General features: G+C 45.6%; 3 protein-coding genes, 1 long non-coding RNA gene and 1 pseudogene across 4 annotated transcripts; 4 read left to right on the top strand and 1 right to left on the bottom strand.

Annotated features, from left to right (window-relative positions):
- The first annotated feature begins 11,861 nt into the window (after window positions 1–11,861).
- LOC120677957 lies at window positions 11,862–16,121 on the top strand (annotated as a pseudogene).
- A 1,309-nt stretch (window positions 16,122–17,430) lies between these two features.
- Window positions 17,431–19,239, top strand: LOC120680236. The gene is made up of 2 exons (XM_039961845.1): window positions 17,431–17,938; window positions 18,365–19,239. Exon 2 carries the CDS (start codon window positions 18,365–18,367, stop codon window positions 18,869–18,871), a length of 507 nt encoding a protein of 168 aa, XP_039817779.1. The 5' UTR covers window positions 17,431–17,938; the 3' UTR covers window positions 18,872–19,239.
- A 19,509-nt stretch (window positions 19,240–38,748) lies between these two features.
- On the bottom strand, window positions 38,749–48,693 carry LOC120679254. The gene is made up of 2 exons (XR_005677065.1): window positions 47,949–48,693; window positions 38,749–39,827 (listed from the first exon to the last, which is right to left on the bottom strand). It is a non-coding gene; the product is annotated as an uncharacterized LOC120679254 (long non-coding RNA).
- Window positions 38,890–47,352, top strand: LOC120679252 (sesquithujene synthase A-like). The gene is made up of 7 exons (XM_039960802.1): window positions 38,890–39,043; window positions 39,144–39,396; window positions 39,491–39,854; window positions 39,949–40,167; window positions 40,776–40,911; window positions 46,360–46,611; window positions 46,842–47,352. The coding sequence occupies exons 1-7, from the start codon at window positions 38,924–38,926 to the stop codon at window positions 47,130–47,132; spliced, it is 1,635 nt and encodes a 544-aa protein (XP_039816736.1). The 5' UTR covers window positions 38,890–38,923; the 3' UTR covers window positions 47,133–47,352.
- Window positions 48,694–58,187: 9,494 nt separating the features above from the next.
- On the top strand, window positions 58,188–58,943 carry LOC120677956. The gene has a single exon (XM_039959135.1). It carries the CDS (start codon window positions 58,188–58,190, stop codon window positions 58,941–58,943), a length of 756 nt encoding a protein of 251 aa, XP_039815069.1.
- Window positions 58,944–72,089: the final 13,146 nt, after the last annotated feature.

The following is a 72,089-nucleotide window of genomic DNA, read 5'->3' as shown; positions in this document are numbered from 1 at the left end:
TCACAAATATGCCCCTGCAGAGCCATTGTTAGCGTATCTTTACGGTTTTAAATTCGTTTTAAGCTTCTTAGTACCATTTAGATCGTTGCAACTCATAGAACCAGTTTTTAAACCTTTTACCTCTGTTTTTCAATGATTGATGTACTGTTTTAATTTATTTTTATTGTTTGCTTGCATGAACTTGTGTGCTTGGCTTGTTCGTGACGAGTAGACGAGCATCCGTTCGAGAATTTCCAAGATCAAGATTTTGAAGAATCTGAGCAGCAGCAAGTGACTGAGGAAGGCAAGTATATTCCTTGATCATATTTCATCCTAATAACATTTGTTTTACACTTGCATGCATTAAATTGATGGTTACCTATTATCCTATTTGACTATCCATTTCCTTGAATAGCCGGGTTTCTTTTATCAAATCTCTGGGTAGTTTGCTTAGCTGTTGAACAATGGTTATGGGTGATTTATAATAATGCTACTTGAGATATGAGACTTTAATGTATATCTTTTGGAACGATATGATGATTTGGTGAACTTGATTAAAATCAACCATGGAGCGACCACCCGGGAAAATAGCGCAACCACAAAGACTATATGGCTCTGATTTTGGCTGATTAATTAGATGTCTCTAGCTTGTTAGTAGCTTACTGGAAGGTGCATTTGGGGGGAGGGGAGGGGGGGCTGTGATGGGGGGTTCGCTGCCTGCCGAGGGTGTACGCATGGCTATGGTCACGCCTTGGGGGAGGTTCACTCACGCAGCTGCTGAAACCTTAGTGGGCTACAACTGGTTAGGGAGTCTTTGCGAAGGCCTCGTAGTGTACCCATGCAGCCATACCTAAAGAACTGTGGTGAGTGTGCCTTATCAGCACTGCGTGACGGGTAACACAACTAGTGGTAAAAATGTACAACCTCTGCAGAGTGAAAAATTATATATCAGCCGTGCTCACGGTCAAGAGCAGCTCGGACCCTCACATATCTACTTAATTGAAATCAATGCTTTAATTCAGTTATCTATTGTTTCAAGATTATTTTTTATTCAGATATATACTTCTTTTTCATAAATATGGGATGGTTTTATACATGTATAGTAAATAGCTGTTAATGTTCAACTGTTAATTAAAATGCTTACCGCTTTATTCAGCCAGTCATTTATCCTTGTTTAAGCCTTTCATGTTATTTATTTTCCTAATATACTTGCTGAGTACGACATGTGCTCACACTTGCTATAATAACATTGCTCAGAACAAGGCCAGTTTGAGGATTTTCCAGAGGATCTTCAGGAGTTCTAGGCATATGTTCCCCCAGTCAGCTACCTATGGAGTTTGGATGGTCCACTGCTAGAATAAATACAAACTGAAACGCTTATTTATTTATCTATTTATATTCGTGACTTTTCGTCTGGTTTGTAATAAATAATTATAGTACTTTATGACATTGCTACTGTTATTTACTATTGTCGTCATATGTGTGTAATTTTGATCCTGGCGCACATATGATTTATGGCTCGGTTTATTCCTTCAAAATCGGGTGTGACAGTTCCTCAGTCAAACCTGTCTAACTTTGACCAAGTTTGTAAAAAAATATAACAACTATACTTCAATCTCAAAACAATCAATGACAATCAACATGTCCTAAGTCACCTATTTATATTTTGAATGCAGTTAAAGATGTTGGTCTGAGGATGATCTCAGGAGATAAAATGGCGTGATGAACATTATGTTCCAAAAATAAATCAATGAACATTTAGAAGATTCAAGGGTAACTGTTGGAGGTTTTCAAGTAGGGGACATATCAGGTGCAAACTAACCTCTTCGTGCAAATCGCGTGCAAATTTCAATCTGGGCCACTGGATCAACATCCAAGGGGGAGTGGGAGGGGGGATTTGCAAAAGTGTGATTAGAGGCGGGCGGTTAATTGTAAAATTATCCAATCCCTCCATACCCCTTGGATGTTGATCCGGTGGCCCAGATTGAAGTTTGCACGATTTGCACGAAGGGATTAGTTTGCACCTGATATGTTCCCTTTCAAGTAGCATGTTCTTCATTTGTTGGGATGGGTGACGCTATAACAAAGGAAATTCTTGACTGGCTTTTGACATATCCAGAACTTCTTGAGTGTTTCACAACAATCGCACGACTGTCCAATGATATTGCATCATCAGAGGTCTGTCTCTCTTGCTTCATACATGTGAATTAATGAACCTTTATTCATATTTATGCGCCATAGTACTGCTATATTATCATAGCAATTTGAACTTCAACACCAAGTTAATAATGTAACCAAACAGCATATAATATATACAAATATTTAGTACGTTACCTGATCTGAATAACGACATGCATAACTATGGTATACATTTATTAAATGTATTAATGTTTTTCTATGTTGCAGCGTGAGCAAATTGGGGGGCACCATGCATGAACTGTACAATGTTATATGTTGCAGCATAGGGCAACAATGCAAGATGCATGTGAGAAGATAGAAGAGTTATTAAAAGACACATGGAAGGATATGATGAAACTCTTCCTCATGCCAGGCGAACAGCCAAAGATCATCTCAAAAACAGTTGCTGATTTTACAAGGACAGCAGGCTACATATACAAGAAAACAGATGCCTTCACATTTTCCCACGCAATTAAAGATATGATAACATTGCTCTATGTCGAGCCAACATTGTTCTAAACATAATAAAAAGGTGAAAACACCCTTTTCCCCATCTATTATACTCCAATTAATCCCTTTAATTGTATTAAACGAAGTGGCCACCACAAGACTTGCGTTTTCCAAATTCTAGGAGTCGACTATCTCTAAGGTAGAGTAAGAATATTGTAATATAGTAGAGAGGAGAAAAACTCTGTAACAAACTGTTGCATATTCTGAATGGAGCAATCAAGTTCAGAGGAGAATATCTCTGTAACAAACTATTGCATATTCTCCCTCAAGCTATAGCCTGCCCTTCTGTTCCTTTTTCTGTTTTCTTGCTTGCTGCTCCTCTCCCTTAGGTACTTCACCTCTGTGTCTTTCCTGATCATGTAAATGTGTCTGTAATGTTTTGTTCCTCAATGTAATAAAATGTTCAGGCGACCTTGTTTCCTTAAAAATCTTCCTCGAGCCATGATGGATAGCAACGACTAGTTTTGGAAGCGATGGCGGCGGTGTAGGAGAAGATGAGACGAAGCCATCATTTGTTCTTCTCCCGGTTTTTTGAGGATGTCAACAACGCGCAGCATCATGATCCTCCAAGTGAAGATGGATCGCAGCTACAACTAGGTGAGCACCCATAACTGTTCGACCTTTGGTCACAGTGGTCCTAGTGGAGAGGCATCTGATTTTGCCACTACACTACATTATATTGCCACGAAAATCTCCAAGAGCAGACACCTTGGCAATACGGTGAGGTAGACTTCAGCTGTCCTGTTCAAGCATTAATGTGTAATATGTTACACGTTTTCAAATGTGAAAAAGAAGGCCACATTCGCTCATGCATGAGCTCAGACGGTGACGGAGGTGTGGGCACGTACTGGCGTTGTCATGTCCTGTTCAAACATTGCTGTGTACACTACTGAACGATGTCCACCCTATTTCCTGTTCTGCAAGAATCTTTTGCTCTTGTTTTACTGTAAAATATCCGTGCTCCATTGGACTATGGAACTTGAAAATTGACCAGTGATAAAAACTTATGCGGAAATATGTACCAGGATATACTTGGACCCCCTGTGTTCATTCGTTTTTTCTCTTGTGAGTTTCAGGCCTAGAAATATCATTTTGTTGAGAGAAAAATCCAGTTTACACCCCACCAACTATAACAAAAGTCAGATTTCCAACCCGCGCGACTATAAAACCAGATACAAAGGGTCATCTAACTATCGAAACCTGACAAATTTGACCATTTGACTGGTTTCAAAAGTGGTTTTCTGTTTCAAAAGAATTATAAAAATAATTTATTTTAAGTCAAAAATATATGAAACTCGTGACAATTGTTTTATAAAATTATAAACTATATGTTGGTACACCATTTTGAAGTTATTTACATCTTATTTAATGGTATTCCTAGTATTTTTAGAAGGGAAAAAAGTCTATTTTACTCCGCTCACCTATCCACTTTGTCCGTTTAACCCCCTGAACGAAATTTGGGCTCACTTTACTCCCCTAAACTATTTCATTTGGTCCAATCTACCCCCTAATTAGATTTCTCTTTTTAATTTCTCTGTTTATGAGTTCAATTTTTCAAATTTTGTGAAAGATACAAAACATGATGATTTATACAAAAAGTTATACTAAGATTTTTTTCATGGTTATTTTCATAGGTTAGAAATATGAAATTGATCTTAGATATATAAAACTGTACGAAAAGTAATCATGAAAAAAATATAATATATTTTATTTAATGTAGAGCTATGTTATAAGTCAACTTACAAAATTTAAAATTAAAACTCAACTTGTACGTGAAGAAACAAAAAAAAGAAATCTAATTAGGGGTAGATTGAACCAAATGAAATAGTTTGGGGAAGTAAAGTAAGCCTAAATTTTGCTCAGGTGTTAAGCGAACAAAGTAAATAGGTGAGGGGAGTAAAATGGACTTTTTCCAAAAGGCATTTTGATCCTTATGAGATGGATGAATATGGCAAGGGCTACTAACATGTCTGAATGGAGTGGTGTTGTCGGCAAAACAGGATACTATCATGTGGGCTTTAGACTTACAGTAAAGGGAGGTACTCCACCGCACTACTGCTGTCTCCTAATCTCCTTCATACTGGCAACCACGACCACAAGCTTCGGTTGGAATCTGAAGTGAACCAAATCAACAAAGGGAAAGGTCCGGTTTACACCCTCCAACTATAAAAGTCTGGTTTTCAACCCACGACTACAAAACCGAACACAAAGAGCCATCCAACTATCAAACCCGGGCAAATTTGACCCTTTGAGTGGTTTCAAAGGTGGTTTTCGATTTTATGGAAATATAAAAGAATATTATTTAAACTTAAAAATTCATAACTACTCCATTTTAAATCGAGAAAATATGAAACCACTGCCATTTTTCTAAAAATATAAACTACCTATTGGTACACTATTTAAAGTTATTTGTGTATTATTTGTTCATGTTGCTACTATTTTAAATGGAACTTTTCCAAATGGGAAAAGGTCTATTTTACTCCCCTCACCTATTTATTTTGTCCACTTAACCCCCGAACTGTTTCATTTGGTTCAATCTATCCCCTAATCAGCTTTCTCATTTTTGTTTCTTCGCGTACAAGTTTAGTTTTAATTTCAGTTTTGTCAGATTTGTTCCTTTATAGAAATATCAGCCTTGTAAACCGTTCCAGATTTGTGATGCTGTCCTAAAAATGAATTGACCTCCCCCTAAAAAAACCTAAAAAATTGATTATTGAGGCTTCATCGTGTCTGCTATATGTACTATGTTTTTCTTTCTAATGGGAGCATTTTGTTGGGTTAGGCCTACTTCAGTAAAAAGATTGATTAGTGAGGCTTCAACCCAATAGCAGATCCCATTTATATATACACGCAAACTTCGGTTAGACTAATTCTGAAACGTGTACTAAAAAACTGAAACGGAAGTATAACCACCATATGGCACCAAAGGTTAAGAGCGCGTGCCGCAGACTGCACCAAATTTGCATGTGTGCCGTGCATCCTCAAACTCCCAAAGCTAACTGTGACAGCTGACAACCTAGCAAATCTGCCTCTCTTGAGTCTTAAGTCTTCAATTGAAAACTTAATTTAATCATACCTGAGCGTTTACTTCTTTGACTATCCTTGCAAAATTTCCGCTAGCACGTAAGCTGTTTTGTTATTTGGTGTTTAGCAGAAGAATTATGTAGGCAGATGTACTAAATTATTTGGCAGCATAATTGACAGGGTACTGATCAAAGACTTGTTTACATAATCTTGGCAGGTAAGGTCTTCATCTTAGGAGCAAGTCTTGTGCAGGTCTTTCTCTTCAATGAGACGAGTTCTGAACTCAACTGTGCTCGAGTTATTGAGATGTTTCCAGGTCCTAGGTTTGAATAGTACTAATTACCCAATATAAAGTGGTGGCACAGATCTGGGTTAGTATAATATCCGTTTCTTCTAATTTTCGGTATGGAAGTCATTATGCTTTAGTAAAATCATCCTAAGTTCCTAACCCCTTTTGAAAAAAGAAATGATTCCATTGATGCGGCTTTTTCTTTGAGTCAACTTAACTTACAATTGGATGGCTGGCATCATCAAGACGATAACTTAGGTGAGACTTGTTCCCATCTGGTGAACCAAAAGCATATAAATAGCCATATGAGCATGCTCATCCATTCCATCTCTTGCACGCCCAAAGCTCATACGAGAGATCTGGCACAAGTTTAAGGCATGAAATAAAGAATCCTTTCTCTGACCACGCACATCCATCGAGATTTCTCAAGTGCACAAATGGGTCTCACTAATGATGCATGGCTCCGGGTTGGCCATACATCACTAGCTAGTAGTAAGAGAGATCGGTGCGTTTTGATCGGTAGGATATACATATAACATGGCTTCAGGCCATGAAGATGATCCTGGCTCTGGCCAGGAGGAGATGAAGAAGCCTTCTTCTCCACCCAACTCTCTGGGGTGACTTCTTCCTTTCTCATGAGCTGCCCATTTTACCATAGGTAACTATTACTGTCGGTGTTTTACCGTCACGTCTACCTAAGGATACCCTTAGGTAGAGGGATGATAGTGGGAAGATGCCGAGATCAAGAACATGATGGTGCAAGCAACACAAGGGTTTAGACAGATTCGGGCCGCGAGTTGCGTAATACCCTACGTCCTGTTGGGTGGTGTGTATTGCCTTGGATGAAGATGGGTATGTAGGCGCTAGGCTATCATGGAATCTTACCCTTGGAGGGGTCCTTGCCCGCCCTTATATAGGCCGGGGGAGCAAGGTTACATGGAACCCTAGATCGGTATTAGCCTAAGAGTCTACACCGAGTACTACTCGGGTGGTTTCCTTCTATACCGACTAGTTCTAAGTCTATTCGACTAGTTACATGCCGAATGGGTATGAGACATGCCACATCCCATATCTGGTACTGAACTGTGCCACGTTAGGTATCCCGTGGCCCCGGGTCTTACAAGCCCCGAGCTCTTCGCAACCGAGTAGTTGCAAGTCCTCGAGTACTTCTGAAGCTGTCGTCGAATAGTTCCTGAACTTTGCGTAGAACGTGCCTTCCGAGTACCTCCTGAGCTACACCAAGGCTGCATGGTGCTCCTGCTCGAGTAGTCTTACACCCTCGGATGAAAATCTTCATATATGGTGTGCGATGAACAATCACACTCCATATGGAGTAGCCCCCGAGCCTTAGGTTGAATCGAAGAATTCAGGCTGAGGGTCCATCTTGAGTTTTGAATTTAATCGAATGCTTTTACATATTTTTGAAAAACAAATTCCTTTTGCCACGTACTCAGTAGCCCCCAAGCCTTGTGCCCAAATTCCCCAATTTGGAGAGAAGGGTCCAAGACATCGTGGCATACTTGTATGGGTATGTGACCAGATTTAATAAAATGGCTTTTGTTTTTTGAATAAATCCTTGAAAAGAGGACCTAATGAAAATAACTTGCCCCGTGAACAAATACTCTTGGTATGTGAAAACAGAGCGATACGGTAAAGGTACCGCTTGGGCTACCATTATATTTACCAAATTGCCATTGGTAAGGTATAAAGCCAGATCTGGTGATTTTGCAAATTTTTACCTTTGCTGCCGCCATTACCTTGCGCCCTTTGCCCCTGCAACTTCTTGGTTTCCAGGTGAAAATTACAGATTTCTCTACAGCCCTAGTCCCCGCGCTTGATTAATCAAGGGACTCGTAGATTTCGGGATGGAGAGCTCTGCCGAATCCAACTGTGGAGAGAAACGGAAGCATGAAGGGAAGGAGCAGGTGGAAGAAAAAATTTCTCAGATTGAGGAACCGTCATGGGCCCAAAGTAAGTGTTCTGAGGACGATTTGCAAGTTTTGGTGGGGAAATGCCTTCTACAACCAAAAGATGCAATCCAATGGTGAAGTGCCATAGGAGAGTTTTCCCCATCTGCTAGAGATTCAAAGATTGTTTTATTTACCGCTTTTGTGGAACGCGGCTTGGCAATCCCTGCTAGCGATTTTCTCCAGGGTCTTCTATATTATTATGCGATTCAGATCCATCATCTTACCCCCAGAGTCAATACTGCATATTGCTGTTTATGTTCACTTCTGTGAAGCTTTCCTCGGAATTGAACCACATTTCGAGTTGTTTCAAAGTCTGTATAAGTTGGTTCCACTACCATCTGCTGACAAGATTGGTAGCATTGGATGTGCGAATTTGCAGCTTCCCTCAGAGATACTAGACAGATATATAAAGTTTCCTAGGATTCATGTTGATCCTGACTGGAAAAAGGATTGGTTCTATATTGGAAATCCTCCTCCTTCTCTGCCTAAGTTTTCTTCTGATCCACCCGAGTACTTTCGCGAGTGGATTAACAAGAATTCTCCTCGCAGTGTTGATCAAGTCAAAGAGTTGCAAGATCTTGTTTTCTGTTTGAGAGAGAAAAGAGTAACAGCAATATCTGTTGTGTTTAACTAGATTATGCACAGAATTCAGCCTTTGCAATGGTGAAAGAATTTTGGCTTTCAGTATGATGGTCCTGAGGATAGCTCTCGATTTTCCGCAGAACCAATGGAGCGAAAAGGTGGACTGAGGATAATCCGGAACATATTTCCAGATGAACTCAGTGTGCCATACGTGCCCACTGTGTTTTGAGCCAGCAATCCTCCTTTGCAGGTAAGATTTGTCTTTGTCGAAAACTTGTTGCAGCTTATTACCTTATCTTCAAAAGTTGTTGACATAAGCAGGATGTCTTGTGCAGGCGAATGTGGAGGTTTTTAAGAGTGATCCTCCTATCCCCAGTTCTGTCGAGGCAAAGGAACAAAGAATCTTCCATACACCTGTGGCCTTCAAGATTGATGAGCCAATAATTGAAAATGATCCAATATCATCATCTGATTCTGAAGAAGATAATCCGTAGAAGTCATGGAGAAAGGATAGTTATTTAACCCGGTCAGTGACTTTGTTTGCCACTAGCAGTCGCTAACTTGTATATCTTGTAGAATTATAACACCATTGTAGATCGAATGCCTGTTGATGGAAGATCGGAGGAAGTTGGCTGCAGTGGGAGTGGTTCCATGGGTAGTAGTAGTGTTCCCACTCATACTACGAGCTCAACAGCTCCTATGACTGGTACTGGTCCAGTACGTAAAGTGCTGCGAGTACCATCAAGGCTTATTGTGAAGAGGACGAAAACGTAAGTTTTTTGCAATGCGAGTAGTTTTGTATACTGTCGTGGTAGAAGTATAGTACTTGGCCGTTTGCTTTGAATAGATCTGCTGCCGTACTGAATCTGCCAGTTCTGAAACCTGTTGGTTCTCCTGCAAGAACTTCAGCCCCCGAGCCTCCAAACAGTACTCGAGTTGAGGCAGTGCGGGATGCTGCTGCTCCTCCTATCCGGACCGAAGCAGCAAATGTGGAGGCAGAGGATAATAGAGAACCTGCTCAATCTGCCCATCCTTCCATTCGTGTAGATATGCCTCCCCCGGGATCGGATCCATCGAGTGCTGCAGCACCCAAATCGTCTTTCCCTGAGCAAATTGATGAGATCCCAGTCGGGCTGATTGAAGATGATCTTCTAGAGGCGGACTTGTGCAATGATGTCGTGAACTCACTTCATCGAGTTTACAAGCATTATAAGGTAATGCCTTGAACTGATAAATGTAGTCACCTGTATATCTTTATGACTACAGAGTTGAACATCTTCTTTGCCTGAATGTGCAGAAAATAGTCCTACGATCTAGGTTGAAATCTTCCATCTTGGCCATAAAGGCTGAAGGACTCCAGGAAGTTCATGCGTTGAAACAAGAACTTGCTGAAAAAGATGCTGTGATTGCCGATCTTAAGCGGCAGCTAGCTGCAGCTCAAGCTGGGGGTTCATCTGGTGTTACCCAAGAGGAATTGGTCCAGAGCCAAAGTAAGTAGTGCACAAAGAACACTCTTAGTTATCTGTGTACTGGGGATTGATGCCTTGTGATGTTGCTCTTCCAGGGGAGCGAAATCAGGCTCTCCGAGATTGTGCAGAGTTACGACAAGCATATGCCGATCTTGAAGAGTACAAGAAGACCATTGAGAAGCAACTAGATGGTGCCGACAAAAAGCTTGCAGAGAACATGGTCACCATCCAGAAGTTTAATCGTCATAAGGAGAGGAAGGATAAAGAAATTGACGACCTGGAGGAAGTAGCTCGAATTGTGATCGACATGGTGCAGTGTAACGAAAATGGCCTCTAGTGCCATGTTTCAATATATTATTTTGGCAATTGATGACACACACAACACTTGGACTAATATGATTGTTAAGATGAGCATTCTCAGGCTTTTAGGTTCAAGTGATGATAAAGAGAAAATAGGCAAAGCTAGGCCCGAAGGGCCACCCCTACGGGGGTTCCGCTATCCGGTTAGGCATTTGGTGCAGAAGGAAATCGAAGCCAAGTCAGCCTATAGGCACCGGTTGAACCGACGGTCGAAGAAAGGGCATCGGTGCATTGGGCGTACTGTGTACCAGAGACGATGTCAAGTGCCCAGGAGAAGTTTCTTTAGCACCGGTTCAACCGACGGGGCACCGGAGCATACCATCGGTGCAATGATGTCAGCAGAAGAGAAGAAGACTGTTGAGTGCTGTGAGTGATCGGTTCAACCGACGGCTAAGCATCTGTTCAACCGGTGGTCACTGTGTCGCTGTCAGGAGTTCAACGGCTACTTCGGGTCTTAGAGTGACCGGATGAACCGACGCTACCCATGCCAGAGGCATCGGTTCATCCGGTGATACGCAGTTTTCTGCTGACCGTTGGAGCAATGGCTACAAGACTTGGTTGCCTATATATACGCCTCACCCTGGCCATTTGAAGCTTGCTGGAGTTGCTGGACATCCCACACACACAAGAACATCTCCAAGCCATACAAGTGCATCAAGATCATATCTTTAGCCCTTAGCACACTTAGGGAGTGTTGTGCAAAGGATTAGCTCTTAGTGAGTGAGTTGCAAGGCTTAGAGCCTTTGTGCTGTGGTTCTTTAGTGAACCAAACCAAGAGCTTGGTGCGCCGGCACTTTGGAGCGTGAAGCTCGCCGGCAACGTTATCGACCCTCCGACTTGGTGTGGAGCGGCGACGACAAACTTTGTGCGGGGGACGTGGAGACCCCCATCCTTCGTGGTAAAGCTCCTTAGTGGAACCCGGGGCCAACGTGACCGTGATTGTGTTCACGGAAGAGACTTGGTGGCCGAGTAGCAATACTTTTTGTGAGTGCTACAACAACGTGGATGTAGGTGTGTCTTTGTGGCTAACCGAACCACAGGATAAACACCCGCGTCAAAGAGTTTGCTATCTCCTATCCCGCTCATTAAGCTTCCGCATTTCTTGCTAGCACTTTGTACGCCTTTACTTTCATAGAGTAGTTTCTTGATAGGAAAGGCTATAGGGTGCTAAATTCTTTTGGGATAGGGGTTTCACACTAGAAAACACTAGTTGCACTTCTAGATAGCTTGTTTTAGTTTAAGTTTTGTGCAATCTAGTTAGAGCTATAGGTCAAGGTTTTTATTAGTGCCTAATTCACCCCCTCCTCCTCTTAGGCTAGAGCACCCGATCACTTTCATGCAGCCTCCTCATCCTGGTATTTTTGACTCGAGATCTGTTTTGGAGCGGTTGAAACTGGTGCCAGGATGGTTGAAGGGTGCACTGAAGAGGCGAGCCCCAAGGAAATAGGTGTATTCTTGATGTGATGTCTTGCTGTGCAATACTTTGTGAACTTTGTCATGATGTATAAAAACTTTCGCAAGTTCAATGCGAAGTTTTGGAAAGCTCGTAGCGCTGTAGGATCATATGAGTTCAAAGTCTATATTAAAGATAAACAAGGGAATTTTGTGGATGCTGATATTAGAGGCTTGTTAAACCTATACAATGCGGCATACCTGAGGACTCATGGAGAGGCATTGCTTGATGAGGCAATTGCTTTCACCAGAAGATGCCTTCAAGGTGAACTAGAGAATCTGGAGTCACCACTTGCTGAAGAAGTGTCATGTGCCCTTGACACGCGTCTTTTTTGAAGGGTTGGGATTTTAGAAACGAGGAACGACATTCCCATTTATGGAAAGGAGGCTACACGAAAGGAAGCTATATTAGAGTTTGCAAAACTGAACTTTAACCTTTTGCAACTTCTTTACTGTGAGGAGCTAAAAGAGGTCACAATGTAAGTTTATACAAATCTCTTGCTGAACATAGGTTAATCTCACAGATTAAATCATGGTAGAAATTCATTTATTCTTATGTATATTTTAGGTGGTGGAAGAAGCTCAATGTTGAATCACTTTCATTTTGTCAGAAATAGGATAGTGGAAATGTATTTCTGGATGACGGGGGCATGTCATGAGCCTCAACATTCTCACTCCCGAATTATACTTGCAAAGATGATGGCTTTTATTACTATATTAGATGATTTCATTGACATATATTCTACCACTGAAGAGAGCATGCAACTTGGGGAAGCAATTTTCAGGTCAGACTGCCCTTGTAGGCAACGAAAATTCCTTTTTCCCATTCAATTTACCATCTATGTTAATTATCTGAATGTAGATTTAGCATTATTATTTGGTTGAATAAGATGCAAAAATCACCATTTTTATTTATTAAAATTTAAAAAGTGTTTATTTAAAAATAGGGACTAATGATTGAACAGGATGTAAGGCACAAGGTAAATTATAGTACGTCTCCATTTTTTTCTTAAGTATATGGCATTAGACAAAAAAGAACTACGCAATGCAAAAAATATAAACACAAAAGACTAGAACATCAGTAACTAGTGTACTTCAAAAATAATGTGTGAACTTGTAGAAACAACCATAGATATTTTCCCGCATTTATCATTTGAATATAATGTGGTATTTATTACCCTGGAACAACATGAACATCATTATTTTTCATATAAATATCCATAGTTGAAAAAACTAAAAGTAAACTTTATTATTATTGTTAGAATATACATATTTATAGCACAAGTGTTAACTTATGGCTAAAATGCAGGTGGGACAAGAATGCTGTAACTTTGCTTCCAGAGTACACAAGGGATTTCTATTTGTACTTATTGAAGACATTCTGCTCATTTGAGGAGGAACTAGGAACTGAGAAGAGCTACCGTGTGTTCTATTTAAAAGAGGCGGTCAGTATTTGATCTCGTATATGATGGTCGATGGTATCAAATATAAAATCATGTCATGTTTCTTGGGTTCATTCTGTAAGAAAACTATATTAGTTATTGCTAGATGGAGTGATCATTATTTATCATTCCACCCCCAATTATAGATATTCATTTGGTATTAAACTTTTAATCAGTTATTGAAGTAATATCAACATGTGAAATGATCTTGAACCTATACTTTGGCACAGTTAAAGCAACTGGTGCAAGCATACGTTGAGGAACTTAAATGGCGCAATGAGAATTATACACCAGAAACATTGAGCGAACATCTTCGCCTTTCAATGAGAAGCAGCGGAGGCTCTCCAACAGCATGTGCTTCATTGGTTGGAATGGGTGAAATAGTAACAAGACAGACACTGGGCGAAGCCAACCGAAAATGGGAACAGGGTCTATCCTATCGCACGCTGGGGTCTTTGCCTATGAAAAACAGTAACAAACATTGATTTCCATTGATTTTTAACAAATTTATCGGGGTCCGCTGACACCAATAACTACATGTAGCTCCGCCACGTAAAATTATGGCATCAACTGAGGTATTTCTATATCTCTTTGCACTTGGATGTTCATCTTTATGATCCTTATAGTTTTTTTTCATTTATCTGATGCACACTATTTCTATTTTTGGTTTGTTCCATAATTTCTCGAAAAGATACACCTCTCTTAATTTTATTTCATTTTTGGTCTGTGTTATCTTTATACATTTGAACATCAAGTTGCAACCTTAGGATAAGACTAAATTTCCAAACCATATAATTTCAGTAAACTGAATGTTGAACTGTATTTTCTTCTCAGTGAAATATTCATCAAGAATATTAATCCGATACCACAAAACAGAAAGGAATATTTCCAATATGGTACTAGTTAGCAAAGTACAAACAATGGGCCAACCTTTATTTTTCTACAATAATGTTTTGCAGCGTGAGCAAAACAGGGGATCACAATGTCTCCACTGTCCAGTGTTACATGAAGGTGAAAGAAATCGGGTGCTCGTAGCCTAAGAGAGGGAGAGGATGAATTAGGTAAATTAAAAACCTTAACCTCAAGCTCCAACTATTTGCATATAAAATAAACTAAGTCATACTATCTAGATGTGCAACTAGTGTTCTTCTAGTGTGAAAACCCTCATTCCAAAAGAGTTATGCAATTTATGCCAATCCTATCAAGATTCTACCCTATGAAAGTAAAGGCACACAAAGATTGCAATAAGAAATGCGAAAGTTAAAGAAGAGGTGAGAGAAAGCAAACTCTTTGACACGAGGATTTATCCCGTGGTTCGGTTAGCCACAAAGGCACACCTACATCCACGTTGTTGAAGCACTCACAAAGAGTATTGCTTCTCGGCCACCAAGTCTCTTCCGTGAACACAATCACGGTCGCCTTGGCCCCGGGTTCCACTAAGGAGCTTCTCCACTAAGGATGGGGGTCTCCACGTCCCCCGCACAAAGAGTGTCGCCGCCGCTCCACACCAAACCGGAGGGTTGAAGACGTTGCCGGCGAGCCACCAGGACTCCAAGGGGCCGGCACACCGAGTACAAGATGTGGTTCTCTCCCAGAATCAAGGCACAAGGCACAAACCTTGCTCACTCACTCACTTAAGAGCTAAACTAGTACTAAACCTAAGGATGTGATCAATTTTCTCTTTGGTTGGCTTGGAGATGTTCTTCAATGTGTCTAGGGTCTCTCTGAACTCCAGCAAACTTCAAATGACCGGGGAAAACCCATATATATAGCCCTCCAAGATGAACTAGCCGTTTAGAGCCGTTAATCCTTTTTCTGCGTAGGGCGTCGGATAATCCGACGGTGCTCTAACCAAGGGCGTCGGATCATCCGACCACTCTGTATCCTTGGGTATCCGTTGACCTTCTGACAGCTGACGTGGAGGCCGTCGGATAGTCCAACGCATTACTCCGACGGGCGTCGGATCATCCGGTACTGAAGACTTTTTCTTCTTCTGCGCATGCAAACACGACATCATTACTCCGACGCTTTTGTCCGATGGTGCGTCGGATCATCCGATGCTGAAGGCTTTCTGCTGTGCCTTTTGACATGCTCTCTGGACGTTGATCCGACCATTAGTTCGACGCTCCAAATCCCTCACGTCGGATCATCCGGTCGTGAAGGTAGTTTTCAACCCAGTGAAAACATCCTCTCTGAAGAATGCTCTGAGCAATAGTCCGACCCTTCTTTTCTGGTGTCGGATCATCCGGCTTCATTGGTCGGATAGTCCGACCATGGGGGTGTCGGATTATCCGGTCACACTGTGTTTTTCCTGTTTCTTGTTGCACTTGTCCAACTCGTCGCGGCGGTTATCTCGACACTCCAAATATATTCTCTCTGCTTTTTCACTGCGACTTGATATCTCTACGGTGGGTTGGACACCCCTCTTGATGGTGCATTAGACGTCTCGTCTCGACGGTGCATTGGACGTCTCGTCTTGACGGTGCATTGGACGTCTCGGATATTGCTTGGACTCTATCCAAGGGACCTAAAGAATTCTACAAATACGATCTTGCAAACTCGTTAGTCTCATTGATTGCGTTGTCACTCGAAATGGCCTAAATGGGGCCCTGTTCGTTACAGAAGGAGCATGGGACAACAATGCATGAAGCGTGCAAAGAGATACAAGAACTCATCGAAGATTTATGGAAGGACATGCTACAGCATCACCTTGCAAGGACAGAGCAAACAATGATCGTGTCACATATGGTGCTTAGCTTCGCACGGACTGGAAACTATGTATCAGAACAACGTCGACAAATTCACTTCTTCACACACTATCAAAGAGGCGATAAAGAGACTCTTTGTGGAGCCAATACCAGTGTGAATATACCTTGCCTGGAGACCAAATAACGAACTCGTACCAGATATTTGTACCGTTCGACTAATATAATATAATGATGTGTGTAATGATAAAGTAAACCTTGATGTTTGACAAAAATATATTTCAATATTTTTGTATAAAATATGCATACCACGAAAATAGAATAATTCAATACATTCGGCTTTGACATCATAGTAGTGAGTTATCTGATCTTCGAGATAAACAATATTAACCATTGTATCATGATTCATGAACGATATCCTCCAAATAATTAATTATCCAGGTCTGTTCAGGTCCAAAGATGCTGATTGCCTGCAAAGGTTTGGCTTGGCCACTCCAGAGCTTTTGCTCCGGAGAGATTGTTCCCATGATTTTTTTTTAATAAGGCAAAAGATTGTTCCCATGATTTATGCCGTAGACTTGGATGGGGGTCAAGCTTGCTCTCGCTGGAGAATGGAGATCAAGGCAAGTACACACGGTGTTGTGTCTAATTGTTTAACGGCTTTGAGACAAGCACCTTGAAATGGGTTGTTAATCTTCCTCCGTTTCGTTCCATTAGGATGGAGGCCCAACAAGCCTAATATATGGTTTGTGTGTTTCCGTTTTTTTTTAAAAAAAAAAAGAACTGCCCAGCTTGTTACTTTTACCATGCTGTTAAGGTACGTAGGCACATATGCCACCAGGGTGGCTCAGCACATCAAGCCTACAGATGTCTCAGAAGAATTACAAGGAAACAGAGGAGATAACGTCACTCAGTAGTAGAAAATGAAGCAGAGAAACCACAATAAGAAAAACAACTAGTAAGCAGTAAAAAAACGTCGGTCTCTTGCTTTAATCACCATCAATACGTAGTTTGACTATGGAGAAGGCGTGCTGATCTTTTTTTTTCTTTCTCAAATATGATGCCAAATTTATATATATATATATATATATATATATATATATATATATATATATATATATATATAATCGATGATAGGCGGTATATTGGTATAATCCATTGCTAGTTCTTAAATCGTAATAGGAAAAAGTCTACATAACTCCCTAACCTATTGAGTGTGGACCACATCACCCCCTCAATTATGAAACTGGATGTTTAACCGCTCCACCTTTGCAAAACCATTTAAAAGATCCCCTTAGAGCATCTCCAGCAGATTACCTATTACTCTCTCTAATACCAAAAAAACTATCATTTAGAGAATAGAAGTACTCCAGCAAACTACCAATACTATCTCCAATACCAAAATTTTTTTGGCAATTACCAAAAACACGTCCACACCACCCCAAATAAAGGGGAGACACCCCTCTCCCCTATCCACCGTTGCTTTTGGCGCGGGGAGTTATCCCCGTCGGGCTCTGCACGCCGCCTTGCTCCGTTCCGGCGCCGCCGCTCACCGCTCCGTCCCAATGCCGCCGCTCGCCGCTCCATCCCAGTTCCGCCGCTCGTCTCGCTCCTCCCCGGTGCTGCACCATACACCAGATCGTGAGCCTGCTCACCTGAATCGACCTCTTCCCAAATGAAATCGATCTTCTTGTGCTTGCGCTTGCTTCTCCCTACGTCTCCCGGTGGGTAGCGGAAGAGAACCAGCTCCTCGCCGTCGAGGCCGGGGCTCAATCCCCTAGGCCCTGGTTGCAGCCAGCGCTCGTCGGGTCGGGCGTCCAGGACACGTCCTGCTCGTCAATTCGCACATGGAAGTGCAGGCACGAAGACGGACAGGGAGGCCACGCTCGCCGGATTCCTTGACGCAGCATAGGAGTCAGACCTCCACCAATCGCCAGGGCCCAGCGCCCCTGATCTCCTCCCAGCAGTACGAGGAACGGTATATAAATTGGATGCCTTTGTACAGATCTGCTTAATGAATGTGATTTGGAGTCCGTGGATTTGATTTCGAGCAGATCTTGTTTCTTTGCTTGGTTGATGTGCTGTCAGCATATATATTGGATATACACACTGTTACTGTTTCTGCACTGCAATATGAAAAAGTCCTATCGTTTTTTTCTACCATATTGTTGTCACACTCGTGTGTTGAGCAATTGTTTCTGCATTGAAAAAGAACTGAATGTTTCTGCAAGTGTATTTTGGTTAGCCTTTCATTTCTCTACACACTAAATATTTCTACATGTGTATCTGTAATATGAATGATATGTGAGTTACTACTTGCATATGATCCTAGCTTGGCCGTGCCTTCCTCCTTCATTCAGTTTGAGTTAATCAGGATGTTTAATTATTTTTCCTTTTTGTGCAGATGAGTTCACTTCTTGATTTGTTTTTTGACGATGAGTCCGATGAGTCTGATGATGACTTCGAGATGGCAGCAGTTTTGATTGCTGAGATGGAGGAGATGGAGAGGAATGAGCGGCCCAAGCGTGGTGGTTCCGTGCCAGGGCGTGAAGTGGTTCATCGGAACAAGCAGCAAGGCCATGATAAGCTATTTGATTATTACTTTGCAGATAACCCTGTGTTTGGTCCGGTTACTTTCAGGCGACGGTTCAGAATGTCTAAGCAGCTATTCTTGCGAATTGCAGCCGCTGTGGAGGCTCATTGTCCATACTTCCAGCAGACAAGGAATGCTTCTGGGGACCTTGGACATAGTTCTCTTAAGAAGATTACTGCAGCACTGCGCATGCTCGCTTATGGTGTCCCTGCTGATTCTCTTGATGATTGGCTTCATATTGCAGAAAGCACCATTATTCTGAGTTTGAAGAAGTTTATGAAAGCAGTGATTGAAATCTTTGGGGAGCGATACTTGTGAGCACCAGATGCAGAGGACACTGCAAGACTTATGCAAATGGGTGAAGCCAGGGGGTTCCCAGGTATGCTTGGATGCATCGATTGCATGAACTGGAAGTGGAAAAATTGCCCCGCAGCATGGCATGGGCAGTTCACTGGGCATTGTCATGACCCAACGATTATTCTTGAAGCTGTTTCATCATATGATCTATGGATTTGGCATCCATACTTTGGGTTGCCTGGCTCTCACAATGACATTAACGTCCTGCAAAGATCCCATTTGTTTGCACGGCTAGCTGCTGGCGATGCTCCTCCAGTGAACTTTGAAGTCAATGGCCATCACTACACAATGGGGTACTATCTTGCATATGGCATATATCCTTCATGGTCCACATTTGTCAAGATAATAAGAAAGCCTCAGGGTAACAAGACAGTGCACTTTGCCTGTCACACTCGGTTTAAGAAGGAAAACCGAATGCATCTCATATGTGCACTAAAATCAAGTTTACACACATACGATAGACTATAAAGCGAATATCATCACAAATGCATAACGAAAGAGAGTGTTAATAAGTTTATTACATGATCGAATGTCTTAAAATCAAGCGAATAATTAAATGTTTATAGAGTAGCAGCGGATCTTCAACTTCACAGGCCGATGACTGGGAGACATACGCCGAGAAATCCTCAAAGTCTTCTGGGTACTCCGAACAATTACCTTGGTCTGAGTAGCAATTATGCAAGGGTGAGTACACTTATGGTTGGTACTCAACAAGTGGTAGGAAAAACAATTATAGTACATGCAAGGCTTAAACAAGGAAAAGCTGACACAGTTTAAATGCATCAAGCACTTTTAGTTGGTCAAGTTTTATTAGCAAGCATTAACTAAGTATAAGTTTATACCATTAACCCACAAGATAAGCATATATGAAGATAAACAACAATAACCATAAGTAAAGCATCGATTTAGATCAACTTCAACATCAATTATCATGTGAGGGTCCAAGCCGCTCATGACCATGAGCACGACTGATATATCAGTTTTACACTCTGTAGAGGTTGTACACTTTCACCATAATTCGCGTAAAAGTTCAAAGAACTTTAAACCCAACCATGCAAGTGCGGGCCAAGCGCCATATCACACTTCCTTAGGTATGACTGCATAGGGACGCTACGAGGCTTTTCCAAAGAATCACTATATGTACGCACTGGTCCCTGACTTTCTGCGGTACCTCGGAAGACGAAGCTTCTTTCACCCGCTCCATCAATTCACAAACGCAAAATCCACCAATCAAACGCCCCCAGGCACGACATATAGATCATCTAATTACTGAGCCAAGACCAGAGCCATATGGTATTGTGGTTGCACCGTTTTCTTAGGTGGTTCTCCAAGTTCCAATTAAGCACATGATCTTGATTAACAACATTATACCATTATGAACATGAAGTAAAACAAGTGTAACATTTGTCTCATCATTAACCAACCATAACCCAAAGTAAAGGTAACTAGCAAAGCTACCCAACATAAATTAAATAACCCATGTTTCATCAAGGAAGGATAAACAAAACTAGGCATATCCTTAATTTGGGTCCTATCATATCGTAGACACATGCATGTACATAAAGTAAAAGTGTTTTTTGGTGAATTTTTAGGGGTTAACAAGTATGATCAAGGACCACTTGCCTTGCACAAAGTGCTGCTGCTGATCCGGTCGTTCGAAGCCTTGGTCTTGCTGCTGCTCGAACTGCTGATCGTCTAACGCCCACACAAGCACATACAAGCAAACAAATACAAGAGATAAGAAACAGTACACCAATCAATGTAAACAGTACAAAACGAGGTTACAAAACTATTGTACACGTTGCAAGGATCGCGTGAGCGCAAGAATCGTCGAAAACGGAGTTAAAACGAGAAAGTTAGAGATAAAACAAGATTTTAGGGGCTAAAACATAAAAGAAAGGGCTATTTTATAAATATTTTTGAACTAAGATGGACTGTGGGTTAAATTCAGAAAACTAAGGGGTCTTTTTGCAAAATTGCCAAAGTTGACCAGAATGGCTAGGTTTGACCTAGATTGAATCTAATTTGGATCGTTAGATCTAGATCGGACGGCTCTGGTTTGATGGGCTTTAGATCTAATCTGGATCGTCAGATCCTGATCCGATGGCTAGGGTTTGTTGGGGCGGGAGGCGCCGGCGGCGAGCAGAGCGGCGGCATGCGGCGGCAGGGTCATCGGCGTATCGCGTATATGCAATTCCGGCCCCGATTCAACTCGGATTTAGGTCGGGGAGCATGCACGCTGCACGGCAAAACCATCTAGGGGCTCTGCACGAGGCGAGGGCAAGCGGAGCAGAGCGCATGGTGGCGGCCAGAGGCGGCGGAACATCGGCGAGCAAACCCCGGCGAAGGAGAGAAAGAGGGAGAGGGAAAAGGGGTCGACGGCGTGTCTCACCTTTACGCGAAGCTCCGGGGCGGCTCAAGCACGACGGGGAAGCAGTGGAACGGCGGCGCGTGCTAGGGTTTTGAAGGCGGCGGCTGCGGCGCGACTTGATGCGAGTCAAGGGGTGCGGGCGGTGCCTATAAATAGACCGGGCAGGGCCACCTTGGCGTGCGCGCCAAGGCATGGACGTCGGGACGCGGCTGGACTCGAATTCGAGTCCAAGCTCGGCTCGGCAAAGGAGAAAGCCCCAATAGGTGGGGCCCACCAGTCGGCGGCAGAGAGAGAGAGAAGACGGAGAGGTGGGTCGGGCCGGAGGGAAAAGAAACTGGGTTGGCGGTGAGCTTTTGGGCCGCGGGGAAGAAAAAGAAAAAGAGGGAGAGGGAGCGGGCTGGGCTGGACTGGGCTTGGAAGAGGGAAAGGTTTTTTTCCATTTTCGCAAATGATTCAAACCAATTCAATTCAAATTCAAAGGAATTCAAATTCAAACTGAACAATAAATAATAAAATAATGCAAAGCAGCATGAGATGCACAAACCTATTTTCCTTAAGTTTATTTTATGGATAAGTATTTTATTTATCTCACGATAAATGCTCTAAACTCAAGATAAAATAATTAAAAACTTATCGAACCTATAACAAATCTAATTAAATTTATTTAGGTTCCTAATTTGAAAATTAGGGTGTTACAAACCTACCCTCCTTAAAAAGAATCTCATCCTCGAGATTCGGCTGGGCTAACAAAGAGATGAGGGAATTCTGCCTGTAACTCATCCTCTCATTCCCAGTAGCCTCATCCTTTGCATGATGACTCCACTGAACCTTACACATCCGTATCCTCTTACTCTGATTAATTCTCTCCAATGTGTCCAGAATTTTGACCAGATATTCAGTATAAGTCAGATCATCCTGCGCGTTCAACTCTTCCAGTGGCAATTCCTCCTCTGGCACTCTCAAACACTTCTTCAGCTGCGATATGTGGAACACGTTGTGCACATCAGACAACTGGGCTGGTAGCTCTAGCTCATATTCTACTTCACCCTTTTGGGCCAAGATCTTGAATGGGCCAATGTAACGATGCGACAATTTCCCTTTGACCTTGAACCTGTGCAAACCTCTAATAGGTGACATTTTGAGATACACAAAATCTCCTTCAAATGTCAACTCTCTGCGACAAGTATCTACATAGCTCTTCTGTCTAGACTGTGCCACTTTCAGATTCTCTCTGACAACTTGCACCTGTCGTTCGGCCTCTTTAATGATCTCCGGGCAGAACAACTAGCTTTCTCCTATCTCACTCCAATACAACGAAGTTCTGCACTTTCTGCCATACAATGCCTTGAAAGGTGCCATCTTCAAACTGGCCTGTTAGCTGTTGTTGTAAGAGAACTCTATATACGGCAAACTCTTATCCCAACTTCCTCCATGCTTCAAAGCACAAGCTCTAAGCATATCCTCTAACACCTGATTGGTCCTTTCAGTCTGACCATTTGTCCGCGGATGATACGCTGAGCTGAAATTCAACTTCATATCCATTGACTCATGCAACTTCTACCAAAATCGAGATGTGAATTGAGTACCTCTGTCAGACACAATCTTCTTATGTACCCCATGTAGACACACAAACCTGGATATATACAATTCTGCCAATTTGGCTCCGGTATAAGTAGTCTTCACTGGAATGAAGTGAGCTACCTTCGTCAACCGATCCACAATGACCCATATGAAATCATAACCATCTTTTGTACATGGTAACCCCACAATAAAATCTATGTCGATTTCTTCCCACTTCCATTCTGGCACTTTCAATGATTATAGTAAACCGGCTAGCCTCTAGTGTTCTGCTTTGACTCTCTGACATACATCACATATGGCCACATGAGCTGCAACATCATGCTTCATGCCATACCACCAATACCTTTCTTTCAAATCCTGGTACATCTTGGTACTGCCTGGATGAATCGAGTAGGCTGAATCATGTGCTTCCTTTAGGATCTTCTCTCGCAAGTGGGCCACATCTGGCACACATATCCTTTTTCGGAACCACACTATTCCCTGTTCATCCTCAGTGAAATCAGATGCCTTGCCTGCTTCTATCGACTCCTTGATCTTATCATCCTCAAGCTGACCCTTTCGTATCTCCTGCTCAAGGGTCGTCTCCACTTCTATAGTAATCCCTTTAGTATGAGCAATGAAACCAAGATTGAGTCTTTCAAATTTCCAACACAATTTCTGAGGCATCAAACTGGCCAATGTTGGATTTGCATAACTCTTGCAACTCAAAGCATCGGCAACCACATTGGCCTTTCCTGGATGGTAATGTATCTCCAGATCATAGTCCTTTATAAGCTCTAACCATCTTCGCTGCCTCAGATTGAGATCATTCTGAGTGAAGATGTATTTCAGACTCTTGTGATCAGTATATATCTGGCATCGGTGTCCCAACAAATAGTGCCTCCAAATCTTCAAAGCATGTACCACGGCAGCCAATTCTAGATCGTGAGTGGGGTAGTTCTGCTCATGCTTCCTTAACTGACGAAACGCATAAGCAATCACATGTCCCTCTTGCATCAACACACAACCAAGTCCCTGACGGGATGCATCACAATATATATCAAAACTCATGTGAACATCCGGCATAGCCAACACTGGAACCGTAGTCAACCGCTTCTTCAATTCCTCAAAACTAGCCTGACATTCCTCTGACCACACAAACGCTTTTCCTTTCTCTAGTAGTGAAGTGAGGGGTTTCACTATTCGAGTGAAGCCTTCAATAAACCTCCTGTAGTATCCCGCGAGTCCTAAGAAACTCCAGATTTCTAACACTGTCTGAGGTGGTTCCCACTTCAACACATCTCTGACCTTCCCTGGATCAATTGCAATTTCTCCATTGGTGATGACATGCCCAAGAAATGACACCTCATCCAACCAGAATTCACACTTGTTAAACTTGGCATACAGCTAATTCTCCCTGAGCTTCTGCAAAACAAGCCTCAAATATTCCTCATGTTCTTCCTCATTCTTGGAGTACACCAATATATCATCAATGAATACCACTACGAACTTGTCAAGGTACTCCATAAACAACTTGTTCATTAGATACATGAAGTAAACTGGAGCATTTGTCAACCCGAATGACATCACCGTATACTCATAAAGCCCATATCTGGTAGTGAAGGTAGTCTTGGGAATATCTGATGGTCGCATCCTTAACTGATGTTACCCTGACCTCAAGTCGATCTTGGAGAATACCTTGGCTCCCCTCAGTTGATCAAACAAATCTTCAATATGGGGCAAAGGGTACTTGTTTTTGATAGTGACTTCATTCAGCGACCTGTAGTCCACACACATCCTTTGTGTGCCATCCTTCTTCTGAACAAAGATCATTGGAGCTCCCCAAGGCGAAGAACTAGGATGAATGAACTTCTTATCTAATAGTTCTTTTAATTGTGCCTTAAGTTCTTCTAACTCTCCAACAGACATTCTATATGGCCTCTTAGCAATATGTGCAGTACCAGGTAAAAGATCTATGATGAATTCGACGTCGCGGTCAGGTGGCATACCTGGCAAATCATCAGGGAAAATGTCTAGATATTCACACACCACTCTGATATATTCAATAGGATTCCCTTGTAGCTGATTCACGGTACAGCCTGTTTCGGCTGGAAGTGTTGCTATAAACTCAAACCGTTCTCCTGATGGGCTGGTCAGACGCACCGATCTCTTGGCACATTGGACGACAGCATCATACTTGGTTAACCAATCCATCCCAAGAATGATATCAATACCATCAGAATCCAGAACTATAGGTCTTGCGTCGAACTCTCTACCCAAAATCTATATTTTAACACCAATACACTGATACGCAGCCCTCATGTTTCCCCCAGGTGATTTTACTATCATAGATCTAGGAATGGTGCAAAGGGGTATAGAATGCTTGGCTATATACTGAGTAGATATAAAAGAATGTGTTGCTCCAGAATCAAATAAAACCAATGCAGGGGCAGAGTTGACTAAAAACATACCGAACACGACGTCTTGCACTTCCTGAGCAGTCTTGGCAGCCACGTGGTTCACCCTCCCACGGGTAAAGTTTTGTTGTCCCCTGTTGCTCTGCGGGGTCTAATTGTTGTTCCTAGGCTGCTGTTGTGGAGTCTACCTTTGTCCACTAGCGTTGGACTAAACTGGAGTGTTCTGAGGATTCTTGGGGCAGTTATTAGCATAGTGACCACGTTCACCACACCTGAAACAGACAGTGGCCCCAGTAGTGGCAGGGTTGTTGTTCCTCATGGGGGTACCGGCGGGAGTGTTCTATCGGTTCTACTGGGGGTTGAGGTGTTGAGCTGACTGCTGATTCTGCTGGTTCTGCTGAAAGGGGTGCTGGTACTGATTCTGCCCGAAGTTGACGTTCTGTCCTCCAGGAAGGAACTGGTTTCCTTGTGGGGGTCCAAAACAGGGGCGTGTGTTGCTGGACTGCCCTTGCATCTCGAACTTCCTCTTCTGCTCACCCATCTCCTTGCGAGCATTCTCCACCGAGATGGCGTTGTCCACCAACTTCTGGAAGCTATCAAATGTATGCACCAACAACTGATACTTGATAGGTGCATTCAAACCTAGCCTGAAGTGATCCTGCTTCTGCTCATCTTCGGCTACATCTGCGGAGGCGTAACAGGACAACTTATCCTGGTACTCACTCATAGACATCCCTCATTGCTTTAGATCAAGGAACTCCTGCCTCTTGAGTTTCATCAAACCCTTGGGTATATGGTGCTCTCTGAACTGGGTCCTGAATTCTCGACAAGTGATGGTGTTGGCGTCAGCATGAGCTGCAGTATAAGCGTCCCACCAATCTGTGGCAGTTCCTTCCAATCTCCCTTGAGCATACAAGACTTTCTCCCTGTTTGTACACTGGGCTATGTTCAGCATCTTCTCAACGGTCTTGATCCAACCATCAGCTTGGAGAGGATCTGGTTAATGGGAGAAGGTAGGGGGCTTGTGACTGATGAAGTTCCGATGACGATCTCTCTGTGGAGGCTGTGGTTGTGGAGCTTGGTTCACTTGCGCTTGTATGTTGACCATGGTGTTGGCCATTTGGGTCAATAGCTGAGTCTGTGCAGCTAAGAACTGCTCCATCCCTGGTGGTGGTGGTGGTGGTTGTCCCTGGTTGCCGCTCATGCTGTTGGGCTAGGGGTTGTTGCCTCTTCCTTGACGTCGCACTGGGGGTTGATCGACTCTTGATCCGGACCTGGTGTTTACCATCTGATTGGTTAGACAAGTGAGACTCATGAAATAGATCATGGTAAATTATAGGCACAAGGATGAGATAGATACAATAAATAAAATAGATAACCCCAAGCTTTACTAACTAGCTAACTTTATTAAAACTTGATGCAATTATGGTCATCACTCCATAATCACACCACAATCATTACAAAGAAGCAACTCACAAAGTTTCACAAGACCAAGCATTATAACACACTGATTAAACTAACACACTTAAGCAAGCGTTTATGATCTAACGATTACAAAATGACTTGACAAGACCCAACCTAAAACTCTTAAGCCTAACATCTAGTAGAAGTGATTCTGGTAGCCATGGTCGCCAAAGCGGAGCCTCTTGCGTTGGGGTGACAAGGCGGGAAGAGGAGGCTCCTCCTTCTGAACAGGCGGTGGCGCCTCTCCTGCAAGCTGGGCTTCAAGCTGGCGAATCCTCTGATACGCTTCCCTTAGTCGGTCCTGAGTCTCATCCAGTTTGGTGGTGACGTGCTCCATATCCGTGTTGAGCGCAGCAACGGCTCAGACAAGGACGTTGACGCAACTCTCCCCGTGACCTCCAAGTGTCAACTCTATGTCCTCAGTTCCACAGGCATGATGAGGAAGGTGCTGATAATCTGTGTCCTGCAGGTCCCAACAATTGGTGTGGCAGAGGGACCAGAGAGCCCTTCTGGCTGCACTGCTGACTGCGTCGTAGTAGGTGGACATGGGTGTAGAGGAGTCGTGCGCAGAAATGGTCCTCCTGCCTCGGTGCCCATCATCAACCCTGATGCGGACACGAGTGACGTAGTAATCGCCGAGCGCGGGGTCGTCATAGTGCCTCGTGTGGTATAAAGGAGCCATAGTGTTGTTCAACTCGTCAAGCACGTCCCGCAGCAGCATGGGGAAGTAACTCTCCTCGTGAAATGAGGTGCGCTCACAGCACGGTCCCCTTTGTGCTGCAGGGCCGTCGTCCTGGTTGTCATCCTCCTCTTCGTCCTCACCATCATTCCTTGGGTCATTCGGGCCTCCTCCAGCAGCGGTTGGTACTGGATCCTCTGGAATAGGAGGTGCTGGTGGCGGAACTGGGTCTTCCTGTGCTGGTGTTGGCGACGGTAGCGAAGTTGACATGTTTCCTTCTGCATCGACTGCCATGATGCGGCCACTCTCATCCTCAGCGAAGAAGTAGTCCCTCCCCGGTACTTCCTCAACCTCCTCCTCTGGCTGAGCTGGGGCGGGTGTAGGAGCAGGAGCTGGGGCTGGCTCAACTGGTGTACGATGAGCAAATAAGCACCCTCCGGTGCGCTTGTGAGCGGTCTAGTGAGTCCTGACCATCTGTAGCAATGACAAGATAGAGAGATTTTGTTTAGAAATACATACTTGGAAGAAGAAAAACAAGTATACAACCAAGAATGGGATAAAAGATTTCAATATAAGAAAGGATTAAGCAATTTTCAAAATAAGCATAGAAAGGTATGGTTTCTAAGCAAGATAGACCTTAATTTTTGACCATTTCTAACTAGGCTAACGTCCTACAGTCAATACTGCTCTGATACTACTTCTATCACACCTGGTTTAAGAAGGAAAACCGAATGCATCTCATATGTGTGCTAGGATCAAGTTTACACACATACGATAGACTATAAAGGGAATATCATCACAAATGCATAACGAAAGAGAGTGTTAGTAATTTTATTACATGACCGAATATCTTAAACTCAAGCGAATAAATAAACATTTATAGAGTAGCAGCGGATCTTCAACTTCATAAGCAGATGACTGGGAGACGTACGCCTAGAAATCCTCAAAGTTTTCTGGGTACTCCGGACAATTACCTTGGTCTGAGCAGCAATTATGTAAGGGTGAGTACACTTATGGTTGGTACTCAACAAGTGGTAGGAAAAACAACCATAGTACATGCAAGGCCTAAACAAGGAAAAGCTGACACGGTTTAACTGTATCAAGCACTTTTTGTTGGTCAAGTTTTATTAGGAAGCATTAACTAAGTATAAGTTTATACCATTAACCCGCAAGATAAGCATATATGAAGACAAACAACAATAACCATAAGTAAAGCATCAATTTAGATCAACTTCAAGTTCAATTATCATGTGAGGGTCCAAGCCGCTCATGACCGTGAGCACGGCTGATATATCAGTTTTACACTATGTAGAGGTTGTACACATTCACCACAATTCGCGTAAAAGTTCAAAGAACTTTAAACCCAACAATGCAAGTGTGGGCCAAGCACCATATCACACTTTCTTAGGTATGACTACATAGGGACGCTATGAGGCTTTTCCAAAGAATCACTATATGTACATACTGGTCCCTGACTTTCTGCGGTACCTCAGAAGACGAAGCTTCTTTCACCCGCTCCATCAATTCACAAACCCGAAATCCACCAATCAAACGCCCCCAGGAACGACATATACATCATCTAATTACTTAGCAAGGACCAGAGTCATATGGTATTGTGGTTGCACTGTTTTCTTGGGTGGTTCTCCATGTTCCAATTAAGCACATGATCTTGATTAACAATATTATACGATTATTGAACATGAAGTAAAACAAGTGTAACATTTGTCTCATCATTAACCAACCATAACCCAAAGTAAAGGCAACTAGCAAAGCTACCCAACATAAATTAAATAACCAAAGTTTCATCAAGGAAGGATAAACAAAACTAGGCATATCCTTAATTTGGGTCCCATCATATTATAGACACATGCATGTACATAAAGTAAAGTGATTTTTGGAGAATTTTTAGGGGTTAACAAGTATGATCAAGGGCCACTTGCCTTGCTCAAAATGCTGCTGCTGATCCGGTCCTTCAAAGCCTTGGTCTTGCTGCTGCTCGAACTGCTAATCGTCTAACACCCACACAAGCACATACAAGCAAACAAATACAAGAGATAAGAAACAGTGCACCAATCAATGTAAACAGTACAAAATGAGGTTAAAAAACTATTGTACACATTGCAAGGATCGCGTGAGCGCAAGAATCGTCGAAAACGGAGTTAAAACGAGAAAGTTAGAGCTAAAACAAGATTTTAGGGGCTAAAACATAAAAGAAAGGGCTATTTTATAAATATTTTTGAACTGAGAAGGACTGCGGGTTAAATTCAGAAAAATTGAGGGGTCTTTTTGCAAAATTGCCAAAGTTGACCAGTATGGCTAGGTTTGACCTAGATTGGATCTAATTTGGATTGTTAGATCTAGATCGGACGGCTTTGGTTTGATGGGCATTAGATCTAATCTGGATCGTCAGATCCTGATCCGATGGCTAGGGTTTGTTGGGGCGGGAGGCGGCGATGCAAGGCTCCGGCGGCGAACAGAGTGGCGGCGAGCGGCAGCAGGGTCGCCGGTGTATCGCGTATACGCGATTCCGGCCCCGATTCAACTTGGGTTTGGGTCGGGGAGCATGCGCACGGCATGGCAATACCATCTAGGGGCTTTGCACGAGGCGAGGGCGAGCGGAGCAGAGCGCACGGTGGTAGCTAGAGGCGGCAGAACATCGTCAAGAAAACCCCAATGAAGGAGAGCGAGAGGGAGAGGGAAAAGGGGTCGACGGCGTGTCTCACCTCGACGCGAAGCTCCGGGGCGGCTCAAGCACGACGGGGAAGCGGTGTAATGGCGGCGCTTCGCGGAGCTCCGAGCTCGAGCAACAATGGCGGCTCGTGCTAGGGTTTTGAATGCGGCGGCTGCAGCGCGATTTGATGCGAATCAAGGAGTGCGGGCGACGCCTATAAATAGGCCGGGCAGGGCCACCTTGGTGTGCGTGCCAAGGCGCGGACGTCGGGGCGCGGCCAGACTTAGATTCAAGTCTGAGCTCGGCTCGGCGAAGGATAAGGCCCCGATAGGTGGGGCCCACCTGTCGGCGGCAGAGAGAGAGAAGATGGAGAGGTGGGTCGGGCCAGAGGGAAAAGAAACTGAGCTGGCGGTGAGCTTTTGGGCCGCGGGGAAGTAAAAGAAAAAGAGGGAGAGGGTGTGGGCTGGGCTAGGAAGATGGAAAGGTTTTTTTTCATTTTCGCAAATGGTTCAAACCAATTCAATTCAAATTCAAATTCAAACTGAACAATAAATAATAAAATATTGCAAAGCGGCATGAGATGCACAAACCTATTTTCCTTAAGTTTATTTTATGGCTAAGTATTTTATTTATCTCATGATAAATGCTCTAAACACAAGATAAAATAATTAAAACCTTATCGAACCTATAACAAATCTAATTAAATTTATTTAGGTTCCAAATTTGAAAATTAGGGTGTTACAGACTGGTCTCAGCAGAGACCGGCCCAAGTTCGTCCTGTGCATCAAGAGTGTCACATCAAGGAGAAGTGGGACGAGTCTGAGCCAATGCAAGTTGATTCTGGGAAGGCTCCAGTTGCTAATGTTGTGCAAGTTGAGGACGGGAAAGGCAAGACCCAAGATGCACAGAAAGGACCGATGATCGTTGAGAAATTGGTCAATGCTTCTCAGAAACTTGTGTTGGCTAATGATCATGAAGCCAGTAGCAGCAACTCCAAGGATCAGGACAAAGAGAAGTATTTTTAGCCTAGGTGGTGCCCGCCAGGGTTGACACATACTTAGAAGAGGAGGTTGCAGTGCCTTCGCTACCAGGAACAGAAGGAAAAGGTGGCGGAGAAGTTGAGGGATGAGCACTTCGAAAAGTACAGGCCAAGGATCCCTCAAGGCAAGATGTGGCAGGTCAAGACAGTTGACCAGCCACCAGGACCGGTCGGACCGCTCCAGCCGACCGGTCTGACTGCTCAGAGCAACCGGTCAGACCGGTCGAGCCTGAGCCCAAGCAGAAAGCAGAAGAAAGTGTTATCACTTCAGCTCCTCACGCGACAGAGGTTCCAGCAGCTCCTTCAGCACCAGAAGATGAAGAGTTGGTGGATTATGAGGCTTCTCCTGAACATACCAACATGGAGATCAACGTTGTGCGCTTCTCCGATGATTACTTGGTGATTCCGGAGGAGGAAACTCCTTATCTGGACTTTGGGCCACGCGAAGCTATATTTCAAAAGCCCAAAGATTCAGATAATTATTTGAAGGCTCTCTACATGAGGGGGCACATCAATAGGAAGCCAGTTTCTCGTATGCTCATGGATAGTGGGGCTATTGTAAATCTGATGCCCTATTCATTGAACAAGAAGCTCGACGGGATGGACGAGGACTTGATCAAGACAAACATGACGGTCAGCGGTGTTGGAGGAGGTGATCCCATTGGTGCCAAAGGGGTTGCTTCAATGGAGTTGGCCATTGGGAGTAAGACGGCCCCAACAGTGTTCTTCGTCTTCGAGGTGCAAGGTAATTTCAGCCTTATACTTGGACATGATTGGATTCATGCCAATCAATGTGTGCCAACTTCCTTGCATCAGTTTCTTATTCAGTGGATCGGCGATGAAATAGAAATAGTGCATGGTGATACTTCTTCTTTCATTGCAACCGCTGATTCTGAGTTTATTGGTGCACATGATAATGTCAAGTGCTTATTGGGCCAGGATTTGACCAATTATGACTTGATCAGTTGCACCAAGGATGGTTTCATATCTGCTATTCTAAAGTCGATGGAGAATCGGCTACATTTACTTTTGTGATGCATCAGTTCAGCAATGCAGAGCCGACCGGTAAGACCGCTACCTCTGACCAGTCAGACCGGTCGATCGGTCAGACCGGTGCACCAGACCGGTCAGACCGATCCAGCGCAGACTGGCTATAGCAGTGTCTTGGGCACTATCGGGCACGGACGAACGATATGTGCGAGGCCATTGAGGACTTCGGTGATTTTGATAAATTAGGCCAAGGTTTTACGTCGGCTGATCCATTAGAAAAGGTAGATATTGGAGATGGTTCTATTCCTAAGCCGACTTTTGTAAATGAAAATTTATCGGATGATTGTAAAGCCGATTTAATAAAGTTATTAAAAGAGTATGTCGATTGTTTTGCAGGGGAATATTCCGAGATGCCTGGTTTGAGTCGTGATTTGGTTGAGCATCGACTGCCGATTAAAGCCGGTTTCAGACCTTATAAACAACCTGCTAGGCGATTTAGTCCTGTCATGTATGACCGAATAAAATAATAGATTAATCATTTATTAAATGCTGGATTTATTCGGTCTTGTCATTATGCGGAGTGGATCTCTAATATTGTGCCCGTTAAAAAGAAAGATTCGGATAAAATTAGAGTTTGCATTGATTTTAGAGATCTTAATAAAGCTACTCCTAAAGATGAATATCCTATGCCTATAGCCGATATGTTGATCAATGAAGCTTCTGGACATCGTGTTATCAGTTTTTTTGATGGTAATGCAGGTTATAATCAAATATTTATGGCCGAAGAAGATGCGTCTAAAATGGCCTTTAGATGTCCTGGTTTTGTTGGTTTGTTTGAGTGGGTTGTTATGAATTTTGGTTTGAAAAATGCTAGTGCTACTTATCAAAGGGCTATGAATTTGATCTTCCATGATTTACTTGGTGTTATATTAAAAGTTTACATTGATCATATTGTGATTAAATCGGCTGGTTTGAGTCATCATTTGGCTGATTTGAGACTTGCTCTTAAGAGGATGCATCAGTATGGTTTGAAGGTGAACCCGTTCAAATGTGCTTTTGGTGTATCGGCTGGAAAATTCTTGGACTTCATTATTCATGAGAAAGGCATAGAGATTGACCCAAAGCGAATTGAAGCCATGAAAGAAGTGGAAGATTCTACCTGCAAGAAAGATTTACAGAACTTTCTAGGTAAAGTAAATTTCTTGAGAAGGTTTATATCTAATTTGTCTGGAAATATAGATGCTATTACTCCTATTCTTCAGTTGAAAGATGAGGCTGAATTTACTTGGGGGGGCAGAATAGCAGGAGGCTTTTGAGAAGATCAAGAAATATTTATCTTCACCACCGGTTCTCAGGGCACCTAAGAGAGGTATTCCTTTTAGGCTTTATGTGGCTGCAGAAGATAAAGTTATTAGTGTTGTTTTGACTCAAGAAACCGAAGAAAATGAGTATATTATTACATATGTGGGCCGACGGCTTAATTGATGCGGAAATAAGGTATACATTTATTGAGAAGTTATGCTTATCTTTGTATTATGCTTGTACCAAGTTGATGCATTATTTGTTATCTAGTACTTGCATAGTTACTTGTCAAGCCGATGTTATTAAGCATATGCTACAAAAGCCGATTTTAAGTGGTAGAATCGGAAAGTGAGCTTATGCACTTGTTGAATATGATTTGGCCTATGAGTCTTTGAGAGCTGTTATAGGCCAAATTGTAGCAGATTTCATTGTTGAATATCAGATTAATGATGAGCATGATTTGGAAGTCGGCTATGTTACTTGCACACCATGGAAGTTGTTCTTTGATGGATCGGCTTGTGATGATGGTCAAGGGATTGGTGCCGTTCTTATTTCTCCGAGTGGCACTATTTTTGAGTTCTCAAACCGATTGGAAGAAGAACGCACGAATAATCAAGTTGAATATGAAGCACTTCTATTTGGCTTGGAATTCTTGGAATCAATGTGTGTTAAATATGTGGAAGCTTATGGAAATTTACTTTTAGTGGTGCAGCAAGTATCCAAGGTATGCCAATATTACAATGAATCTTTAAATGCATATCTTGATAGATGCCTTGATATTGTCCCTTCCTTTGATGAATTTGTAATTCGACATATTCGAAGGGAAGATAATAAAAAGGCAAATGCTCTGGCTCAGCAAGCATCTGGTTACATTGATACTAAGAAATATTTTAACATGAGAAAGCCGATGCGAGCAACAGCTGTGTTACTGGTTCTGGACGAATCGGTCTGACTGGTCTGACCGGTCTGACAGCTGAAAACAAAAAGTCGGCCGTTGCTTCTAATTCCAAAGGGAAGGCCGAAGTTGCTGACTGGAGGGTGCCTATTATGACATATTTAAGGGACCCTGATCATGGTGCAGAGAGAAATATTCGGCGTTTGGTATTTAAATATGTTTTGATTAATGATGAGCTTTATCGTCGGACCGCCGAAGATGTTCTCCTCAAGTGTTTGGATTCTGATCAGGCTCATGTTGCTATGGGGGAAGCTCATGAAGGCATCTATAGTACACATCAATCGGCTCACTAAAATGAAGTGGTTGCTTAGGAGGGCCGGTTTCTATTGGCCAACTATGATGGCGGATTGTTTCAGATATTATAAAAGATGTGAAGAATGTCAGCGATTCGGTGATATTCAATTGGTGCCTGCTGCGTTGTTGCATCCTATTATCAAGCCATGGCCGTTCAGAGGTTGGGAGTTGGATTTTATTGGCCAGATTAACCCCCCTTCTTTAAAGGGACATCGTTTCGTGTTAGTTGCTACATATTACTTCACTAAATGGACTGAAACAGTTTCTTTGAAGAATATGACACATCGGGAGGTAATTGAGTTTATTACAGAGAATATTATTCATAGATTCGGTATTCCTCAAACTTTGACAACGGATCAAGGTTCATCATTTATTTCAAAGGAGGTACGTGATTTTGCTGAATCTTATAAGATCAAGATACTCAATTCATCTTCATACTATGCTCAGGCCAATGGTCAGGCCGAGTCTAGTAATAAGATCTTAATAAAGCTTATCAAGAAGAATATAGAAGAGAATCCCAGGAGGTGGCATGAGGTTCTATCTGAAGTATTGTGGGCTCATTGTATATCTAGACATGGTGCTACTAAAGTTACTCCTTTTGAGCTTGTATATGGCCAAGAGGCCGTTTTGCCCATTGAGGTGAATCTGGACTATTATAGATTGGCTAAACAAAATGATCTCATCGCTGTTGATTATTATGATTTAATGATGAACAACATTGATGAAGTGAGTGACAAGCGGTTGCAAGGTTTGAAGGAGATTGAGAAGGACAAGTTTCGGGTAGCTAGAGTTTACAACAAGAAGGTAAGAGAGAAATCATTTCAGGTTGGTGAGCTGGTATGGAAAACAATATTGCCTCTTGGGACGAAGAGCAACAAGTTCGGCAAGTGGTCATCAAGTTGGGAAGGACCATATAAGATCGTCAAGGTTATCTTCGGTAATTCTTATATGGTGTAGACGATGCAAGGAGAACGTATTCCAAGAGCTCTCAATGAAAGATACTTGATGAAATATTATCCCAGTGTGCAGAACGGTTGAAGACGAAGACAGCTGGTATAGAATATCGCCCTTAGCATTATTTTTTAGTCTTGCATTTTCTTTATAAATCATATATCTAGGCTAGTGCCTGGTACTTGCTTTTTAGCTTATAAAACTCACCAAAAAACAAAAGGACATATGTTGTCAGTCAAAATTGACAAATTACGGAGGCCGAGCGGTCTGATTTTGACATGCAGGCATGCTGAGCTCGACTAAAACGATGACGTGGATCATCTGACTTGTAGGCCCCGCTTGTAAGCGGGCGGTAGAGGTCGTCCTCTTCGCTGCCGGACCCCCCCCCCCCCCCCCGGGTCTCTCCCATGCCCGCTCCCCTAGGCCTGCCTGCTGTAGTGCTGTCCTTGAGCAGCGGCTCCGCCCGTCCGCCTACCTTGCGCAAATAGCGCCTACACGGCTGTCCGGCCATACCCCGATGCGGAACCTGCGCGAACCATCGTCCTCCACTCACGGCGCCGTGGGCACTGGCTTCGCTCATCTCGCCGCCTTCGCCTCAATTGCCGAGGCCATCGACCATGCAAGGCGATGCGGAGCATGTGGGAGGGGGTGCGCTGTGAGCTGTGGTTCGAGCAGGGGCGGGATGGACGACGGGAGGTCACACAGCACAGGTAAAATCAAATGCGGCGGGAACAGAATCTGCGATGGCATGGATAGAATTGTAACTGCCGGCTAAATAGATTGGAGTAACAACAACAGCAAGGCGACGTAGGTAGGCAGGGGCAGCCACCAACGGCCGCCTGACTCTCGCCTGCATTCCAATCTTCGATTCAGATGTCGCGGCCATCAAATCAACGTTGGTCAACAAAATAATCACAGATGAAATCGGATTGGCCTTGCGAGGATTGAATTAGCGGCAGCACGGACGGAATCGATGGGGCTGAGGGCGTGCGATGATAGTTGCTGCTGCGGGCAAGCGCAGCCGGCGGAGGAACGAGGGCCAGGCGCGAGCTGCATCTTAGAGTGAGCGCCGTGAGTGAAGGAGCAACGGGTGAGGTCTGAACCACGGCTCCGAGTGAGCGCCGGCAGCTAGCAGATCGAGGGGAGCGGCCTTAGGAGAGAGAGGGAGAGGAGAAGACAACCTCTACTGCCCACTTACAAGCGGGACCCACATGTTAGATGATCCTCATCGTTTTAGTCCAGCTCAACATGCATGCATGTCAAAACCACCATATAAAACCACTTGAGGGAGTCTTTTAAACGGTTTTGCAAAGGTGGAGGGGTTAAACATCCTGTTTCATAGTTGAGGGGGTGATGTACTCCACCCTCAATAAGTTAGGGGGTTATATAGACTTTTTCCAATGGTAATATGACTATGAAAGCAGAGAAGCGTGTATTTCAGCCTTTCAGGTGATTGACGACAGGATAGAGACAAGCTCTACAATGGGTCAACAGTTGGCATGAATATATTTTTTTATAAAAATAGATAATACGAGATACATATACAAAAAAAGTGAAATAATCCACATGTAGATCCTATTTCTGATTGCAAATATAGATCATTTAAGGAGCATTTCTCATCATTTTTTGTCTAAAAAAACATTTGAGGCCTAGCTTGAGCATGAATAGACATCCATACAATAGCAATAGATAGCAAAACAAAATGGTTTATATTTAAAATAAAAAATATCATGACAGAAGCAATGAGGTGATCTTCAGAAGAGCAGTCAAAATCTTTCGTAAGGCCTGGAAAGTTGGAAAGATTCAACCAACAGAAATATGCATATATACGGCACCTGTGATAAAAGAGCCATATGCCCAGATTCCAATCCATGTGCCGTAGACGTAATCTGAGGCACATGTTGTTTGGAACACTACATGCCCAGGCCCCAGGGAATCATTTGAAACATAGCTAATAAAAAAATATCATGACAGAAGCAATGAGGTGATCTTCAGAAGAGCAGTCAAAATCTTTCGTAAGGCCTGGAAAGTTGGACAGATTCAACCAACAGAAATATGCATATATACGGCACCTGTGATAAAAGAGCCATATGCCCATATTCCAATCCATGTGCCGTAGACGTAATCTGAGGCACATGTTGTAACGAACATGGCACCATTGATGCCATTTCGAGTGATTTTGGTGATCGAATGACAACACAACACTTGGACTAATATGATTGTTAAGATAATCATTCTCAGGCTTTTAGGTTCAAGTGATGACAAAGAGAAAGAGAAGATAGGCGTAGCAAGGCCCGATGGACTGCCCCTACGGGGGTTCCGCTGCTAGGGCATCGGAGCATCCGATGGTAGTCGGAAGAACCGACGCCTTGATAATTTGGTGCAGAAGGGAATCGAAGCCAAGTCAGCCTATAGGCACCGGTTGAACCGACGGTCCAAAATAGGGCATCGGTGCAATGGCCGTCATTTGTACCAGAGACGATGTCAAGTGACCAGAAGAAGTTTCTTCAGCACCGGTTCAACCGACGGTGCATCGGTGCATACCACCGGTGTAATGACGTCAGCATCCAGAAGAAGTTTCTTCAGCACCGGTTCAACCGACGGTGCATCGGTGCATACCACCGGTGTAATGACGTCAGCATCCAGGAGAAGATTCTTTCAGCACCGGTTGAACCGGTGAGGCATCGGTGCATTGCATCGGTTCAACCGGTGGTCTCTGCGTCAGCTGTCAGGACTTCAACGGCTACTTCATGTTGTGAGTGACCGGATGAACCGACGCTACCCTGCCAAGAGGCATCGGTTCTTCCGGTGGTAGCAGAGCTGACCGTTGGAGCAACGGCTACAAGACTTGGTGGCCTATATACGCCTCACCCCGGCCATTTGAAGTGTGCTGGAGTTGCTGAACATCCCAAACACACCCAAGAACATCTCCAACCACCATAGAGCTTCATTGTACATCATATAGGCATATATACGGCACCTGTGATAAAAGAGCCATATGCCCAGATTCCAATCCATGTGCCGTAGACGTAATCTGAGGCACATGTTGTTTGGAACACTACATGCCCAGGCCCCATGGAAACATTTGAAACATAGCCCAGTCCAAGGAACACTACACTCATGCACACATGTATGGAGACCGTGCTGTCATCGTCACAGAGATCGTGTTAACTGTGCACAATTGCTTAGAAATAAGTATGTGTTGCTGGGCTTCATGTCTGCATCGCCTATAAATACCTATGCAATGCAACACAGATAGGCACTAACAAATCTATCAGAAACATCTGCAAGAAAATATAAACTAGAGTGGAATTGAGAACATGGCGCCTGCTTCTGTAGATCATGACCAAAAGGCAGAGGAGCTACGGAAGGCTACTACCTTCCACCCAAGCCTGTGGGGTGATTTCTTCCTGACATACCAGCCACCAACTGCGCCTCAGGTAACAATGGCATCCCACTGAAGATGAGGAACAAGCTTCGTCGTTGCATGCTGACATGCTGTCATAGTGTCATGAAATTCTTGATACTTCTTCTCTGCAGCACGAATACATGAAAGAAAGAGCTGTGGTGCTAAGAGAAGATGTTAGGAAGATAGTGAATGGCTCAACTGATTTACGGGAAACAATGGATCTTATAATCACATTGCAACGACTTGGACTAGATTACTACTACGAGAATGAGATAGACAAGTTACTGCAAGATATTCACAACTTAGATTACAATGATAAGGATCTAAACTTAGTTTCACTGCGGTTTTACCTTCTAAGAAAGAACAATTACGATGTGTCATCAGGTAAGACTTTCTCGCTAGAACTGACTTGTCAATTTTTTTTAAAAAAAAGTAAATGGAAAATAGCTAACTTTCACTATGCATCTATATTTTACAGATGTATTCCTAAATTTTAAAATACAAGATGGGAACTTTGCCATTGCTGACACAAGAAGTTTGTTAAGCTTATATAATGCAGCATATTTGAGGAGACATGGAGATAAGGTACTGGATGAAGCAATCTCTTTCACTAGATGTTGCCTTCAAGATATAGTTGAACATTCAGAATCACCATTCGCAAAGGAGGTGTCTTCTTCTCTTCACACACCTCTTTTTCGAAGGGTTGGAATATTAGAAGCAAGAAATTACATACCCATTTATGAAAAAGAGGCTACACGAAACGAAGCCATATTGGAGTATGCAAAATTGAATTTTTACCTTCAACAACTTGTTTTCTGCGAAGAGTTAAAGCATTGCACAATGTAAGATTATTTTCATCTCACTTTTGAATCTAACATTACTCTATGTTTATTCAGTCGCAGGATGTCAATTGACTTATTTTAACATATATGGTAGGTGGTGGAAGGAATTCCTTGTCAAATCAAAGATGACTTTTGTTAGAGATAGAATAGTAGAGGTATATTTCTGGATGAATGGGGCATGCTATGATCCTCCATATTCTCACTCTCGAATTATACTTACCAAGATCACGTCTCTTGTTACAATACTTGATGATATGTTTGACACATATGGTACCACTGAGGAGTGCATAAAATTTGCTGAAGCAATTAACAGGTAATTAACAATCTTCCCACCCATGTCAGATGTTTTTTACTTCAAAAATATCACATGTATTAACGATTAAAGACATTAGATTGCATATCATCAATTTACATAAATATCAAACTAAAGGAAGTGAAGTCTTTGGTTATGACTCTGTGATGGAATGACATATCATGGAGACATGTCCAGGACAGAAGGCCTTCGGTGCTGATGTACAGTTAGGCATGGCGTGCCATGTCCCTTGCATCAGAACAAAACAGTTTCAGATAAAATAAAAAAATAGTACCTAGGTCAATATCATGACTAAAGCACAGAGCAAACTCTGTAGCTTACAAAGCTTTAATATATCTACAATTTAAGAAGTAAAATGACTGCGATCATCAAATAGACTTAACAAGCAACAGTACAAAGTTGACTGTATTAGTCAAATAATAGTGTTGCAGAAAAGTTAGGAACAATTTGTCAAAAATAATTATATTTGAATTGAAATCACATTAGAATGGAAAATATTATTCAATGTAACCATCCTAAAAAAATGGAAAACACATTCACTTCGTTAGAGATGTTCTTCCGACATCTTTAATATACAAGAAACAAAGTTCTGACTCTGTAAAATGCAGGTGGAATGAAAGTGCAGTACCTCTCCTTCCAGAGTACATGAAGGGTTTCTACTTATTTCTGTTGGAGACATTTTATTCATTTGAGGATGAGTTAGGACCAGAGAAGAGCTACCGTGTGCTTTACCTAAAAGAGGCGGCAAGTATCCTACTTAACTTCTTACGATTGTCTTATACTTGAATATTGACAAGGCACACATAATCATAACAATCAGCTAGAAATGCAATGTTCTTTCAAATTCACTTATGCAACTCATATGAATAATTAAAAAAATAAGTATATCTTATAAAGAATTTGAAAATTTGATGATTTTATTTGCCAAATATCAAAACTGGAGTTCTTTATGCATGATATTTTGAGTTTTGACTAGTCACAAATTATTCAGTGTCTTTGTGATGGGAGGTAGGACTCGTAGGAGGACAGGGTCGAACCCTGCTGCTCTCACGGCTTAACAGAAGAGAGAAGAGGCTAATACTTTTCATTGCTCCTTCACGAGTCTTTTAGTTACATATATATAGGCCTAGGCGCCTTGCATAACAAGTCCCTAATATCTAGGAGATAGCCTTCCAAACAACAACCAACGCCGATGACACAATCCTAACCAACCTCCTGGGTCTTCCTGCAGCGACGTTTGTAGACTTTGCCCCACATGACATCTCTCCCCCCCTCGTGCAACAGCTCGTCCTCGAGCTGGAACGCCGGATAACGCTCTTCGAATTCTGCAAGATCTTCCCACGAGGTCGATGACGGAGGTGCACCCTGCCATTGCACCAGAATCTGGCGAACACCGCGGTAGAGCCTGGCGCGTAGAGCACGTTCAGGCGCTAGCACCACCGCACCATGATGTAGCGGAGGCAGAGCCGGCGGCGACGCCGGAGGATCTCCCTTGAACGGCTTCAGCAGGCCCACATGAACCACATCATGAATGCGAGCCTTTGGCGGCAGAGCAAGCCGAACAGCAACGGGGTTGACGACGGCCACCACTTGATACGGCCCAAAGAAGCGGGGTCGCAGCTTGCCTTTCGACGAGTCGACGATGCCGGACGCCTGACGATGACGAAGGCGCAACCACGCCCAATCTCCCACAGCGAAGGAGAGCTCACGGTGCCGCTTGTCGTAGTGGCACTTCATCTTCTTCTGTGCTTGTTCCAGACGGAGGCGCACGTCCGCCAATAGCTCGTCGCGTTCTGCCAAGGAACGAGCCACTGCTGGCACACGTATCTCGCCAGGATCATACATCTGCAGGGAGGGGGGATCACGACCATAGACCACCCTAAAGGGCGTGTCACCAAGTGCTGTGTTGTAGGCCGTATTGTAAGTGAACTCAGCCCAAGGAAGCCACCGAAGCCACTGTCGTGGGCGATCACCAGTGAAGCAACGCAAATACATGGCGATGATCTTGTTCGCCACCTCGGATTGGCCATCAGACTGTGGGTGGAACGCCGAGCTCATCTGAAGCTTGGTCCCCGTGGCACTGAACAACGCCTGCCAGAACGCCGACGTGAACACCGGATCACGATCCGAGACGATCGAGGCTGGAATCCCATGCAGACGCACCACTTCACCAAAGAACGCACGCGCCACTGTCTCGGCTGTGTAGGGATGTCCGAGCGGAATGAAGTGTGCCGACTTCGAGAAGCGATCGACGACAGTCATGATGACCGACTTGCCGCCGACCTTTGGTAGGCCCTCCATGAAGTCCATGGACACATCTGTCCAAACCGTTGATGGAACCGGCAGAGGTAGTAGTAGACCGGCGGGGTGCAACTGCTCAGTCTTGTTGCGTTGGCACACAAGACAAGCACGAACATGCTCCTGCACGACGCGCTGGGCGTTCGGCGTGTGGAAGTCGCGCCGGAACCGCTGCAGGGTACGCTGGATGCCCTCATGGCCGACGTCGTGTGCAGCCGCCAGAGCCACCTGCAACAGCGGGGACGACGGAGGCACATAGATGCGCTTGTTGTAGAGGACCAGGCCGTCGACGACGGACCAAGGCGATTGTAGCTCACCAGACATAATCTGCGCCGTCAGGGCCACCAAGGCTGGGTCGGCCACATTTGCCGCTCGGAACTCAGCAAGGAGATCAAAGGAGGGCGCCGAGATGCTGTTGAGCTCCGCGTCGGCATCGCGGCGTGACAGAGCATCGGCGACGACATTGGTGCGCCCGGGCTTGTACTGCACAGTGAAATCAAAACCCAAAAGTTTACTCACCCAATGGTGTTGGGGAATCGTGGCGAGGCGTTGGTCGAGGAGGAACTTGAGGCTTGCATGGTCCGTCTTGACGACGAACGGGCGCCCCCACAGATAGGGCCTCCAGTGCCGGACGGCGAACACCAGCCCAATGAGCTCGCGTTCATAAGCTGCGAGTGCCTGATGACGCGGAGCGATGGCGCCGTCGCCTTGATGCAACACAGCGCCGAACCCCGAGCCCGAAGCATCACATTCCACGACGAAGGGCTTGGCGAAGTCCGGCAGCTGTAGGACGGGTGCGGACGTGAGTGCTTGCTTGAGGGCGTCGAATGCTGCCGTGGCCTCTTCCGACCATGCGAACGCGTTCTTCTGAAGGAGCCGCGTGAGAGGCGCTGCCACCGCGCCGAAATTCTTGATGAATTTGCGGTAGTACCCCGCGAGCCCTAGAAACCCGCGCAAGGCGCGAGTAGATCGCGGTGGCGGCCACTCCTGCACAGCTCGCACCTTGTCGATGTCCATGGCCACACCCTGCGCCGAGACGACGTGTCCCAGATATGCGACGGACGTCGTGCCGAACGCGCACTTGCTGCGCTTGACGAAGAGGCGGTGAGCGCGCAGCGTGTCGAGGACGAGGCGCAGGTGTTGTAGATGTTCCGCCCACGAGTTGCTGTAGATGAGGATGTCGTCGAAGAAAACCAAAACAAAGCGGCGGAGGAAGGGCCGGAGTACCTCGTTCATAAGTGCCTGGAATGTCGCCGGTGCGTTAGTTAAGCCGAACGCCATCACCAAGAACTCGTAGAGTCCTTCATGGGTGCGGAACGCCGTCTTATGCACATCAGCCGGGTGCATCCGCACTTGATGATATCCGGAACTGAGGTCAAGCTTGGAGAAGAAGCATGCGCCGCGGAGTTCATCGAAAAGTTCATCAGCCACCGGGATAGGGAACTTATCTTTCACCGTCTGGGCGTTCAGCTCACGGTAGTCCACGCAAAAGCGCCATGAATTGTCGGGCTTCTTGACTAGGAGGACCGGAGAGGAGAACGGTGATGAACTGCGGCGGATGAGCCCTTGTTCCTCCATGACACGGCACTGGCGCTCAAGTTCATCTTTTTGCAGCGCCGGGTAGCGATAGGGGCGTACTGCCACCGGGAGGGCGTCGGGTTTGAGCAAGATGCGGTGATCCCTGGCGCGCTCTGGTGGTAATCCCACCGGTGCAGCGAACACATCTTCAAATTCAGCAAGGAGGGCGTCGAGGAGTGACTCCGGCGTGCATGCATGCAGCTGTGGGCGTTGAGGTCCGGCCTCGCCGCGCCACTGGATCAGGCGGCCGTCGCGCCGGAATGCCATGGACAGTGTACTGAAATCCATGCTGAGGGTCCCCAGGGAGGCGAGCCACGTTGTGCCCAGCACCATGTCGTAACCGCCCAGTGGAAGCACGAAGATGTTGTCGGTGAAGGGCTCGTTGTCGATGAGGAATGCCGCTTGACGGATCACGCCGGCGCATGGCACCTTGTCGCCATTGGCCACGGTCACCCGCAGCGCGCGCGGGGTCACCTGGAGTCCGGTGGACGCCACACAATCCGAGTTGATGAAGTTGTGCGACGACCCGGAGTCGGCCAACGCACGGAGGGTGGCCGAACCGATGTGGACCAGCAGTTGCAGCGCTGCGCCTGGCGTGCGCTCCGTCTTCTGATGGATGCCGGTGACCGCCAGCAGGGACACCTTCAGATCCTCGGCTTCCTCAGTGTCGTCGTCGTTGCCGTAGTCGACGTCGAGGAGGAAGAGCTTCTTGCATGAACGGTTGTGGCCGCGAACGTACTGCTCGTCACAATTGAAGCAAAGGCCGAGGCGTCGCCGTTCGTCGATCTCCGGCTGAGTCAGGCGGCGGACGGTGCGACCCGCGACCACTGTGGTGGCGTTGGACGACGACTGCGCCAGGAGCTTGGGCGGCTGTGTTGCTGGTGTCGCCCCGGTGGCAGGAGTTGCCGGCAACGCTAGCAGAGGTGGCTGTGGAGGTGGAGGCGGGCGCGAACGCGGTGGGGCGGGTGGAGGCGCCTGTGCCTAGAGTGCGGCGGCCGCCGCGGCATTGCGACGCTCGAAGGAACGGGCCAGGCTCATGGCCATTGCAAGCGTCTGGGGTCCCTGGATCTGGACATCCAAGCTGAGGGGCTCCCCAAGGCCGGCGAGGAACAGCTGCGTTTTCTGGTTTTCCTGCAGGGGCCCGGCGCGCGCGAGTAACTCTTGAAAGCGATCCTGGAAGTCGGCCACCGTGGACGTGAGGCGGCATGCCACGAGCTCGCCCAGCGGATTGGAGCGTAGGGGAGGCCCGAAGCGCAGATCCAGGAGCTCCTTGAAGCGGTTCCATGAGGGCGTGCCCTCATCCTTCTCCACTTGCATGTACCATTGTTGTGCCGCGTCGTGTAGGTTTAACGCAGCAAGCCACACCTTCTCCTCCTCCATGGTGCGCTGGCCACGGAAGTAGTGCTCGCACTTGTTGACGAAGGGCATCGGGTCGCCGGTGCCGTCATACTTGGGAAAATCAAGCTTGTGGAAGCGGGCTTGGCCCATAGGCCCGTCGCGGCGGGGATCTGGCGGCGCGTGTTGTTGTCGTTGCTCCAAACGTTGGAGAGACGCGCTATGAAGGCGTTGCTGGTGATCGAGCTCGGTCAGGCGAGCTTCCAAGACGTCGAGGCAGTCAAGCTTCTTGAGGATCGCCTCCATCAGCTGGACGGAGCTCTCCGTCTGCTTCTCGTCGTCGGACATGGCGGCTAGGGTTTGTTTTGTGTGTGGCGGCTGGTGGTTTAGGGTTCTGGTGAGGGGAGATTGCAAGGCTTTGGCAGCGGCGTGTAAATATATAATGAGGACGCGTAATTCAGATCCAACTCGGAACACAATACGTGATCGAATCGAACCGAAGCAACTGATACCAGATGTGATGGGAGGTAGGACTCGTAGGAGGACAGGGTCGAACCCTGCTGCTCTCACGGCTTAACAGAAGAGAGAAGAGGCTAATACTTTTCATTGCTCCTTCACGAGTCTTTTAGTTACATATATATAGGCCTAGGCGCCTTGCATAACAAGTCCCTAATATCTAGGAGATAGCCTTCCAAACAACAACCAACGCCGATGACACAATCCTAACCAACCTCCTGGGTCTTCCTGCAGCGACGTTTGTAGACTTTGCCCCACATGACAGTCTTAGATGAATAAATGTTGTGTTTTGAGCTATTCATGAAATGTTTATTATTTGCTAGTAAAAGTCTTTTGTGGACTGTATTGTCCGTATATGATGATCCATAACGTTTTTCCTAACTAATTTTATTTCAAGCAACTCACTTTATCTGGCAGAAATATCAGAATCTGAAATAACTTCAAACATTTTCATATTTCATATAGATGAAGCGTTTAGTTCAGCAGTACTCCAAGGAAGTAGAATGGCGTGATGAAGATTATGTGCCAGAAACAATGTGTGAACACCTTCAAGTTTCAATGGAAAGCATTGGATCCGTCGCTCTAGCCTGTGCTGCATATGTTGGAATGGGTGATGTAATAACAAAGGGGACCCTCGAGTGGGTTTTGAGCTATCCTCAGTTCCTCACGTCTTTTGGTGTTTTTGTTCGGCTCTCCAATGATCTTGTATCAACGAAGGTCATTTTCTATAGTTAAACAAGTATAGCTTCATGCAAAAATTGTACATTGGCTCACTCCTTTCAGCCTATGGTTATCTAATGAGTGGGTTAGATTCTGTTACTAGGCATAGATTCATGGCATAAATTTGGATTTTACCCTAATTTTAATTTAGAATCACAAAGTTTGGAAGATTAACTAAATGTTGTTATAACAAACCTGACATACTTTTTCACTACGACATCTTGCAGCGTGAGCAAACAGCAGACCACAGTGCCTCCACTGTCCACTGTTACATGAAGGAGCATGGGACAACAATGAATGATGCATGTGAAAAGATAAAAGAACTTACTGAAGATTTATGGAAGGATATGTTAGAACAATGCCTTGCACTGAAAGGACTACCAAAGGTCGTGCCACGAACAGTGTTTGACTTTTCAAGAACTACAGATAATATGTACAAGAATTGTGATGCATTCACTTCTTCACAAGCACTCAAACAAATGATAGAACTGCTCTTTGTGGAGCCAATACCGGAATGAAGCTTGCCAAGTGGAGGTAGAGCCATAAAAGTAGTTATGAGGTATATTGTGATTTTGGAATAACCAGAGTCTCGATGAAATAATAAGTATTGTCATCAGCTCTAATAAATGTATCGTGCTCTCACAATCCCGCTCATGTATGTAACCGCAGTGCTAGTGGTAATGCCAATTTGCTGCTGAGAAATAAAAATATGTACTCCCTCCTTCCCCGTTTATAAGGCATGATGGAACATGACACGGTCTTCTAAACAACACTTTGACCATTTATTTATCATATATTATATCACTTTTGATTATAAACTTATAATCATTGTAAAATATATTTGATTATGAATCCAATCATATGAAATTTGCATTATAAAAATAAAAATTTAATAGTCAAATTATTGGTCAAAGATGACAAGATTTGAATCTTGATATACGTGTATGCCTTATAAACAGGGAATGAGGGAGTACTTCCTATCAAATGCACTGTGCTGTGGTTGTATATATTCTCAAGTAATAGCATGCCCTTCCTCATGCATTGCTCTGTTTCAAATATTACTTGAACTAATGAAATGGTGCAGAAGACAGAAGTGGTGATCTAATTCATGGAAAATATGGTCCGCTGAGTTATACCAAGGTGGCAATGTGGAAAGACCTCTGTCACAAGTCACTACTGAACTTTGTGTTTACTCCAAGTTTCCAATCCAAGGGAAAACTGAACTTGGTGATATTTCTGAACTATACAGGAGTAAATTATGTAGGCTGATGATGAATACACTAGTCAGTTCCACGACGAAACGGAGGCACTTAGGTAGAGCAAATCAAACCAACCTCTTCAGCTGACCCCGGCACAGGCGGCGCTTGACGCGGCGGCGAGCCATTACGTCGAACAGCTCGTGCCCGCGCACGTTGCCCGGATGCCCGGCACCCAGGAGGAAGCAGCCTACGGCGCCGGTGAGGCAGTGAGCAGAGGCCGTGAGCATGCCTGAGCCACCGCGCCGCCTTCCGCCACCTGCCGTTGTAAGCCCCTCACCACGTCACGGGGCCCATTTTGTGAAGCACCATGCGCGCTTCAGGCTTCAGCGTGCGTCAGTGGGTGCATCGCCGTTCAGTTTGCTTCCGGCGCCAGCGCTGCCGCCGCACGCGTGTAGTGTACGCCCGCTCGCCGTTGCTACCCGATCTGAGCGGCTCGCGCCGGCAGTCGCCGCCGGTTGCTTCCGCGCAGCAGCCGGGGCGGCCACTCTCTGTCTGGCTGTGTGATTTTTTGGGCCTCGCCTTTGTAGATTTGGTTGTTGGGCCTTGCTATCGTTTTTGTTGCCGCGCAGAGAGCTTATCTCTGATTGATTCCATGAACCTGGTAACTGCTAGCCTCCGCGCTGCCAGGAAGCAGCTCTCATCTCTGTCCTCTCTACACAGGAAGTAACCAAAGCCTAATCCTCCCTAAATCTGAAAAAGACGGCATCTACTTTCTCTGTTTCATTTGCACAACAAAGAAGCAACCAGGATTCCCTCCCAAATCCGCAAGAACAACAAGCCAATAGCCATAGCTTATCTCCTTCCTTGCATAGCAGATCGACAAGCATAAGAGCATCTCAGCAGGACTTTTAAAATTGAGTGACTAAATTCCATTTTAAAAGTCCACTTCCAAAATTTAGAAGGTCAAAATATGTTATCTACTCCAACAGGCCTGACTAAATAAGATTCTATTTTTTGTGGGTCCTACCTGTCATTCACATTTGAGCATCTCTTCTCATAGGAATGCAGCCGGCGGGTGACCGGCGGCGAGAGGCGCGCCGGGGCCGGCCATAGAATTGATGCGCGCCCTCCTTGTCGGCTCTGTTGGGGTCGGCCTCCGGCGACTCCTCATTGTCAGCTCCGTTGGGGTCGGCGACCGGCGGCGACTCCTCAGTGCGCGCGGCCGGCGGCGGGCAGCGCGGGGGGCGATTCGCGGTCGCCGTCCATGCTGTTCGCGTTCCGCAAGGACGGGCAGGCCAACCGCGTGGAGCACGAGCGCGAGTCCTTCCTCCCGTTCCTGCGCTTCTACCGCCGGCCCTACGACGAGATATCCTACCGCGCCAAGATGCGCCCACCGCTCGGCGGCCTCATCTCCATCGTCGGCGAGAGGATCTGATCCCCATCGGCGGGCGGCGCGGCCGGCAGTGCGCGGGCACGCCGGCGTGCTTGGGGCGCGCGGCCATGGCGGCGGTGGTAGGTACGGGGGCCGGGCAAACGCGGGGGCACCACCTCGCCCGCAACAATCACCATCTCTAGTACGGCCTCGCAACAGCGCCGGCGGCCTTGGCGCTCTTCTTCTTGCTCTGCTTCTGCGTGCGCCCGGCGACCCTTCCACGGGTCGCGCAGACCCAAGGCCGTCCTGCACCACCACCACCCACGCCATGTCGAGGTTGCTCCGCAGCTGGATCAGCGCGTGCACCTCCGCCTTGGGCCACCGGGAGGACGTCGGGCCGCCGCCGGACCCGTCGTACCCGCCGGGGGTGTCGGCGTGCGGCGTCTCGGCCGGCGTCATGACAATGTCGATGCTTTGCTGCTGCGCCGCTGGCGCTTGCGGCGTCGCCGGAAGTGGCGACCTCTGCTGCTGCGGCGAGGGCTGCGGTTGTTGCGCGGGCGGAGGCTGCGAGGCTGGCGGCTGCTGCGCCGGCGGCGGGGCTGCTGGCGAGCTATGGGCTTAGTCCCTGCTTGTATGACTTAAGCTCTATGCATTCAGGTGAATGCTAAGGCTGGGATATCTTATTCCGTAATCTAAAAAAAAACTGTGGCAAGTGTACAAAATCTGAAGCGTTTAAGCTGACACCAAGGGAAGACACAGTACCGTACCGGATATTAAATTGATCAGAATTTTTTGGTTGAAGATGTAGATGACAAGAAATTTTAACAAAACTAACTGTCCCAAGTTAATTTGTACACTTGCAAACTCAAAGTGGGGAAAAGATTTCAACACTACCTGCAAACTCAGGACCAAGCTAACTCCTAATTATGTATCGTAGCTAGCTAGCTACGGGTTGACGCCGATTCGAGGCCAACACACGATGGCACTTGAACGTGCAGCACGCAGCGACGCTCCTTGCAGCGCCTCCGCAAGCTCCGGTCAGACCAGTTTGGTCGCCGATCAGATCGGTCTCGTCGAAGCAGTCCGACGAAGATCCAACGAACTCTCACCCGGAAGGGACCCGTCAGGGCAAGCGCATCTTGGGTTACCCTAAGTTCGTGTAACATCCCAAAAATCCACAAAAATAAATCACGCACCAAGTTATTTTCAAAATTATTTTTCATCGTTTAGCTCAAGATCCTCCTAAAGCATAAACCCTAAATTCCGAGAATTTCTCCCTGTCCTGAACACCCAATGGCCCATTGCGAACTCCTAATTATTTTTCTTTTCCCACTCCGCGCGACGCGCGGCGTGTCGCCCGGCGACACACGCGTGGCCGACCAGCCGCGGTCGTCGCCGCAGATTCCGCTGGCCCGCGCACCCCGCGATCGTCGCCGGCGCGTGCTCGCCCCCTCCTCCCTTTTCCCTCCTTCCTATTTTTCTTCTCTTTTTCTCCAATTTTTTTCTCTTTTCCATTTCTTTTCTCCTTTTCCTTTTTCTTTTTCCCCCTCCCTCCTTCCTTCTCCTTCTCCCTCCTGCTCTGTCCCGCACACCGCTCCGCCCGCCACCGACCGCCTTCCCCGCACGCGCGCTTTGGCCCCGCCCTGACCTCGCCTCCTCCGCGCGCACGCTCGCCCTGCTTCTCTGCGCGCACGCAAGCGCGCTCCCGTGCCGCACGCGTTGCGCACCCGCTTGCCCAGCCCGCGCGCCCCGGCCCTGTGCGCGCGCCGCCCCGGCCTGCCCATGCGCACGCGCACACGCGCACGCACGCGGCGCCCGGTGCGCCGAGCCGCAGCGCCCGCGCATGCGCCGCCGCTCGCCACCACACACGCCCCGGCCCCAACTCGCCTGCCCGCTGCGCGAGCGCCGCTGTGCGCGCACGCGCGCACCGCGCCCAGGCCACGCCGCCCGCCCACGCACGCCGCAACACGCCCCGCTCGGCCGCTCCCCGTTCATGCGCGCGCCCGTACCACGCGTGCTCCACGCGGCCGCTCGCCGTTCGCGCCACCGCCAGGCCGCCGCCTCGCCACTACGCCGCTTTGCGACGCGCACAAGTGCCGGCCCACCCCCACGTGCCACAGTGGCCGGCACACCGCTCGCCGCTGCCGAGCGGTCTTGTCACCATTGTGCGCCGCGAATCAAGCTGCCAATCGCCATTAATGGGGCCCGCGGAGCTCGCCAGCTGACCACGCCGCGGCCACCGCCCACGACCCTCCACACCGACCTACATCGGCTATAAAAGGGCGCCCAGCACCGCCCCTCCGCTCCACGACCGCCTCCCCGAACTCCCAGCACTACCACTCACCATCACCGCCGCCCCGAGCACCGGCCACCGCGGAGCTCCCCTCCCCGCAGCGCCACAACCCAAGCCAAGGTGGGCATCAGGACCTCCAAGACCCTCTCCTCATTTTTCCCTCGGATCCGGGCCGCCTACAAGCTCTGCAGCGCCGCCCCCATGCCCGCCGCCGCACCCTGTCGCAGCCAGGCCGACCCGGGCCGCCTCCGCCCGAGCTGCGGCCGGGAATCGACCTCGAGGGCCCCTCTCTCCCTTCTCCCCCACTCCGGAGCCACCCCCGAGCCCCTGGCCGCCGGGATTGGCGCCGCCAACGCCCCCAATCCCCTTCCTCTGTTCTGGTCGGGAGGGAGGAGGAAGAAGAGAGGGCATTTTGCCCAAAAGCCCCTCCCTTTTCCCTTATTCCTTAAAGAAACCCTCCACCTTTGGCCCTTTTGCAAAAGAACCCTTGCCTAAGTTTCTTTTTCCAAATAAACCCCTTTTCCATATAAACATAATCCTAATTTAGTCCTTAACCTTTTAGAATAACCCAAATATTTCTAGAAATTACAAACCAAGCCCCTGTCTTCTCAAATATATTTGCAAATAAGTCCCTGGACCCTATTTAACCCCTGGACCCTATTTAACCCCTGAACCTTTGTGCAATCTATCATTTCATGCATCAAACGGACTCTGATCGGCCCGAAACTTTACCACGCCTCTCATAACTTAGTTTTGGCCATGCCATTCGGAAACCGCTCAAAAATAGTACCCCGAACTCCCTAACTTAGTTGTTTCCGATTCGAGCTCAACGATAAATCATTTATTTCTGTTTCTTGATTGTGTGCTTGTTTGTATGCGTCGTAGACCACGGTGTGAATGAAGGAGAGCCCGTCAACGAGCAGTATTACGAGGACCAGTTCTGCAACTCCGAGCCCGAAGGACAGGACCTCCCCGAAGGCTTCGAAGACGGCAAGTTCAATCCCGCCCTTTGATGCATGTTTTTGTCCTAGTTTTTATAAACACGACCCCATGGCCTGTTTTACAAAGTTGCATATATTTTTCTTGCATGAAAACACGGTTGGATAGCCACTCCTTGATTTGTGATAACCATTCCTTGACCACCTAGATTAATGTATGATTTTGCTTGGACGTTGATCGATATTAGAACGCTTAGGACTCTACACATAATACAACTTGTTTTATAAAGAAAATGTGTGCGTATGTGGGAAGGGATAAATGTGGTATTTTGGAAAATGAGTTTAGATGGGATGGATGGCATTTCTGTGTGACTTGCCATGTGGTGTGCTCGTGCTTGTGTGGCCGGGCAAGGAAGGGAGATATCCATCTTATCACAACTAAGGACCGAGTTGGTCTGTCATCTCACCTAACTCCACTATCGTGCAAACCACTCGACCGTTGAATGGGCAACGACTTAGCATAACTCCCACTAGTTGATGTGATAGCCATCAGGAGGCTGAGAGCAACGGGCAACCAAGGAGAAGGGATATGCTCAGTGTGACTTATACCCCGGTTATACCTCAGAGTTAGGTCGATCAACCCTTGGTGAATTCCGTGATGGCTAGTCAGGTCTACCTAAGGTGGGTAATGGCTATGTCGGGATCTACACCGACACTACGGTGCTCGAGTTGTGGTACCCCGCTTGTGGGTAAAGTTGCACACCTCTGCAGAGTTGAAAACTATTCGAATAGCCGTGCCCACGGTATTGGGCGAGTTACGGTGTGGTCACATAACTAGTGTTTCTTCGGGATGGGCTAGCGTGTGTTGTTTTGGAATTGTGTCTGGCAGTTGTGCTGTGTGCTACGACGGACGGGGAGTCCGGTAGCAGTTTAAAATGTGGACCCTGTGTTACTCGGTACAAAAGATGGTTTTAGAAATGTTTTTCTGTTAAATAAACCCTTGCATAAAATTTAGCTTTCCGCAAAATAAACTGTAACCTTATCCTTGTTTCACATGTGCATTATATTCTGATATAACGCCCTCCGTGGGTGTGGTTGGACTTGCTGAGTACGTTTGTACTCACCCCATTCTTACTTTTTACAAAGGAAGACCCAGACTTCGTACCAGACGACGCTGAGTAGGGTTATCGTTCTGCATCCATGTGGCACCGGCCCTGTTCAAGATGATTTCGCTGACGCAGTACTCTGAGCCCGAGCTAGATCCCATGTGGGTCGCGCTCTGGTGTTTTTCCGTAGCTTGGTTACTACTTATTATCATATGTATCGAGTGTCCACCTCCTCGGAGGTTTGTACGGTGATGAACCATCTTATGTAATAAAGTGTTATCAGCCTCCTGGGACTGATAATGTATCACTTTAAGTCTTCTCTGATGAGGAGACGCTTCAGTTCGGCAGGCCAGCTAGGGCATCTTCAAATGCTATGGAGACGAAGGAAGAACAGCATATTGAGGTTGGAAAAGATTAGGGTAAAGAAATGGTAAAAAGATAAAATGTGTTTGATAGATGCGATTGGATACCCTCAATCGGCCGTAATCCTTTATATTTATAGGAAGGGATGGTCTTACCCTATTAGGAGTCGAAACCCTAATTAATTTCATGTCGAAATACAACTTCTAACTTGGACTGGACAGTCTGGACCGGACCGGTCTAACCGCCCCTACCAACCGGTCCGACCAGTCTGGGTCTGGGTCAATTCTTCCCGGAGTCATAACTCTCTCATCCGAAGTCCAAATCGGACGTTCCATATATATGCATTTTGATCGTCTCTACGAGAGCTACGCAATGGTGAAGTCCAATATGCATTTTGACAAATTCATCTTGACCAGTCTGACCGGTCTATGCATACCGGTCACGCCCAGTCTTGCTAATTTTGGTCATCAACATATTCCCCCATATTCTTTGGCAAAGCTTGCATGCCAAAGAACACTCATCTGAACTAAAATTGTCTAAGGGCGATGATTAACAATACATCAGCTATTTATTTCTTCTCTATAGTTGCTATGTATGCTAATGTAGCCGAAATAAGAAAACTAGTGAATATGACAATTTGTGGCTTAAGATCAACAAATTATTTCGGCTTTTAAATTCCATAGCACATCCAATTACTGAAATCCTGACACGGCCAATACCGTCGATTACTCAAATCATGGCTCCTTAGTAAGGCATAAGTATGAGATTGATAGTCATAATATGTTAACCAAGGATTATACCAACACCATCGATCATAATTGGGTATACCTGAATACGTGTTCCATGGGTTATGCCATAATTGGGTATACCTGAATACGTGTTCCATGGGTTATGCATCGACGGAATAAATGATGAAGACCAATGCGATCACCGTTGATCCCTTTTCTCCGTTGGTGATGAAGAATTTCTTGCTTTATTCCTTTCAAGCCGATTGTTTTGCTTTTGCTCGGCAATATTATGATATTTATCTAACAATTCAGCAAAGCTTGGCTTCTTCTTCATCCCTTTGTTTCTTGGCATGGCACCTTGAATTCTGCCAGAATTTTTGGCATGACCGGTCAGACCGGTTTGGTCATCGGTTAGACCGGTCCCTTCAGAACTAGTCACTTTGGGATCATCTTGCCCCCCTGCCGAACTTGATTTTTGTTCAGCTATATTCTTTGAAGTGTGATCTCCATTGGCGACAATATGATCAACGGAGCTAGCCGATGTTTTTTCAACAATCGGCTTTTTTTGTCTAGTGTCAAATCTGGATTTTTGTTCAAACATCCATCTTTCTTGACACGATAGACTTGTTTAATTATCTTGTATTTCTTTTTCTGCATACATCGATTTTTCTGAACAAACGGTCATTATTTGTAGGTGATGGTTTACTAATTGCCGGCTCCCTATAGATAATATAATTTGGGCACAAATACGTAGGAAGAGACGGCATATATGAATTATGAAACCATGGTGCACAAGAATAAGACATACTGAAATAAGCACCCCATGGCATATTCATATGTGATCTATACGATGAAAACAATATTGATGTAGAAAAATTATTCCATTGCCGATTTTGATGATGAATTTGGAGTTTGTTTGAAATTCTTAGCCCGACTGGCATATTTGATATCCTTTTGTTTTGAGGATCTAGCTAGAAGCTTCTTATTTGGTTTCGGCTTTTCCTTTACTTGCTTATGACGGCTTTTGGATTCAACAGTTTTCCAAACACCAATCTCCGGTTTCTTGGGTTTAACCATCTTTGGTTTTGATTTATTTTGCGAAACCCTAGACGAGGCGGTTAGACCGATTGGATAACCGGTCAGACCGATTGCGGTGCAACCGGCACCTTTGCCTTCCTTTTGTTGCTCCTCCCCCTAGCGTAGAAGTACTAAAATTAATTTCTATGTTCTTGCTAGGGGAATTTGATTTGACAAATTCGGCTTGAACCAGCCGAATTGTATCTTGACCAACAACATTAGGCAAAGTTTTATAAGGATTACTGGTCGGCTTTTCAATAGCCGACTTTTGTATTACAGGAATTGCAACTGAACTATCTTCCTTATCAATCAAATGCTTGACAAAACTAGATAGAACATCAGATAAAGTACCTAAAGATTGCATCTCCATTAATACATCGATGGTGGATAGTGGCTGCAACTCCTTTATCTGAACGACTCCTTGCTCTGTTATACTCAGGGCAAATGCACTTTGGGTTGCTCTAAGCTTGGCAGGCCAGCTAAGGCGTCTTCAAACGCCATGGAAATGAAGAAAGAACAGCATATTGAGGTTGGAAAAGATTAGTATAAAGAAAATGTAAAAAGATAAAATGTGTTTGATAGATGCAATTGGATACCCTCAGTCAGTCGTAACCCTTTATATTTATAGGGGGGTGGTCACATTAGGAGTCGAAACACTAATTAATTTTGGGTCAAAATACAACTCATAACTCGAACTAGGCAGTCGGGACCGGTCTGACCGCCCCCTGCCAACCGGTCTGACCGGTCCGGGTCTGAGTCAATTCTTTCCGGAATTATAACTCTCTCATCGGAAGTTCAAATCGGACATTCCATATATGCATTTTGATCATCTCGACGAGAGCTACCCAATGGTGAAGTCAAATATGAATTTTAACAAAGTCACCTTGACCGGTCTATGCATACCGGTCAGACCAGTACGCCCAGTCTTGCCAATTTTGGTCGTCAACGCTACGTTCGTCTCTATCTCTGTGCATGAGCACGACAGATCTGTCTAAACAAAGGATCATCGTTGATATCGATCATTGACACCTCTGTACATACGTCCGTGTACACTTGCTCTGTCACTCTAGCACTGTGCATGGCTTGCACTGTTTTTACCATTTACACTTGCTTGCTCCCGGCACGATGAGGAGAGAGAGGCACTGTACATGCATCATACACGGTAGAAAAACGACAGCATACTTTGCATGTTTGTCCAACATGCATGTATAGTCAGTGGTCATTTCCCATACGAAGGTAAAAACTATTTTATTTTGACGTGTTATACCCAATCTATCTATATTATCAATAAAAAAATTAAGCTTAGAGACTTTGTGGTTTAAAAACCCTTCAAGTAATGGCTCCGAAAATTCTTGTCGTAATTTCTTATAAAATAAAAATGTAGCAAAAAAAATATTCACACGTACATTAATGTTTTTTAAAAAATTCATTGAAGTGAGTAAGAATGAATGACTTGCAAGCGGAAGCTAGCTGCAAAAATTATTGACCTAAATGTAGCAAAAAATCTATCTATAATTGCTTATAAAATAAAAATGTAGCAAAAATTCTATTTAGAGCTGGGGCTAGGTTCGAACGCGAATGAATGACTTGCAAGCGGAAGCTAGCTGAAAAAATTATTTTCCTAAATGTAGCAAAAAATCAATTTATAATTGCTTATAAAATAAAAATGTAGCAAAAATTCTATTTAGAGGTGGGGCTAGGTTCGAACGCATGACCTTAGGCTTAGGTGGCTTGAGCCCTAACCGGCTGATCAGCTACAATATTTTGTATGATTCTTGCAATAATTGTTCTTTTAATTTGAAACTTTGAGATCTATCTACAGAATAATAGCTCGGCGCCATAGCAGCTAGCGCCGAGACGTTATAGCTCAACACCATCATGAATGGCGGCAGACTAAGGATCCATTTTTGGAAAGCATTCCGGTAGGGGCGTATTTGAGCAACTCTTTCGAAAAAAGGCCTAAAACCAAAAATGACGGCTGGCTGGTTGCCTGGTTCGCTCGTGGAGGTCGAGATGCTCTAGCAGGTGGGACGGGCACCCACTTAATATTGACACCAAAGAGACACACAACTACTCCCATTTTATCGAGATTGTGCAGGCCAAAAGGATGGCAGACCAGAGGTCGAGCGGGCCGACTGTTCCTCGGCGCCTAGGTCTCTAGGCGACTCGAGGTGTACGTGCGGCGACTAGGGTTTCGTCTTCTTCTTCCTGCATCTTCCCTCCATCCCTTGCCTGATCTGATCTCCTCGCTAGTGATCCGATCTCGAGTCCACGTCCCAGTTTCACAGTTGTGTCCACGTCTAAATCTCTTCGGAGCCCAACCTAAATCTGCTAGCCCTAGACTCCGCTCCTGTGCTCAGTGACGGTTCCTGGTTTCCCAGAAATCTGTTGGCGTTTGGAGGAGGTGCTGGTAGGGTGGAGGATGGAGGCGGTGGATGGCATGATGGAGCGCATGAAGCTATCGGCAACGGAGAAAAAAGGAATTAGGGTTTCGTCGATGGATCCAGATCGGGCAAAATCTGGCGAACCGCAGGTAGTATGCAAGGTCCTCGTGGAGAAGCTAGTAAATGGGGAGGGGCTGAAGCACACCTTGGGGAGAATCTGGTGTCCGATCAAAGGGATCCAGTGCAAGGATCTAGGAGAGAACCACTTCTTGATCACCTTCTTTCAGGCGGCGGGGAAAAAGCGTGCCCTAGAGGATGGCCCATGGATGTTTGGGAAGGACTTGGTGATGGTGATAGATTATGATGAAACAAAAACTAAAGAGGAGATGGACTTCTCCTTCATTCCAATTTGGGTCCGTGTGTTGAAACTCCCTCTTGGTATGATGAAGAAGGCGACTGGAGAGGCTATTGGGGAGGAGATTGGCACTTTCATGACCATGGATCTTGATGAAGATGATACGGCTGTTGGGAGATACCTGCGGATCAAAGTAAGGTTGGATATCAGGAAACCTCTCATGAGAGGAGTGATGGTGTATGTGGGAAAGGAGGATAAGCCGCTCTGGTGCCCAGTGGAATATGAATACCTACCGGATTTCTGCTACACGTGTGGAATCATTGGTCATACTGACAAGGTGTGTGAGGTGGAGGTGGAGAGGGGTGAGACACAACAATTCTCAAAATACCTGAGATGTATGCCGGAGAGGAAGAGGGTGGAGGAGGGTTTTGGTGGACGTTCAGGGGGAGATCGTTTCGTTCCTTCTTGGAGGAAATCCGGGGGAAGTAGAGGAGGCATGACGAGCATGGGGTGAAAAGTAACTCTGGCAAGGCGGGTAGTGATGCCCCTTCTTGGCGTAAGAGCTCGGAAGATTCTGGGGGAAAAAGGGTGGAGCACATGAAAGGAGATAAAGAGGAGGTGACTAGCCCTTTGAAGCTTAAGGCAGGGCAACAGGTGGAGGGTGCCTCGAAGAAAGTTCTTTTTGTGTTTGAGGGAGATGGAAATGATGGAACAAAAAAGAATGATATTGCTGTTGGGGCGGTGACACAGAAGAAAGGGGGGGGGGGGAGATGACACTGGGAACATTCATGTGAACAGTGCCATGAACGTAGATGACAAGGAGCCATCTGATAAAGGGGAGAAAGATGGTGCTGGTGGTGGAGGACAAGGAGGGAGAAAACCTGGAACTTACAAAAAGCGTGCACGGCCAAATGAGCAGAAAGGCAATGTGGGTGACGCCAGTCCTAAGGAGAAGAAAAGATCATTGGTTGGATTGGAGGATGGAGTGGCTGATGGGAAGAAGCAGAAACTAGACACACAAATGTCTGACGCGGGGCTGCAGGATCAGCCCTGCGAGAACCAATGAAGATCATCGCGTGGAACTGCTAGGGGCTAGGGAACGGCCCGGCAGTTCGTGGCCTTCTGGATATCCAAAAGGAGGAGGACCCTGACATTCTCTTTCTGTCCGAAACAAAAATGGACAGAAGGTGAATAGAGTGGCTTCGCTGGCGTCTAGGGTTGGTGAATTTGGTGACCAAAGATTGCGAAGGGCAAAGCGGTGGGCTTGCAATCTTCTGGAGAAGTGGCATAAAGTTTCATCTTCGTGCAGCGTCTCGGCTGTATATAGACAGAGAAGTGGAGGAGGAGGATGGTTCTACATGGCGGCTGACTGGCTTTTATGGAGAGCCAAAGTTGGATAGAAAAGAGCTTTCTTGGAGTGCAATGAGAACGCTGAATGCGGCAAGTGTAGTTGTGAGGTGCCCCTGGCTTTGTGTGGGCGATTTTAACGAGATCCTATTTGGGCATGAGAAGGAGGGGGCATACCAAGGCCTCAAGTCTGCATGGACAGATTCAGGGAGTAGCTGGAGGTGTGTGGGCTCTTTGACCTTGGCTATACGGGTGACATATTCACATGGAGGAATAATAGCCATACGAGTGATCATTATATCCGCTATAGGTTGGATCGTGCGGTGGGAGATGTGGCTTAGTGCTCTCGGTTCCCGAACTTCTCTGTGCGGAATGGAGATCCACGTCACTCGGATCATCGGCCAGTGATAGTCAATATGGAAGATCGCAATTCCCGGGACGGCGTCGCTCAAAACCTGCTTTCCGCTTTGAAGCAGGATGGGTACACGGGGAGGGCTGTGAGGTGGTGGTTGAAAATGCATGGAAGCTCACTGTGGAAGCGCGGGGAGGGAAGGTGGCTAATGCGGTGAGGGCGGTAGCGACTGAATTATCTAATTGGGGAAGCAACACACTGGGCGAGCTGGAGAAACGCATAAAGTTTCTGAAGAAAAAATTGGAGACGTGCAGAAGAAGCAACATAACAAAAGACAGTGTGGTCCGGGAAGAAATTCTGAGATACAGGCTGGACAAGCTTGAAAATCAACGGGAGTAATATTGGAAGCAGCATGCGTCGACACACTGGTTGCAACATGGCGATCGCAATACGAACTATTTCCTCAAGTTCGAGTCTGAGAGGAGGAGAAGGAACCGAATCACCCGACTTGTGAAGGAGGATGGCGTGTGCTGGAGGATGAAGGGGGCCTGCATAGCTTGATCACTAACTTTTATAATTCCCTCTTCCAGTCTAGTGCAAGTTCTCGCTATGACGAACTCTTACAATGTGTCCCGTCTCGTGTGACGGTGGCAATGAACGAGGACCTGCTGAAGGAGTACACGGAAGAAGAAGTCAAGCAAGCACTCGACAGTATGGGCGATCTAAAGGCGCCCGGTCCAGATGGAATGCCAGCACTGTTTTACAAGAAGTATTGGGGCACGGTTAGAAAGGAGGTGGCAAGGGAAGTGATTGCACTTCTGAATGGTGGAGCAATGCAAGAGGGGTGGAATGATACAACAGTGGTTCTCATACCAAAAGTTAAAAACCCGGAGAAGTTAAAGGATTTGCGTCCGATCAGCCTCTGCATTGTGATTTACAAGATTGCTTCAAAGGTACTCTCCAACCATCTAAAGAAAGTTCTACCCGATGTCATCTCACTGAATCAAAGCGCCTTTGTCCCTAGGCATCTAATAACAGATAACGTCTTGCTCGCCTATGAATTAACTCACTATATGCAGACCAAGAGGAGTGGTGCAGATAGCTATGCGGCACTAAAGCTGGATATGAGCAAGGCATACGATCGGGTGGAGTGGGATTTTCTGAGGAGGATGATGTGCAGGTTAGGCTTCCAGCAAGAATGGGTGGAAATTGTAATGCGGTTTGTGTTCACGGTCCGTTACCGAATCCGTGTAAATGGTGAGCTAACTAAAGAGATCATTCCCCATCGGGGACTGCAGCAAGGAGACCCCCTCTCCCCGTATCTCTTCTTGATTTGTGCAGGAGGCCTTCTCATGCCTGCTGAATAAAGCTGAAAGGTGTGGTGAAACAGTTGGTGTTCGTGTTTGTCAGAGTGCACCGAGTATCAATCATCTATTGTTTGCGGATGATTCCTTGCTCCTTTTCAAAATTGATGACCGGAGTGTGGATCATGTGCAAAATGTTCTATCTCTGTATGAGGATTGTTCGGGGCAGACAATAAACAAAGACAAGTCATCTGTGATGTTTAGCAAGAATACTTCAGCTCAAACAAAAAGTCGTTTTATGGCAGAACTCGAAGTTGGGTCAGAGGCTAGAAACGAGAAGTATCTTGGATTGCCTGTATACATGGGCAGATCCAAAGCCCAAACTTTTGCTTATCTGAAGGAAAGAGTATGGAAGAGGATCCAGGGGTGGAAGGAGAAATGCTTGTCCGGGGCAGGGAAGGATGTGTTGATAAAAGCAGTAGCACAAGCCATTCCATCGTATGCTATGTCTTGCTTTGACTTGACAAAATCGCTGTGTGATGACATTGGAAGAATGGTCTGCAGATTTTGGTGGGCTCAACAGGAAAATGAAAATAAGATGCATTGGCTCTCTTGGGATCGGTTGTGCAGCAGGAAGGGGAAAAGTGGAATGGGCTTTAGAGATCTGCATTTGTTTAACCTGGCTATGTTAGCTAGATAGGGTTGGCGCCTGGAACCGGATTCACTATGTGCACAGGTTCTACGTGCTAAGTATTTCCCAAATGGGGACTTGTTGACTGCAAAAGAAAAACCAGGGATTTCATACTCCTGGAGGAGCTTATTACGAGGGATTGAAGCTTTGAAGGAAGGCCTGATATGGAGAGTGGGAGACGGCTCAAAAATTAATATTTGGAGTGATCCTTGGATTCCAAACAGGGTCACAAGGAGGCCGATCACACCAGAGGAAGAGTTTTTCTGTCCAAAGTGTCTGATCTGATTTCACCTGCCACGGGCACATGGGATGAGGAACTCATTTGTGAGATCTTTTGGCCAGAGGATGCGAAGAACATTCTATCTATTCCGATCAGACCAGATTATGATGATATGGTGGCATGGCATTATGATCATAGAGGCATCTTCTCTGTGAATTCCGCCTATCATGTCCTAGAGGATAAGAGAGAACAATCAAAGATAAAACAGGCTGGTTCGTCAAGTGGTTCTGATCTTGAAGAAGCAGATAATGTATGGGGGAAAATCTGGAAATTGGATTGCATTCCAAAGATAAAACAATTCTTCTGGCGGTTTGCCCATAACAGCCTACCACTCCGCATGAACATCGCGAGAAGAGGAATGGATATAGACACACGATGCCCTGTGTGTGGCCGTTTAGATGAGGACGGGGGTCACTGTTTTCTAAAATGCAAGCTGGTGAAGAGATGTTGGCAAAATCTGAATCTAGAGGATGTGAGATTACAACTGCTCACTGTTCATTCTTCTCGAGGGGTGGTGGAGGTGATGCTCAAGCTGAATCGGGAAAGAAGACATCTTATCATATATATGTTGTCGTCCTGGTGGATGAGTGGCAACAAAGTTAATGCTAGAGAAGGGCCTCTTTCAGTAGAAGATGTTACTCGCCGAGCTGTGCTATTTGCCAACTGTTCTCACCAATTAGAGTATTATAACTCGGGCCATGCAAATAATGGCAGAAGAGCAAAAAGCAGATGGATGCCCCCTCCACCAGATGTGCTGAAAATTAACACTGATGCTGCGTTTCGTGAAGCAGAAAAGGATGGAGCCTGGGGTTATGTGATCAGGAACTGCAACGGTCATGGGGTGATGTGTGGCAGCACCGCCCTAATTAATCCGGCTCAAGTGCGCTAACCATCACCCTAAAGGTAATCCCGGCTAACACGCACTTCAAACGGAGTAATCCGGCATGGCTGTCGGGTAAAGTCCCGAAGAATCCACCTGAGCGTCGATCGAACCCAAAGCTTACATGTAACCCACACGAAGGTGAGTCCAGAGAGTACAACATTTCACAAATACATTACATTACAGAGTCTTAACTTAATTATTACAAACCAAGTTCGAAATCTCAGAAAGATACTTGAAGTTCAAATTGAAAGTAGTTCAGAGTTCAACTGCAGCGGAAATAAAGCGAGTTCTAAACGACGATACAAGATGTCATAATGAAGCTCGTACATGACATCACTCGGCATTGCCATCGTTGGCCGGAGTCGTATCCCACTCCACCGACCAACTAGGAGGTAAAATACACGGCCAAGTCAAACTAGCTATCTGATCTTCAAACGTATCACCTGAAAACAAAATTGAGCCACAAGCAAGGCTGAGTATACTAATACTCAGCAAGGCTTACCCGACTATGGGTATATTTAACCCACTATCTAGACATGCAAGGCTTTTGGCTGGAGGGTTTTGCTTCGCTGACAAGCAACTAAGAGTAAATCCTTAATTTCAACTTTTAGCTTCAGAATTCTAATTCAGTTGACCATTCTAAGTGAGCATCTATCCAATAGCATACATGGTGGAATACAATTATTTTTCATCATTCAACCATATTCATCATCCTCATTGTTCCACTTCTTACTCTATGTGGCAAAAGGGTTAAGCAGTCTCAATATCCGTGAGAGACGGACGATTCGAATCGAATTGGTTAACCTTGCAAGGTAGACCTAACCACACGTCACGTGGTTACTCCCAGAGTCACACATGCAATATTTCCCCTTTTTCCCCGGGCGTGGAATAGGCCCACCGCCCTAGGGTGCCCTGCACCCGTGCGTGACCAAAGACCAGACAGTGGGGAGTATGTTCCACGACCGGTTCCATCAGATACTTAAGCTTACCGATTACCATATTCTCGGCATGTGGTTAATACGTTCAAACGCTTAACCACTACTACCACACACCGCGGCCTTATCCATTTTTCGCTAATCAGACGGGGTATCACAAGTACAACAACCCCGCCCGTAAACCTTATATTGCAGTGTGTAGTAGACATTCAACTCATATGAGCTCGCGAGTGACAGGAAATCACTCGACTTCTACCGAACCATTAGCATAGCCAACTAGCGACCTACACATACTAGTGTTCAAGCATAGGTACCTAGGATCATGCAACTAAGGTTCCAAATAATTCCTACAAACTTAAATGCACAAGTAGATAGGAATAATAATAAGTTGCATAAAATTTAAACTAGATAGGACATGCTCCGGGGCTTGCCTTCCTGAGCGGAGCTAGCCTTGGGCTCTTCTGAACTCTGGTTCAGGTCTTCAGTGATTTCAGTTAGGTTAACTTGAGCTTCACGCTGCTCACTCTCGGACTCCGGCACCAGCTCGTACGTACCGTCAGCGAGAGTAGACAAATCTACATGAAATGCATATGCGTGAGTTACTTTGGTGATAACGATTTATTCAAGTCCTCACTATAGGGTTGTAAAATATTTTCTTTACATCTCCTTGGGCAATCATTTATAGAGTATTATCTAGATTAACTATAACTCATTAAGTAAGTGATGGTTTTGTTATTTTTAGAAAGATTATTTTCAAGTGCAAGCATGGAATATTTAAAACAGCTGATGCGTATAGCTTATGAAGATGAAATTTTTGTGGAGAGTCAACTATTTAAGTACAAACCTTCCATAAAATTTTCAGCTATTTTCAGTGAGCATATTAATTATTAAAAATGTATTAAACAGCCACTGCTAGGATTAAGATTCATTTATACAGATCAAACCCTACAAGTAAAGATGCTAAAATTTTTACTGAGTGTTCCTAAACTTATGGTAAGTCTACTGTAAGAATTTCAGATTTAACTAAGCATTACACAAGGCATGAAAAATAGCACAATGTATAGCTGCATGGATCAAAACTAAATTCCACAGACTGATATTACAAGTTCCAGAGCCTCATCTTTTACCATCATGGTTATATACTCAAAGTTAACCCCTAAAACAATTATCAGAATTTTTCATGTGCAGGAACTATTTTTCATGATTTAATGTACCTATCCCCCCCAAAAATTATTTGGTCCAGTTGGATTTAACTAATAATTCTAAAAATTTTTCTGTAGACTCTGGAAATGAAAATACAGGTACTGTAAAAGTTTTAACCTATGAAACCTATCATAGCAACTTGGACAAATAAAACTATCTATCCTAGGCATACATCAAGATTTAAATAAACTGATAGCTAGGCATGTCAACTATCCACGAAACTTTTAAACAAGTTTATACATCTAACATGTGACCCACTGACCAAAAATGGCTAACAGCTCATGCTTGTAACTTGAGATATATTAAAAGCTCTATTTTATTTGTATTTTAATTAAAGCAAAAACTATTGACCAAAAATGGCTAACAGCTCATGCATGTAACAAAAGTTGTATATTTCTTTGCAAAGATTACATAATAGTTGAGTTTGCATTTTTCTGATTTTTCTACGATTTTTAAACGAATTTACAAGTTTGCTGTTTTTCAAAACAAAAAGAAAAATGAAACGGAAACTAGCATCTAGGCCCCTGGAACAATTTGGGGGCTCACACATAACCCCTTGGCCGGAGTTGGGACAAGGGAGGCGGCGGCGGGGGTTTCCCGGCGAGGAGGAGGCTCGCCGGCGGTGGGGATGGCGTCCAGGGGTGAGAGCTCACCGAGCTCTACCTGTGGGTGGGTGTTGTGGTCGACGGGGATGGCCGGAGCAGGGTCAGCGGTGTAGCAGCACGGCCGGCGGTGGTGGCGAGCTGCGGCGGCAGCGCTCCGGCGGCTCTGGGCGGTGGAGTTTGGGTCACCGAGCACCGGTGGGAGGTGAGGGAGCTCGTGGGCGAGTCAAATTGGGTCGAGGAAGGGCGGAAGAGGGGGTTCACCGGCGGGCGGTGGCCGGCGGCGGCTCTGCCCGCGACGGCGGCGCCCGACAGCGATGGGGGTGGGCGAGGCTTGTCCGTGGGGCTTCACCACGGCGAGGAGGTCCCGTTCCGGGGTTTAATTTGGACCGAGGGGCACCAAAGGTAGGGGCTCCACAGTGAGCTCGAGCGAGGGCGGCAATGGCAGGGCGGCAGCGCGTTCTGGCACTGGGGCGGCGCGGCGCGGCTTGGTGAGGGAAGGGGAGCAGTGTGGGAGGGTGGAACGCCCTTGGGCGAAGCAAATAGTGAGGGGAGCTCGGCAGGAGGGGGAGGGGCGTAGAAGAAGGGCGAGCTCGGCGCGTGCGCGGCCTCGCGGTTGCGTGCTCGCCGCGCAGGAGTAAAGGCCGGGTCAGGGGAGCAGTGGGGAGGTTTGGGGCATCGGTGGCGCGCGGCATTGATGGCCGGCCGTGGTCAGCGGCTTGGCTGGTGCAAGGCCGGCTCGTTTGGGCTCCACGGTGGCGTCGCGGCGCGTCGCCGAGCGTGTGTCGCGGCGTGCTCGTCGACGGCAGGCTTGACGGGCTGGGGGAGGGGAAGGTCAGCGGGCGTGCGGGGCGTGCGCACTCGAGCGGGGAGGGAGTCAGCGGCGCGCGGCCAGGCAGTAGGTGCAGCGAGCGGCAGTGGCACAGCGAGCACATGCGCGGGCGTGCTCGAGTGCCTGCGCACTCAGTGCAGGGGAGGGTCAGCGAGGGAGAGAGAGAGAGGGGAGAGAGAAAAGGAGTGGAGAGAGAGAAAAGAAAGTCCACGGTTTGACTTAGTTCAAACTCAAAATTTTCAATTGAAACTCGAAAAATTTTGAACACGAAAGTTGTTTAAAATTCAATTTCCTACAACTTTCCTTTCAGGCAAAAATTTGTTTGAGCAATGAATTGAAAGTTACAAATTTGAATTCAAGTTTAAATGAAAACCACCTTAACCTACTGTTTTTCGAGGTTTGCTCCAAATTTCATGTGGTAACTTAAAAAACTTTGAACACGAAAGTTGTTTATATTGTAAAACTCTACAACTTTTGTTTTTGACAAAAATTCATTTGAGCGAAGGTGTGAAAGTTGACTTTTCGGTCTATTTGAACGGATTTCGGGCTTTTTAAGAAATTGCAAATTTAGGGGTTTAACGTGTCATTTTATGTTAATTGCATGTTTAAACAGTGATAAACACCGGTGGTGTTACAGCCTACTCTTCTTAAAAGAATCTCGTCCCGAGATTCAGATAAGCAAGCTAAGCGAGGAAAAGGGGATGTACCTCCAGTAGTATTCAGAAAACCGGGGAAATTTTGATTTAGGCAGCTTTCAGTTTCCCAAGTAGCTTCCTCTTCGGTATGGTGACTCCATTGAATCTTGTACATTTTAACTGCTTTTCTTCGAGTGACCCTTTCCTTTTGATTAAGAACCTTGATAGGATACTCGACATAAGAGAGATCTGGTTCTACCAATATTTCTGTTTGTTCAATGATCTCGGTGGGAACTCGAACACATTTCTTGAGTTGAGAAACATGGAAAACATTATGTACTGCTGTAAGTCGAGGAGGAAGTCGCAATCTATTGGCTACGGGTCCACAAATTTCAGTGATTTCATAAGGGCCAACATATCGGGGAGCTAATTTGCCCTTTACTCCGAATCTCTGCACACCCTTGGTTGGCGAGACTCGAAGATAGACATGATCACCCACTTCAAATTGCAAAGGGTCTCTCCTTTTATCAAAATAACTCTTTTGTCTAGACTGGGCGGCTTTTAGATTCTCTTGTATTACCCGTACTTTCTCTTCTGCCTCTGTTACGAGATCGGGTCCGAAGACCACTCGTTCTCCGACTTGCGACCAGCTCAAAGGGGTACGACACCGTCGACCATATAAGGCCTCAAATGGTGCCATTTTCAAACTCTCTTGGTAATTATTGTTGTATGAGAACTCTGCTAGAGCTAGGCATTTGTCCCAACTCTTATCATAATGAATGACACAAGCTCTCAACATGTCTTCCAGGATTTGGTTCACCCTCTCCGTTTGTCCATCAGTTTGTGGGTGATAAGCTGAGCTTCGAATCAATTTGGTCCCACGAGATGCTTGCAACTATTCCCAAAAGCGTGCAACAAATTGTGTACCACGATCAGAAATGATTGTCTTGGGTACCCCGTGCAAGCACACAATGCGATCGAGATAGATCTCAGCATACTTCTTGGCAGTGTAAGTAGTATGGACCGGAATGAAATGGACCGTCTTGGTGAGTCTATCCACGATAACCCAAATGGAATCATGCTTCTGGGATGTGTTTGGCAATCCAACAATGAAGTCCATACTTATGTCTTCCCATTTCCACGATGGGATAGGCAAAGGTTGAAGCAAACCGGCTACTCTCAAGTGGCTGGCTTTTACTCTCTGACAAGTGTCACATTCGAGACATATTTAGCAATTTCTCTTTTCATCCTAGTCCACCAGAAATTTTGCCTAAGTTCTTGGTACATCTTGGTACTGCCCGGGTGAATAGAAAATTTGGAAAGATGTGCCTCGTCGAGAATTTGCTTCCGAAGATCATGATTTTTCGGAACAACTAAACGACTTTCAAACCATAGAACTCCGTTATGGTCTTGACGAAAACACTTATACTTCCTTTGTCCTTGAGAGAGTTTTTGTTTAATGATCCCAACACCTTTATCATGTAATTGGGCCATAATGATTTGATCATGAAGAGTTGGTTCAACTGAGATGTGATTTAAAGTGCCTTGGGGAATCATTTCCAACTAGAGCTTTCTCATCTCATGACAGAGGGTTTCAGAATAGGATTCCACGGATAGGCAATGGCAATGAGCTTTGCGACTTAGTGCATCTGCTACAACATTAGCCTTTCCTGGGTGATAGTGCACCTCAAGATCATAATCTTTGATTAATTCTAGCCACCGTCTTTGTCTCATATTCAGATCAGTTTGAGTGAAGATATATTTGAGACTTTTGTGATCGGTGTATATGTTGCAATGTGTACCCATCAAATAGTGTTTCCATATTTTTAGAGTGTGAATGACAGCCGCTAATTCAAGGTCGTGAGTAGGATAATTCTGCTCATGGGGTCGAAGAGCTTGTGAAGCATAAGCAATAACTCTATTATCTTGCATGAGCACACAACCAAGACCAGTACCCGACGCGTCACAATACACGTCAAAGGACTTGGTATTATCAGGTTGAGCTAAGACAGGTGCTGTAGTCAACTTCTCTCTTAGTGTGTGGAAAGCCTTTTCACATTTTTCATCCCACACAAATTTTACTCCTTTCTTCAACAGTTCAGTCATCGGCTTAGCAATTCTGGAGAAATCCGGAATGAATCGGCGATAATATCCGGCTAAACCAAGAAAACTGCGAATCTGATGAACGGAGGTAGGAGGTTTCCAGTCCATCACTTCTTGCACTTTGCTAGGATCCACCGCTATGCCTTCGCTAGAAATAGTGTGGCCCAAGAATTTCACACTATCTAGCCAGAATTCACACTTGGAAAATTTAGCATAGAGCTGATGGTCCCGAAGATGTTGGAGAATAATGCGCAGGTGCTTAGCATGGTCTTCCTCATTCTTGGAATAGATAAGGATGTCATCGATGAAAACCACGACGAACTTGTCAAGCTCAGGCATGAATACCGAGTTCATGAGATACATGAAATATGCAGGAGCATTTGTGAGACCAAAAGACATGACCAAATATTCATATAGTCCATATCGTGTGGAGAAGGCGGTCTTAGGAATATCGCACGGACGAATCTTGATCTGATGATAGCCAGAGGGAAGATCAATCTTTGAGAAAATTCTAGCTCCAGCTAGTTGATCAAAGAGAACATCAATGCGGGGAAGTGGATATTTATTTTTAATTGTCACTGCATTGAGAGGTCGGTAGTCCACACACAACCTCAAACTATCATCATTTTTCTTTACAAAGAGAGCTGGACAACCCCAAGGTGATGCACTAGGGCGAATGAAGCCTTTGTCCAGAAGCTCTTGAAGTTGAATTTTTAACTCGGCCAACTCCTTAGGTGGCATTCTATATGGTCTCTTGGAGATAGGGGCAGTGCCTGGCTGTAGTTCAATAACAAACTCAATCTCTCTATCTGGTGGCATTCCTGGCAAGTCATCTGGAAAAACATCGGTGTACTCGCATACCACAGGAATTTCCTCTAGTGTGGATGCGCTCGTGGCAAATGCACAAGAATTAACACACTCTCGGGATGGTAAATAGATAGTAGTGGCTCCATATTTCGGTGAATTTAGTTCAACCGCTCTGGCGGGAATATCTATTATAACCACATGCTGAGTCATCCAATTCATCCACAAGATGATATCTATACCCTCAAGTGGTAGGAGTATAAGGTTGGTGTTGATGATTAGGCTACCCAACTTGATTGGCACAAGTCGTATTATTTGGTTTGAAGCAATTTTACCCCCTGGGGTTGATATCATGTATGATCCTTTCGTGTGAATAAAATCCAACTCCAGTTTTGCACCAAATTTTGCACTAATGAAGCTATGTGATGCACCAGAATCAAATAATATAACTGCAGGCTTGTTGTGGATAGAAAATGTACCCATCATCACTGGTGCGCCCTCAGGAAGTTCTGCAAGAGTGGTGAAATTGATGCGCCCTTGCCTGACCTGAATTGTCTGCTTTCTACCCTTGTTCTTGTTGTTCTGATTAGAGCCTTGGCCCTGGTTTTGTCGCTTGGGTTGCGGACACTCACGGGCGAAATGAGTTGAGCTCCCACAATTGAAGCAACGATTTCCCTCACTTGGACGGGCTGGCGGTGGAGCATTTGGCCTTGGGCCAGTTAACTGAGGAACAGGGAAACGTGCAACGCCCTGCTGCAGGGGAGGCCTGATAACCCAACGCCCTTGTTGAGGGGCTTTCTGAGGAATCTGGGGTGCAACATTCTGCACTACGCGATACCTCTGTGGCTGCGCACTAGAGGGTCTAGCTGGTGCTTTTCTTTTTTTCTCAGCACGGTGAGCCATGATACAGTCCTCTTGAGTGAGCGCAAGATTAACCAGCTCATTGTATGTGTCGACCTTAATGGGGTTTAGACGTTCCTTGAGCTTGGTATTTAAGCCTCTATGAAAACGATCACGCTTCTTAGCATCTGTGTCAGCATGATAGCCAGCGTATTGACAAAGACTGTTGAAAGCTTGGGCATATTGGAGAACTGTATGAGTCCCTTGAGTGAGAGCCAGGAACTCGTTCAGCTTTCTTTCCATGAGTCCTTCTGGAATATGGTGACCCTTGAATGCAATCTTGAATTCATCCCAAGTGACAATGTGATCAGCTGGGAGCATGCCAAGATAGTTATCCCACCAAAGACGTGCCGAACCGTGAAGCTGTTGCGCGGCAAAGCGAGCCTTATTCTGCTCTGAGCATGGCACCAGAAGTAGTGCAAACTTAGACTCGATTGTGCGAATCCAAGCATCCGCGTCCAGCGGCTCTTCTGCCTTGTGGAACGGAGGGGGCTGGGTTGCGAAGAATTCCGAGTAACCAGCAGCTTGAGGTTGATGAGCATTTTGCCCACCCCGCTGCTGCTATTGTTGTTGTCCCTGGACGAGTTGGCAGAGTAACTCGGTTTGGGCGGCCAGAAATTCCGCGAAGTTGGGTGGCGGTGGTGGCGGCTGCTGCGATCCGCTACCATTCGCGTTCCCGAAACCTTCAGGGTTGCCACGTGTCGCTCCCACCATCTGAAATGGCAAATTCTTTTGTTAGTATGGTGATACATGACTTCCCCAATATTCAGAAGGGTAAGCGCGGAAAAG

This window comes from Panicum virgatum, chromosome 6N (genome assembly GCF_016808335.1).
Source record: "Panicum virgatum strain AP13 chromosome 6N, P.virgatum_v5, whole genome shotgun sequence".
Taxonomy (NCBI): domain Eukaryota; kingdom Viridiplantae; phylum Streptophyta; class Magnoliopsida; order Poales; family Poaceae; genus Panicum; species Panicum virgatum.
The sequence above is the reverse complement of the archived record's forward strand: the minus strand, read 5'-3'. Positions and strand labels throughout refer to the sequence as shown.

Bases quoted from the DNA above. Each gene is read 5' to 3' on its own strand.
- LOC120680236 (XM_039961845.1), top strand. From the start codon at position 18,365: ATGAGTTCACTTCTTGATTTGTTTTTTGACGATGAGTCCGATGAGTCT.
- LOC120679252 (XM_039960802.1), top strand. From the start codon at position 38,924: ATGGCGCCTGCTTCTGTAGATCATGACCAAAAGGCAGAGGAGCTACGG. The intron at 40,912-46,359 runs GCAAGTATCCTA...TATTTCATATAG, and splicing joins TGCTTTACCTAAAAGAGGCG to ATGAAGCGTTTAGTTCAGCA. The intron at 46,612-46,841 runs GTCATTTTCTAT...GACATCTTGCAG, and splicing joins ATGATCTTGTATCAACGAAG to CGTGAGCAAACAGCAGACCA.
- LOC120677956 (XM_039959135.1), top strand. From the start codon at position 58,188: ATGGATCCAGATCGGGCAAAATCTGGCGAACCGCAGGTAGTATGCAAG.